At 45.2% G+C, this 68,522-nt stretch overlaps 2 protein-coding genes and 1 long non-coding RNA gene across 9 annotated transcripts; 2 read left to right on the forward strand and 1 right to left on the reverse strand.

The window, feature by feature from the left end:
• The first annotated feature begins 11,586 nt into the window (after nucleotides 1-11,586).
• On the forward strand, nucleotides 11,587-18,577 carry LOC139062462 (uncharacterized). 6 transcript variants are annotated; one of them, XR_011516002.1, is made up of 7 exons: nucleotides 11,587-12,103; nucleotides 16,975-17,097; nucleotides 17,168-17,385; nucleotides 17,498-17,574; nucleotides 17,658-17,762; nucleotides 17,838-17,870; nucleotides 17,943-18,577. XR_011516002.1 is itself a non-coding variant. In XM_070543337.1 (5 exons), the coding sequence occupies exons 2-5, from the start codon at nucleotides 17,088-17,090 to the stop codon at nucleotides 17,662-17,664; spliced, it is 312 nt and encodes a 103-aa protein (XP_070399438.1). In that variant the 5' UTR covers nucleotides 11,587-12,103; nucleotides 16,975-17,087; the 3' UTR covers nucleotides 17,665-18,577. The 6 variants fall into 6 exon arrangements, 1 of the variants encoding a protein (XP_070399438.1); XR_011516005.1 differs by having other exon boundaries at nucleotides 16,975-17,106; nucleotides 17,251-17,385; nucleotides 17,470-17,574; nucleotides 17,838-18,577; XR_011516003.1 differs by having other exon boundaries at nucleotides 17,470-17,574; nucleotides 17,838-18,577.
• A 1,204-nt stretch (nucleotides 18,578-19,781) lies between these two features.
• Nucleotides 19,782-21,110, reverse strand: LOC139062463 (uncharacterized). Of its 2 annotated transcripts, XR_011516007.1 has the most exons (3): nucleotides 21,025-21,110; nucleotides 20,058-20,121; nucleotides 19,782-19,971 (listed from the first exon to the last, which is right to left on the reverse strand). It is a non-coding gene; the product is annotated as an uncharacterized lncRNA (long non-coding RNA). The 2 variants fall into 2 exon arrangements; XR_011516006.1 differs by lacking the exon at nucleotides 21,025-21,110 and having other exon boundaries at nucleotides 20,058-20,196.
• An 18,789-nt stretch (nucleotides 21,111-39,899) lies between these two features.
• On the forward strand, nucleotides 39,900-43,191 carry LOC129159237 (uncharacterized). The gene is made up of 7 exons (XM_070543856.1): nucleotides 39,900-39,962; nucleotides 40,051-40,056; nucleotides 40,207-40,448; nucleotides 41,598-41,655; nucleotides 41,764-41,892; nucleotides 42,026-42,133; nucleotides 42,310-43,191. The coding sequence occupies exons 1-7, from the start codon at nucleotides 39,900-39,902 to the stop codon at nucleotides 42,325-42,327; spliced, it is 624 nt and encodes a 207-aa protein (XP_070399957.1). The 3' UTR covers nucleotides 42,328-43,191.
• The last annotated feature ends 25,331 nt before the right edge of the window (nucleotides 43,192-68,522 follow it).

Genomic DNA, 68,522 nt, shown 5'->3' on the forward strand with positions numbered 1-68,522 from the left:
AACCTGAATTGAACCTTTAGTCACTGGTCAATGATACCTTTTAAATGTTGTCTCCAAGGGATGTTCTGCCATTTGTGCTGCCAACACAAACAAGCACCTAAGAGAGGAACATCAAAGCGGCCATTCATTGAGGCTGGATGTCAAATTTACCGTGTGGATTACCTTGACAGGCACATGGCTACAGAGCACCACAAACAAAGTGTGGGTTTGCATGCCTTACTGGCACAAGGTAAGCTACAGCAATCCCACATCTAAATTTGTCATTTAAACTCTGAAATCATTTAAGCATAAACAGTTTTGTCTTGTATTTATTTACACATTTCTAGGCTCAGCAGTACTGGATGCCTTCGATCCAGTGATTTATATGGAACACGAGGCTATCATGGGGGGGTTTAAATGCCTATATTACTTAACAAAAAAAGAACAGGCACACCACACAAACTACCCAGCACTTCTGGAATTGGCAGAGCTGCTTGGGTGCGATTACTTCAAAAAGCTTAAGGTAAATAAACTTTCTTGCTATAATATTTGCAAATATTACTACTAGTCAGATTGAGTACATAAGGTAAAATCCAGATTCATTTTATTTGTTCACAGATTGGGAAAAGAACCAACTATAGATCACATCGAATTATTGACGAGATGCTTGAGATTTTGGCTGCAGTGGTGGAGGAGCCCATACTTAAGGACATCCAGTCTTCTGTGGCTATAGGGCTAGAAATTGATGAGAGCACGGATGTGTTCGTGACAAGGCAGCTGGATCTGCATGTCAGGTATTAAGATGAGAGGACAATAATTATTGGCTGAATCAATAATACTAATAGTAATGTTTTTACTTGGTCTTCCAGATATATGGATGCAGAAGGCAAGCTTTATAGTCAGTTCCTTGACTTAGTGGCATTGTCTGATGGGAAGGCAAACACCATTGTGGCAGCTCTAAATGAAGTGCTCGTCAAAAAAAAGGTCCCTACAGAAAAGCTGTTTGGACTGGGAACAGATGGAGCAGCAGTAATGACTGGTACTGTATGAACTTGTTTACACAGAGTTGTTTTTTTTACTGTCAGTGTTTTTGTCAAAACTGATCAACAGTTGTGTGATCAGATGACTAAATAACTAAAATAACCATAGTACCACTAGCAAGCATGGAGGAAGTGAGTGGCCTGTATTTGCTTCCTTTTTGTAACAGGGAGGCTGAATGGTGTAGCAAAGCAGATGCAGGATTCCTTGCCCTGGTTGCTGTCTGTTGCCTGTGCTGCTCATCGCCTCGCCCTGGCTTGTAAGGATGCTTCATCTGAAGTTCCATACATGGGAACATTCAGGGATCATCTACAAAGTCTCCACCTGTATTTTCACAACAGCGCAAACAGAACTGCAGTTCTTAGAGCTGCTTCACAGGTCTTGGGCCTTGACAACCTGACTGTAAAGGTGAGACTATGAACACAATTTTTATTGACTAGTGTTGTGTACTTTTGTTCTTGTCTTAGTAACTTCTTGCCTTGGAAATTGATTATAAATTTTTTTAGGAAGTGAAGGACACACGGTGGCTGTCTCATCATCTGGCAGTGAGCAATCTACAACGCAACCTTTGCGCAGTGCTTGGTGCCTTGGCAGAAGAAGTAGACAGTAAAAAATGTCTGCTTGCAAAAGGACTGTACAGTTACTGTTGCACATACAGGTTCGTGGCTGCAATATATCTTCAAGCAGATGTGCTTCCCCATCTAGCACGACTTTCAAAAATATTCCAAAAGGAAAACGTGAACTTCCTAGCCATTAAAGACCAGGTTAGTCCATCACAACACGTCTTTCAGTATGTCTCTTAAAGTTAAAAAAGAAAAGATTCAAACCAGTTAATGACAGTTTACAGAATTCAAGATTAATTTCAAGCATTTGATGTGCTTGCTCATTACAGGTTCCTGTGACGAAAGCATGTTTGCAAGACATCAAGGACGCAGGCAACACAAAGGCAGGTTCCTTCTTGGCTCAGCTCCAAACTGACCTAGATGATCCCACAAGACTAGGGGCATTTGGTATCCTCCCTGAGGAGGAGAGGGGGAGGAGAGGCAGAGGCCAGGAAGAGTACTCCCAAGACATGCTTTGGCCCCGATTCAGATCAGAGGTAGATTAAAACAAAATCAATGTAGTGTCATTCAATGTTAGAAACATTGGCATGGTCATACTATGTGCATTTTCAATTATTTGTGATCATTTTATTTTCGTAATTATTGCTAGGTTATGGAGCCTTATATTGATGCTCTTCTGGATAGCCTGGACAGGCGATTTCAAAACATTGATGTAATGTCAGCATTTCATGTGCTGGGACCTCAAACCTTGACAGAGGATGATGCTGTCGCGACAGCTAATGTCCTTACCCTCTCCAGGAAATTTCTGCCACAGCAGCCAGAAAGTACACTGTTACAAGAGTGGGCGTCATTTAAAAAACATATGGTGACCGGGGCTTTCAAGGTATATTCTAAGATAAAAGTAAATTTTACTGTTAAATGTGACTGATAAGCCTATTTTAATGTAACTTCTCCACTTGTCACTCTGTGTTTGGTTTTAGGATTTGGACCAACTCAGTATTCTGCAGAAACTCTCAGCTAGGGCTGTAGCGAAGCCTCGACGAAGTCGACGGCTCGATTCTAAAAATTTGTCGACGTCAGATCCGGAAGTCGACGCACCGCGCCCACTTGTTGCATCCCCAGGAGTTTGTAAATAGAGGAGGAATCTGCCTGTTCTTCCTCTAGTTCGCCCTCTTCTCTGCCTTCACTAACATCTCCGCCAAATACCGAAGACCCGGAACAACGTCCGTCCACTACTAGATTATTTTCCTGTTTTGCCCCTTCGTCTCCCGGCAACGGACAACAACTTCCGGGGTCAGATGCGCTGCTTCGTGTCTATCGCAGATGTAGAAAATCACCGGGAGCGCTTCTCTCTTAATAAAGGAGCTTCTTTCAGACATGAGGAGAGCTGTTTTGGTGGTAGCAGTCTCTCCTCCGTGCTGGTCTGTTTGCTGCTGGGTGTTTTTGGTTTATTTAAACTTGGTAACTTGAACTTAATTTTGGTAAAGCTACTGTTAGCATCTTCGCTAACAGCTTCTTGCGTTGGGATAAGCTGTTACGTTTTGGTTTAGAGTTAATCTTTTTTGTGGTGTAGATCTCCCTTTTATTACATTTAGAGTGTTGTGGGTTTTCGGTTTAGTGTAAAATACCACCTGAGTTTGGTTTAACCCGTAACACCACTCGCCTCACGCACATAAGTGACCAAAACAAAGCAGCATGGAGACACTCACTCTTCTACCACCTCTCAGGCAGCAGCCTGCACTCCCAAGCTCTACACGTCATCAGAACATAACCAACCAACACAATAAACACAGTGTTATACAAAATGGAAGGCCTGTAGTGTTTATTCTCTTACAGTAAGAATTTATCAATTTTTTTTGAGGAATTTATTTGAGATTTTCTGGTTTTTGTTAATTGTGCAATAGAAAACTAATCATTAGATTAATTTTCTAAATAGTCATTAGAATAGTCGACTATTCGATAAAATAATCGTCAGAATAATCGTTTTAAAAATAATCGTTTACCCCCAGCCCTACTCTCAGCACAAAACGATGAATGGGCCAACCTCTACCCAATGGTCAGCAAACTTGCAGCCATTGCCATGACAGTACCAATATCAAGTGTTAGCTGTGAAAGGGACTTCTCAACAATGAATAGGGTAAGACATTTAAAGAGATCTTCCACCCCTCAGTAAAATTTTGTCTGTTGTTAGATTCCTAGAGTTAGAAATTAAAAGAAACATTTGTACTCTTTAAGGTAAAGACTGACTTGAGGAACAGGCTGCAGGGGGATCATCTGGCTGCATGCCTGCAGCTCAGCATCAATGGGCCACCTTTGGGGGAATTCCCCTACCACAGGGCCCTGGAGATGTTTTGCAAGAAATCAAGAAAAATTAAATGCCAAATCCCACCCAGCAAAGTGTGTCAGTGAGAGTTTTGAAAAAAAAATATTATTGTGCAAATAATAGTGTATTCTTCAACACTAGTTATTTAAATGCAGCAGTTGCTGGATAGGTGGAGTTCAAAGTGGAGTGTGTGTAAGTGTGTCTAATAAAACAATATTAACTTAAAGGTGAGACGAGTCATAATTCCCCCCCCCCCCACCCCCCCACCCCCCCACCCCCGCTGGCCGGCCCCACCACCACAGCTGGAAAAATTCCTAGGGGAAACACTGAGTAGGCTTTGATCACTGGACCTCAGGGACCTGCTGGGGCTGTAGGGACGAAAGCCAGGCGTACACTGTGCGACTTTTTCACTCGCAGCACTCAGCTTCAGCTCAAACTGTACGACTTCCTCGCAGAGCACATCTCACAAGTCATGTGCTCACACTGTACGACCCAGTTCTCGCATGTGACCTGACTGCTCACACTGTACGTCTGGTAGCAACACGTCGGCCCTAAAATATGCTAAAAATAGCAGTTTTTACTAAAGATGTTTGACTTTTTTGTCTTGTTTTGCCTGTTGTCCTTCGGGAGTGCTGCAGGAGGACACACAGGGATTTATGGGGGTTGGATGAGGAAAACGAAATAAAGAAAGTAAATCTGTGTTTTGTGATCAGTTTAATTTGACATGAACACGACAAACACGCTTTCTTGACAATCTTTGTGAGTAAAAAAAACGTGTAGAAATAAAAACGAACAACGTGTGTTACTAGGGAAATAGCGAGCGAGCGGCGTTGATACAGGATTGCGCATGCGCCGTGAGCGGTTCTGATACTTTTTGGGTCGCAGCTGCTCGCAGCGCCGCTTCAACAGTGCGATACCCTCACGAGCGAAATATTAAACACGCCAGAAGTCCGTGCGACCTCACGACTGCTGATCGGCAGCTGGTCACTTGGTGTTAATTGCCTCTCGTAACCCCCTGTACACTACACGACCGCTCGGCGCAAAACTCGCCCCGATGTCGTGGATTCTCGCACGACTGGAAAATCGGCTCAAAAAAGTGAAAAAGTCGCACAGTGTATGCCCGGCTTAAGAAGATCACCAATGTAAGATGGTGCTTGTCCATGTAAGGCCCTATAGACCAGAACCAGGATCTAGAAATGAACCCTGAAGTTGACTGGCAGCCAGTGAAGCTGGAGGAGAAGCGGGGTGATGTGGGTGTGTTTGGAGGACTTGGTCAGAAGCCGAGCACAGGCATTCTGAACCACCTGTAGACGGTTCAGGGAGGTTCTGCTCAGACACGTGAAAAGAGTTACAGTAGTCTAAGCATGAGGAGATGAAGGTGTGGAGAACAGTCTCAAGTTCAGAGCAAGTGTCTGTTTAATGGGTATGTAGTAGTAAAATCTCTGAGTCATGTTTTCATCGTTCCCTAAATTAATTTGTTTTGGTTCTGTGTATTTGAACACTATTTTGAATGTATGTGCTCTTGAATATGTTGTTCTTAGTTGTCCTCAATGACAAACAGAAAAAAGATCTGAATCTTTCACGCAGTCACATACTTTAGCAATAACATCATCTGCTAGACAAATGTCATCTTTTAAAAGTGTCTTCAGTTTACTCAAAGTGTAATCCATTCCCAGCTCATGTACGTTTTGCATCTCTTCAACGATGGTCTGTATTGAGGATGCTGGTAGAAGCAGCTGTCCTTGAAGTTTTAGGGAGAAATGACACAAATTTCAGAGGAAAGCCTCACTGAAATTTGGAGACAATTCATTTGTCAGTGTGCCATTTGGGCTCTCACCAGGCCCATCTTCTTCTGCCTCACTACAAATCTGAAATGTGCTTCCCTTGTACAAAGCATCAATATTGAGCGCAGTAAAGCCTCTATGTTTACGGGACATATGAGCTGTGAATGACGATTTAACAGTAAAATTCTTTTTACAGCCTTTTACTGGGCACGCAACGGGCCGTCCCTCCATTATATGCTCCTTTAAATGAGCAACGTTGGTTACGTATTGTAACCCCAGATTCTATGAGTCTAGTCGCAGCCCTTAAGCGAGCTGCTATTGGAAGGATGATCTCCGCATCAGCCAGTCATGAAGAGCTTAAATGTACGCCCACCAATAGTGGGCCCCCTCATGGTATATAACCGCAGTGACCCCACTGCTCGCCTCCAATGGCTCTTATTCCATCATAACCAGTGGGGCCAGTGGCTTAAGGGCTGCGACTAGACTCATAGAATCTGGGGTTACAATACGTAACCAACGTTCTATTTCGTCTAGCCTTAGCCCTTAAGCGAGCTGCTATTGGAATAAAGCGCAGCTGGATGGGTTTACGCCACACTGGTTAACACAACCAATGGACACACCCAATCAATCTCCTTTAGTGAGGGACATTCAGCCTCAGACCAGGCTTAAAGACTGAGGCAGCCACGATAAGAGAGGGGCCCTCACTAAAATAACATCATCCACGAGAGGATGAAATCCATCTCAGCAAGGCCAATGAGGTGCCATAAGCATTCATTCAGCCTGCTGGGGTCCAAGCACTGAACGAGTGATGGAACCTGAAGACACATCTCATAAATAATAACGAGTAAAGGAACAGGATGAAGCCCATGAAGCAGCCTGACAAATGTCTTCCATCGACACACCACTGTGGAGCGCCATCGAAGAGGAAATCCCCCTGGCTGAGTGAGCCCTGAGTGCCTCAGGGGAATCCTGCCCCGATGACGTGTAAGCGAGGGAAATGGCTTCACACAGCCAGTGCGAAAGACGCTGGGTCAACAGCGCCTGACCAAGGGAAGACTCCCTGTAGTGCACAAACAGGTTTTGTGAACGACGAATCTCCGAAGTGCGTGACACATACCGTACAAGCGCGCGCACCGGGCAGAGAAGGTGAGAAGCCGCTTCCTCCTCAGAATTATGGGGAGGAGGAAAAAGTCCAGCCAATGAAATTGACCTGGATTTGAAGGAAGCATTAATGCTTTTGGGCACAAAGGCTGGATTGGGGCATAAAACAGCAGACCCGCCATCTTCCCAGATCCTGAGGCATGCGGGAGCCACTGAAAGGGCAGTCAGGTCACTCACTCTCTTAACTGATGCTAGCGCTAGCAGCAATGCAGTTTTAAGTGACAGGAACTTGAGTGAGACCTGGTCCAAGGGTTCAAATGGGGCTTTGGATAAGCCGTGCAGAACCACCGTTAGATCCCACTGGGGAAAAAGCGGGCGGGACACAGGTCTGTTCCTCCTGACACCTTTTAGAAAACATTTTGTGAGGGGATGATTGAAAACAGATCTATCTCCAAACCCTTGGTGACAGGATGAGATAGCTGCAGCATATGTTTTAATAGTGCTGAAGGCGAGGCCCCTGTCCATCAGTATCTGCAGAAACGATAGGACATCCGCCAGCTGGCAGGAGAGCGCTTGAACATTCCGCTCTGTGCACCATTTCTGGAAAGCTGCCCATTTAGCAGCGTAAGACGCAATGGTAGAGGGCGCCCGCGCACTCTGAATCGTGGCGACCACATCATGCGGCAGCCCAGAAGCCTCTAAGCGTGACCGCTCAGCGGCCAGACCCACAACTGTTGGCCTACTTCCGGAGGATGTTTGATTATTCCATCCGCCTGGAGAAGGGCGTCCGCCCTCCACGGGAGCCTCCACGGGGAGCCGGACACTAGCGCTTGCAGGTCCGGAAACCATGACGCGGACAAGCGCCTGGGAGCCACCAGAATCACCGAGAGCCGTTCCGACCGAATTCGGTCTAAGAGACGGGGAATCAGAGGGACTGGTGGAAACGCATAAAGGAGCGCTCGAGGCCAGGGCTGGTGTGAGAAGGCGTCCGCCCCGAGCGGAGGTCCGTCCCGGGGACTCAGGGAAAACCACAGGCGACACTGAGCGTTTTCGCGAGCCGCAAACAGATCCACAGACGGTTCCCCGAACCTGATCCAGATCTGTGATATCAGTGCGGGATGCAGACGCCAGTCGGAGTCGCGGGGTCCCCCTCTCGACAGGATGTCTGCCGCTACATTCAGGACCCCCGGAATGTAGATGGCTCTGATGGACAGCAGGTGGACATGTGTCCAACACAGTAAATCTGTGGCGACACGCAACAGAGGGAGGGATCGAACTCCCCCTTGGCGATTTATGTAGGCTGCCGCCACCTGGTTGTCTGTGTGAACTTCGACATGACGGCCCTCGAGAAGGGCAGCAAAGTGTCTGATCACATTCCTCACTGTCATAAGCTCCAACACATTTATGTGCTCGTGCGTGTGGGAGGGCCAACGATCTGCCACCGTATGGGACAAGCACGTGCCCCCCCACCCCGACAGTGACGCATCCGTAAACACAGATACGTGTGACGCAGGACGTCCGATGGGAACCCCGCGTGAGAGGATGCAGGGGTTCCCCCAGTGAGCGAGGTACCCGCCCACTGAAGGGGGAATCCTCAACATGCGTCTCTTCTGACGTATCGGGTGCACCCGGAGGCGGGTGAACCAACGTTGCAAGCGCCTCGTGTGCAGCAAGCCTAGCGGCACCACCGAATGGGCTGCGGACATCATGCCCAGGAGTTTCATGACTAACAGGGCTCTCACGATCTTGCGGGGTTGTACACGGGAGATCACCATGGAGAGATCTGCCGCTCTTGGAGGCGACAAACGTGCTCTCATTAGGGAGGCGTCCAACTCCACCCCGAGATACACAATCGACTGGGATGGAAGAACGGAGCTCTTTTCCCAGTTTATAGAAAACCCCAGGGTCGACAGATGCTCTGTCAACCTCCTGGTTTGCTGTGACGCCTCGTCCTTGGACCGAGCGCACAGGAGAAGATCGTCCAAGTAAAATAAAACCCTCATTCCCTCCGTGCGCAGTGGCTGCAGCGCGGTCTCCAGACATTTGGAGAAGGTACGCGGGGCTAGCGAGTAGCCGAAAGGGAGGCGATTGAACTGATATTGAACTCCCTTGAACGAAAAACGCAGAAACTTCCGGTGATTTGGAATTACTGGTATGTGGAAGTATGCGTCTTTCAGGTCGATTGACGTGAACCAATCCCCGGGGCGCACATATTCCAGGACTTGTCTCATCGTTAACATGCGGAAATGCATTACTGCTATGGAGCAGTTGAACAGGGACAGGTCGAGAATCGGTCTCATTCCTCCCGACTTCTTCGGTACTATGAAGTAGCGGGAGTAGAAGCCCGAGAGCTCTTGTCCGCGAGGGACTCGTGAAATAGCGTCCTTGGACAGAAGTTCCCGCAACTCCAGCTCTAGGGCCTGAGACTGTACTTGCGATGTGAACGTCGTCTCCACGATCCCGTTGAAGGGAGGTGGAGTGACCTGAAAATGAAGTGTGTGACCGCAATGAATGGTGTCCGAAATCCATTTGCTCATGATACAAAGGCGGCGCCACTCGTGCGCACGTTCCGACAGTGGACGCGTGTGCGCGGTCACGTGAGCAACGACTGAGGGTTGTGCATGCGCCCTTACCGCCGTCGCCCGTACCAGAGAACTGGGGGCGACCCATGGAGGGCTGCGCTCGAAAGGGCGAGTGCGAAACAGCTGGAACAGGCTGGTCCGCACCGCGGAGCGTGGAGTCCGAGAGTGAAGGACGAGTGGGAGCCGAGCCTGTGCACGGGGGCGACAGAGTGCCAGCGGATGAAGCCGCGCACTGTGCCGCCGCGCGTGGTCGAGACAGCGACCTGACATCTCGCCCCACCCGACGATGTAGTGAGAGCTGGGAGAGTTGGGCCCGGCCGGATGCTGGGGCCGGAGCGCAAATGGAGCGCACCCTTACGGTTGGCCGTATATTATGACTGCCTGCAGGAACATGTATGCGTGCAGCAGTGCTTGGTGTGGGGAACATGTGTGAGAACTCGGCAGAGGATTCTGCGGAGGACTGTAGGATTGTGCTCTTTGAGTGACATGTTTTGGGTTTTATTTCAAAACCAACATCAACATCATTACAATCATGTAGACACACATTCCCCCCAAAGAGTCACTTCCGTGGCTGCTTTCGGCGAGGCTCGTGCACCTGGGACTGCCAAGACGGCGTCTGCTGGCCCCGCCGGAACCGTTGCCCGCCATCACGCTGGTCCCGCTGATGTGGAGCCGAAGCGGGAGGCCGGCTCCGTGGAGCGGACGGTGCAGCTGGGCGTTTGAAGCTTCCACGCCGTTCGTCCCATCCTCTGGCAGAACGGCCGGAGTGCGAGGCTGACCGAGGGTGAACCAGGTCTCGTACCGTAGCCGATAGTTCGGCCGTCTTCTGAGCCCTCTCAATGACGCCCCTAAGATGGGGACGAAACAGAACATCGGTGGTGATGGGGCCGTCCAGCATCTCCCTTTGCAGATGTTCCGGAATGGAGGGCAGGGCCTTGAGCCAGATCGCTCGCTGGATGAGGGTCTGCCAGGCAGCGATGCGAGCAGAACCGGTGAGCACAGCAGCACACAAATTGAGGATAGCATCAGCAGTCTTAGTAATGACGGCTTTCGACTCCTCGGGGGCTTCCAGCTCCTCCATCATCCTCGAGACGCCGAAGGCAAGGAGGGCGATGTTATTCCCTGCAGCGCCGGTCTGAAAGGCACACTGATGTGCGCGGTCGGTGAGCCGCGTCAGCAGCTGGTCATGTTTTGAAGCGGGAACAGCTCGCGGGCCAGCGAGGTGGTTCTTGGCGCCAAACAGCGAGGCCAAGTCCGGCTCTAGCGGAGGAACGGATGGCTAGCCTTGGTCGGAAAACCCCTCGACCTTGGTGATGGGCGCATAGGTGGAGACTGGCGCCTTGAGCTTGGCAGGCTCGGAGAAGGCGGCAGACCAGCAGCTCATAGCAGCGGGAAAGCGCGGCCAAATAGGGTCTAGACAGCGTGTCTGAGTTGCCCCGAAGATTCCCGCCAAATCATCCGCTTCAGGCGGGGCTGGTTCTGGCACAGCTAGCCCCTTGTGGGCTGCTGCCGCAGAAATGATGGCGGGCAGCTCCTGGAGCAGTGCTCTTACTGCTGGCAGGGAGGAGCGAGAAGCCACTGGGGCAGAAGGACCCGCTGGGCGGAGCTCATCGACCTCCGTTATGTCTAGGAGGGATGCCGCCTCGTCGTAGTTCTCGCTGTCGGTGACGTCATCCAGCCGGTTGAAGCCAGCCGGCTCCTGACCGGCGTCGAAGAAATCCAACGCCTTGTCCAGCGGGTACGAGTCAGCCACCGGAAATTCTTCGTCGGCGGCGGGAGTGAAGTACTCGACCCGGCGAATCTTCTCTGCCACGGGCAGAGCGGCACAGAACGGGCACGAGGCCTGCGGGGTCAAGGCCAGGCCAGCGTGGTGAGCCCCGAGACAGACCTCACACTTAGCGTGCAGGTCTCCGCTGGAAATGGAGCCCGACTGGCAGGTCGGGCAGGGTCTGGCGTCGCTGGACATGGCTGGTAAGTCTTCTCGGATAATCTTGCTCTTTCTGGATAAATTTGCTCTTTAAGAAGCTCTCAGCTTGGCATGAAGAGAAAAAGGAGGCGAGCAGTGGGGTCACTGCGGTTATATACCACGAGGGGGCCCACTATTGGTGGGCGTACATTTAAGCTCTTCATGATTGGCTGATGCGGAGATCATCCTTCCAATAGCAGCTCGCTTAAGGGCTAAGACTAGACGAAATAGAACAAGTTCTTTCCAAGCCCCCACAATGCCGCTCAGAAAATGGTCCCAACCCGGAAGTAAGAAAAATTGCAGTTCCACCCTCATCCGCTGGGGGCTGGTGCCAGAAGCGAGCAAATCCTCATTGACTCCCATGTTGAAAATGCCGATTTCACAGCAGAAATAAACATGTTTACAGCCTGGTGCCAAAACATGTTTTTTGTCTAAATTATCTAGTTTATACTCATGACAACTCTGAGGGGGGTGAATTTTTTTCTCACTCTTCTGTTTAAGTGTATTGAAAGCCTAAAATTCTGTATAATTAATGAGCATCGGACACACGTGACCGCCGCCTCAGACCCACGTGACCACAGAGCTAACTCCGTGGAAAGGCCTCAGTACAGCCTCGGCCCCTCCTGGAAGCTGTTTCGGGATTTTGAGTCTCTGTGCTTGTGAATTCTGTTTTGGATATTATTGGTGCAATTGTTGGACAAAATGACTTGCAGTGGTATTAATTGCACTAATAGAGCGTCCAAGGAGTCTCCACTTCATTTTTTTCGGTAAGTTAAAATCTATATTCGTATTTTATGTCACTGCTGCCTTTAAACTAACTGAGTTTACCGAAGTAGCTAGCTAGCCATCAGTTTAACATGTAGCATTTACTGTTTAACCATGAAATTTAAATGTAAAATACGGTAAAATAATTAATAGGGCATATTTAGATGGGTAATATGGTAAAAGATCAAAATGGGTTGAAATATGACGGAGCGCTAAGAGGGAGACTTCTGTGTCCATTCTTCCACCCGGTAATCCCCAGCGGTCAGGCCGGGCAGCCTGTTCGATCCGGCGCCTACTTGCTGCGCCTAGCTGCTGCGTGGTCTGACCGCTCGTGGAGTTTTTCATGTCTGACTTTAACCGCATCTAATACTGTATTATGGCGTGAGCGCAACAGCGACAACTTAATATCGATGTGTAAGCAGCCTGAGTGGTAGGGTGTTTTCATCTGAACCCTTAAAATCTCCAGCAGGCTTGGAGTGACACCTGTGTCCATTCTTCCATCCGGTAATCCCCAGCGGTCAGGCCAGGCAGCCTGACCGGTGCGGCGGCTAGTTTCTGCGTGGGCTGACCGCTCATGGAGCTCTCAGAGAAAGATCTCGTCTCGTCTTCCTCCGCTTATCCGGGTCCGGGTCGCGGGGGCAGCATCCCAACTAGGGAGCTCCAGGCCGTCCTCTCCCCGGCCTTGTCCACCAGCTCCTCCGGCAGGACCCCAAGGCGTTCCCGGACCAGATTGGAGATGTAACTTCTCCAACGTGTCCTGGGTCGACCCGGGGGCCTTCTGCCGGCAGGACATGCCCGAAACACCTCCCCAGGGAGGCGTCCAGGAGGCATCCTGACCAGATGCCCAAACCACCTCAACTGGCTCCTTTCGATCCGGAGGAGCAGCGGTTCTACTCCGAGTCCCTCCCGAATGTCCGAGCTCCTCACCCTATCTCTAAGGCTGAGCCCGGCCACCCTACGGAGGAAACTCATTTCGGCCGCTTGTATCCGCGATCTCGTTCTTTCGGTCATTACCCAAAGCTCATGACCATAGGTGAGGATTGGGACGTAGATCGACCGGTAAATCGAGAGCCTGGCTTTCTGGCTCAGCTCCCTCTTCCCCACGACAGATCGGCTCAGCGTCCGCATCACTGCAGACGCCGAACCAATCCGCCTGTCGATCTCCCGATCCCTCCTACCCTCACTCGTGAACAAGACCCCGAGATACTTAAACTCCTCCACTTGAGGTAGGACCTCTCCCCCGACCCGGAGGTGGCAAGCCACCCTTTTCCGGTCGAGAACCATGGTCTCAGATTTGGAGGTGCTGATCCTCATCCCAGCCGCTTCACATTCGGCCGCGAACCTACCCAGCAAGAGCTGAAGGTCAGAGCTGGATGAAGCTAGGAGGACCACATCATCCGCAAAAAGCAGAGACGAGATTCTCCTGCCACCAAACTCGACACACTCCACACCACGGCTGCGTCTAGAAATTCTGTCCATAAATGTGATGAACAGAACCGGTGACAAAGGGCAGCCCTGGCGGAGTCCAACCCTCACTGGGAACAGGTCCGACTTACTACCGGCTATGCGGACCAAACTCACGCTCCTCTGGTAAAGGGACTGAATGGCCCTTAACAGAAAGCAACCCACCCCATACTCCTGGAGCGTCCCCCACAGGGTGCCCCTGGGGACACGGTCATAAGCCTTCTCCAAATCCACAAAGCACATGTGGATTGGTTGGGCAAACTCCCATGCCCCCTCCATCACCCTTGCAAGGGTATAGAGCTGGTCCACAGTTCCACGGCCAGGACGAAAACCACATTGCTCCTCCTCTATCTGAGATTCAACTATCGATCGGACCCTCCTCTCCAGTACCTTGGAGTAGACCTTTCCAGGGAGGCTGAGGAGTGTGATCCCCCTATAGTTGGAACACACCCTCAGGTCACCCTTCTTAAAGATGGGGACCACCACCCCGGTCTGCCACTCCCTAGGAACTGCCCCCGATGACCACGCAATGTTGTAGAGACGTGTCAACCATGACAGCCCTACAACATCCATAGCCTTGAGATACCCAGGACGAACCTCATCCGCCCCCGGGGCTCCGCCGCTGTGTAGTTGTTTGACTACCTCAGCAACTTCTGCCCCCGAGATCGGACAGTCCATCCCCAGGCCTCCCAGCTCTGGTTCCTCCTCGGAATGCGCATTGGTGGGATTGAGGAGCTCCTCAAAGTATTCCTTCCACCGTCCGACTATAGCCTCAGTTGACGTCAGCAGCTCCCCATCCCCACTGTAAACAGTGTGAGCGAGTTGCTGCCTTCCTCTCCTGAGGCGCCGGACAGTTTGCCAGAACCTCTTTGGAGCCGATCGATAGTCTTTCTCCATGGCCTCACCAAACTCCTCCCACGCCCGAGATTTTGCCTCGGCAACTGCCACTGCTGCACCCCGCTTGGCTATCCGGTACCTGTCTGCTGCCTCCGGAGACCCACAGACCAGCCACGCCCTGTAGGCCTCCTTCTTCAGCCTGACGGCTCCCCGAACCTCTGGTGTCCACCAGCGGGTACGGGGGTTGCCACCACGACTGGCACCGGCCACCTTACGACCACAGCTAGCAACAGCCGCCTCGACAATCGCAGAGTGGAACAAGGCCCACTCGGACTCAATGTCCCCCACTGCTCTCGGGACGTGGTCAAAGCTCTGCCGGAGGTGGGAGTTGAAGACCGTCTTGACAGGTTCTTCTGCCAGGCATTCCCAGCAGACCCTCACTATGCGTTTGGGTCTGCCAGGTCTACGCGGCATGTTCCCTTGCCATCTGATCCAACTCACCACCAGGTGGTGATCAGTTGACAGCTCCGCCCCTCTCTTCACTCGGGTGTCCAAAACATACGGTCGCAGGTCAGATGATACGACTACAAAATCTATCATCGACCTGTGACCTAGGCTGCCCTGGTACCAAGTGTACCGGTGGGCATCCTTATGTTCGAACATGGTGTTCGTTATGGCCAAACTGCGGCTTGCACAGAAGTCCAATAACAAAACACCGCTCGAGTTCTGATCAGGTGGGCCGTTCCTCCCAATCACACCCCTCCAGGTCAAGCTGTCATTGCCCACGTGAGCATTGAAGTCCCCCAGCAGGACAATGGAGTCCCCTGATGGAGCACTATCTAGCACTCGTCCCAGGGACTCCAAAAAGGGTGGGTACTCTGAACTGATATTTGGCCCATACGCACAAACAACAGTCAGGACCCGTTCCCCGACCCGAAGGCGCAAGGAAGCTACCCTCTTGTCCCCCGGGGTAAACCCCAACACACAGGCAGAGAGTCTCGGGGCTAACAAAAAGCCAACCCCAGCCCTCCGCCTCTCACCCGGAGCAACTCCAGCAAAGTAGAGTGTCCAACCCCTCTCCAGGTCTCGGGTTCCAGAGCCAATGCAATGTGTCGAGGTGAGTCCGACTATATCTAGCCGGTACCGCTCAACCTCTGCCACAAGCTCCGGCTCCTTCCCCGCCAGCGAGGTGACGTTCCATGTCCCAAAAACTAGTTTCCTTGTCCGGGGATTGGACCGCCAAGGCTCCCGCCTTGGTCTGCCACCCGATTCACATTGCACCGGACCCTTCATGTTCCTCCTGCGGGTGGTGGGTCCACAGTTGGACGAGCCCATGTATCCGGTTCGGGCTGGGCCCGGCCGGGCCCCATGGGCGAAAGCCCGGCCACCAGGCGCTCGCTCACGGGCCCCAACCCCAGGCCTGGCTCCAGGGTGGGACCCCGGTAACCCTCCGGGCCGGGTACTCCGACTCTTCGTTTTCACCGCCATGAAAGATCCTTCGAACTGTTCTTTGTCTCACCCTTCACCTAAGACCAATTTGTCATGGGAGACCCTACCAGGGGCACTAAGTGCCCCAGGCAACATAGCTCCTAGGATCATTAGGGCACTCAAACTCCTCCACCACGATAAGGTGACGGTTCAAGGAGAGACAGATCTGACCGGAGAAATACTGCAGCTCGGTGAGAAGTCTATAGGGCATACAGCGTTTCCCTTAAATCCCACAGCCACGCCGACAAGATCCCAAGTTTCTTTGTTTTTGTTGGCGCTGTTTACCGAAGAAGCAGCGGGAACTAATATGTTGTCGCTTGTGATCACAGCCGGCGGGTAGCAAGTATGTACAGTCTATGATTTTACCTCTCCCTCCTGCAGTCTTCCCCTATTAAAATTTAAAATGTGTAACTTCATGTATTGGGATGAATGACTGATATTCATGTTAAACTCAAACGTTAGGCATTTAGGGGGAAAAAACAAAATAATAAACATTATACAGATGTCAAATAAATCAAACTGTAATTAAACAATATATTTTCAAAGTCTCGATTCTGGATAAAATCCAACAACATATGCTTTATAAATAAACACTACACATGGCTTTTACACACAGACACACACACACACACACACACACACACACACACACACACACACACACACACACACACACACACACACACACACACACACGTTACATTGTGATTTCTTAGTAAATATTCTATTTGGCGAGAGATAAATTTTATTGTATTTATCCTAGTGAATCTATAATTAAACGGGTAAACTAGCAGTAGTACATCCAACATCAAAGAAAGTAAAATGTTATTATCAGGAGAGGGAGAATGATTAAGTGGTTAGCAGCAGTGTGCTAGATGATGGCCCCCTCCATGAGGCCACCACAGCTCAGCAGAACATCATTGTAGCTTCTTCTGGGGAGAAAAACACTTAGAGAAAAAATAAAGTTAACAGCTGAAATAGCAGGAAATAATACAGTTAAAGAGCAGATTGTAGAAGAAAGAAACCCCTGGGTTAAACTGGTCTGTCTACTGCATAATGCTGAACTCTTAACATGTGTCCTCAGGGAAGGACCTGATTGGTGTCCAGAACCTGTTGAAGAAGCACGAGGCTCTGCAGGCTGAGATCACAGGTCATGAACCTCGCATCAAGGCTGTCACCCAGAAAGGAGAGACCATAATGGAGGAAGGTAGAGCAGGTCTGGTCCTGACATGTTTCTGAGGTGTCTGCAGGTTCTGGCTCACTTTGTTTGGGTCCAGGTCACTTCGCTGGTTCAGAACCCTCGGCCCGTCAGAACATTCTTATCCACCACGTTCTAACACCAGACCTGTTAACCCGACAGCAACAAGTGGCTCCAACTGACGATGAGACCGGGAAGGAGCTGGTTCTGGCTCTGTACGACTACCAGGAGAAGAGTCCTGGAGAGGTCACCATGAAGAAGGGCGACATCCTCACGCTGCTCAACAGCACCAACAAGGTTCGTGTGCCCTTCACAGCCGAGGAACGACCTCCAGCTCAGAGCGAACATCTCCACACCTGCTTTGTGTTTGTGTGACTTTAGGTTGTTTTACTTGAACTCGCGTCTTTAGCTGAATGAGGATGGAGAGACGGGTCGGACCTGGAGCAGGTCGAGGTCTTGCAGAAGAAGTTTGACGACTTCCAGAAGGTCGGACTTTTCCTCCTCTCCGTCTCCCAGCAGCAGCTGTCAGATCAGCTCAGGTGATAATCAGCTGTGCTTTTGTCCTGCAGGACCTGAAGGCCAACGAGTCCCGCCTGAGGGACATCAACAAGGTGGCATCTGAACTGGAGTCAGAAGGTCTGATGGCTGAGGAGGCTCCTATGGTTCAGGCTCAGGTGAGCGTCACCTGTCTGCAGCAGCTGGTCCCTCTCACTTCCTGGTTTGTTAACTCTGCTCGTCTCTGTTTGTAGCAACAAGAACATCTGGGTTCTGCTCCTGGAAAGGTGCGTGTTGTCCTCCGCCTCCACCAGAACCAGACGTGGTGTTTTTGTTACCACTCATTTGTTTGTTTACAGGATGAAGCCGACTAACCCCGGCTTTCCACAGGAGCCGTCAGCTGCACGTTACTGCAGCAGCACGTCATAGCTGCTGATAGGAACCGCTGTGGTCAACAGAACCTTTTCCACTGGAGCCGTCAGCAGTGCGAGTCGGCCGCGTCTCAGGAGCAGCATGTCGTGGCCTTTACGCGCCGGTTCTATTTTCTACGCGCGACGCCTCTGAAACGGGTCAAGTTCGACATTTTTGGGGAAGGAAAGACAGGAAATCGGACGTGGAAATTGAGAGAAGCTACCGAGATTTTCAGAATAAAGAACGTACTGCCTTCCGGTTGCTTTAATTTTAAAAACAGTTACTAACTGTGCGGCCCCGTGAGAAGTTATCACCTAGCTAGCGGTCTCCTTTGTTTTTCAGGTCCGTATTGGCGATTATAAAATGGACAGAACATAAAACACAAACCATGTTGTAGTTTTCTCCTGCTTGTTGTTGTGTTTACTGACGAAGTCACTCGTGTGACTTCGTGCTCGGTCGGTGACAGCTGCTCCCCTGCTGCTTCGCGTCTCGTGGGAAGGGCCAAGCAGCAGCTTACGCGAGCAAGACGTGCTGCTGCAGTAACGTGCTGCTGACGGCTCCCGTGGAAACCCGGGGTAAGACGGCGTCATGAACATGAAGGCTTTGAGCATGACCTGGCAGCTCTGGGTGATAAGGTCCGCTTCCTGATCGGTACCAGGACCCGGGTTGTCTCTGGAGACACGTTCTTCATGGTTCTGGTGACTCCACCCCAGCCGTTCCTGATCAGCAATCAGCGGGGTGCTTTCCTATTTAAGGTGGATGGAGGACACAAGTTGACGCCAGAAGATTGCCTCAGTTTTGGTAGTAACCAGCCACTCGTGTTACCTCTATTGTTCCTAGGATTAATGTTATTTCGTAGTGTTTTTGCTCTTATATTGGATTTACCATTCTTCAGGATTCCTGTCGACCTCATTGGATACTGACCTCTACTCCAGGATTTGGATATTCAACACACAGACCTTATCACCAGCCTCCATAACCCACCTCTCATCTCACCCAGTGCCCCATCCACCAGGACGCCCCGCTTCTCTCCACCTCTGCTCCCTCTCCTGCGCTTCCTCTCTACCTCTCCCTCCTCCAGCCAACACATACACCCACCACAGTAAGTCTGCTGAGCACCTCTGCCTGCCTACAATGGATTTTGAAACCAGAACCTAAGCTCACCTGTGTTCTCCCTCCTCCAGACGCTGAGCTGTTGTTGCAGTTCCAACCACAGACTTATCTGTGCACCTTAAGTTCCTCCTTATAAATAAATCATTTTTTCCATCAGTTTTTGGTCAGTGTTGTATTCTGCATGTCTTGGGTTAAGTACCTTCCTCCAAACATGACACTCCTCTTCAAAGAGCAAATCTGTTCAGCACATTCTGACAGACAGACCACCATTCTTCTGTCATGATGCTGTACAGGACATTTTTAGAGTTTTTCTTTTTAAAGATAAATAGGATTACATTTAAATAGCAATACTTTCACATTATCATTTTCCCACACTTCTGTATAACTGTATTTTGTTGTTTTTCAATAAAGAATGACAAATTATTTAAGTTTGGATTTGTTGCACACAAATATAGATCTGTAAAAAATATCTACAAAGCTAATGTTTACATAAGTATGATTGGGTTTTGCAATACGCCACTATTTTAGTAAGATTTTTAAACCAAGTAAAGTTAGTAAAGAACACATTTCTATTGTCTGCTAAGAAACTGTTGGGATTTAAAATGGGCCTGTTGTACAAATAACTTGTAAATGATTATTCCTCACTTTTGTCTTAACCAAAGAAATTCCAGTAATTGAGCAAAAACATTTATTTTTAACACTACATTTTATAAAACAGGGCGCAAAGTGTCGGCACATGTATGTATGTATGTCGATGGTCCGCCCCAACCGAACCAGGAGACACAGACGTCAGGGAGGCCAAGGTTGTCTCTGCAGCTCTCTGGGCACCACGCCTCACTCAGCTGTCTCCAATGATCCAAATGGCTATGGAGAAAAAATAACAGGTTTGTCATAATTGTTTAAAGTACAAAACCATACATGAAGTGGTGAGACAGGTATGTGGAATTTACACTTGCTGCTTTGTGTAGCTGATGTTGGAGACACACAGGCTGCCATGGTGACCTTTTAACAGATCTAAGAAAAAAATGAAAATTAAAAACTCCAAGACCTCATGTCATATTTACTAATCAGCTATGGCTGATTTATTGTTTGGATCACAGTGAGTTACACTAATTCTAATATATTTTTATTTCTATTATACATACATACTTTTTAACTGTTATTTTCACATGACTGTTATCAGGCTCTCTTGTTCTGGTTCTCATGATAATTCCGTGTCTTCCAGTAAGTTATCTTGTGCTTACTTCATCTGTAGAATGTCTCTTTACTTTTGGTAAATTGTACTGAGTCCAGAATAAAGACTAGTTGGCTGTACAAGATACAAACAAGTATTACATTTTGGAAATATATGAAATGTATTTAGGCTGCTAATTTAGCTCGAATACTAATAACTGCCATATTTTCCGGACTATAACTCGCACTTTTTTACATATTCTGGCTGGTCCTGCTACTTATACTCCAGAGCGACTTATATAACAAAATATGTAGGCTACACCGCGCTGCTGCGGGCCGACTCCGACCCACACAAGAATGAGTTCCCCTGTCCCGCTGGGAGGGTTTCAAACACCGCCAGCATCTGTTAGAGCCTGTGGCGGGGTGCTGAGGGCCGGCTCCAGCCCAGGAATGAGCTCTCCTCGCCGGCCGGGAGGGGTGGAAACACCGCCATCCTCTCCTCTGCTGGCTGTTGTTCATTCTGTTATGGTTACCGGTGCTTGTGTTGCAATGTGAAACGCTTGGTCTCAGATTTTGTAAGAAAGATAATAAAATGTCCCCCCAAAATACGACTTAAATATATGTTCTCTTCTTCATGATACATTTAATGGCTGGTGCGACTCAGGAGTGATAGCGCCGAAAAAAACTACTGAAAACTTGCTCAAAGCAAAATGTTTTCATTACGGAAATAAATTATAAACTTACCGATTTAAAACTTTTTAATACTGGTACTTCTCACGAACAGGCGCAGAAAACCTCCACCTAAACTCCGTGTAAGGTTCAGGTCGATGGGTGTTCCAGTTAGCTCCGGTTGGGTTGAAGCTAGGTGGCTACATCCGTTAGCTCGGCTCCCACCTCCGCTTTAGCTTTGGGTTAGCCAGGGTTAGCTTCAGGTTAGCTCGTAGCTAGTTCGCCAGGGTGTCGTCACTCGAGCCCAGCCTTACAGCCACACCCTCAGCGCCTCCTCTCTTCCCTTTTATGGAATTGTCTGGGCTGGACGGAACCTGTGACACGGTCAAAATGGCGGTGGTGGCCACCTCCCATTATAGACAACAAACGTGTTATTGAAGCCAATGGAATCCGTTTGTCCAGTATATGTACAGTCTATGGTTCTTTCATGGTTTGACTTTGGCGCCCACACAACGAAATGGCGCACTTCCAATTTTTCAACAACGGCTTTAGCTGATTCAGGATGTGAAAGCACGTTGTGAACTCGGTAAAACAAAATGTCCATTTGCATTCAGTGCCGAGGCATTTGAATAAACAACTACTCGGTAGGTTCGTTTCTGTGCGCTCTGCAGTGCAAAACATAGCTCCTCAATGACTGTAAGGTTTACTGCAAAACATGCAGGCAACCACGTTTAAACACTGCTAGAAAACTTCAAAGTGTGACAGCTCCGGCAAAGCTAAGCTAACTAGCTTTGCTGCACGATGAAACAAAAAAGAAAAAAATCCCCTAAAAACAAACCACTGTGCTTTTTACATTTTAAGGAAATGAAACTTAGCTTACAGACACTTGACGTTGACGTGGTCCTGTGGGTCCTCGGGAGAAATTTTTCGGGAGGAATTCAGCCTCAGAGTCAGAGCCGTTAATTCAAACTTCGTCCAAACGGAAGTCACGCGAGAACGAGGGCAGAACGGAGAGCTGGAAGAGCGAAGTGTCCTCTGCCATGAGCTAAATACGTTACAAATCACTATAGCCTTGCACCTATATTGGCCACAGTGGGGGAAATTTAGAGATTGTAGCAAAGAACTCAGTAAAATTTTCCTGTTTTTTTTTTTCCAGTTGGGTGTTGTCTGAAGTACGGAAGACTGATGCTGCCAAAAATGAAAAATAGAACAAAAATAAATAAATGAGAAAATACTATTGTAAATAATTAAACAATGACATAAATTTATTTATAATTAAATGTTTTTGTAAGAACTTTGTTTAATCTATTTATTAGTTTATTTATTTCTATGTTTAGTTTTAGTTCCTCATTTATTTATTTATTTCCTCATATATTCATTTATTTACTTTCAGTTTGCAAGGACAATTCCTTCATTTTGATTTTCTGCATTATAAAATGTATCTTATATCATCGACTAAGGATAAAGTGAAACGTGATTATTTGCTATAGATTTTTGTTAAATGTTTTGTATTTAATGCACTTGGGACAAGGAAATAAGGCAAAACTTGAATGCATGAAATCTTTATCTGTTCAAATTGTATATATTTTTACAACCACTATACACATTCTGTTGGAGCCCCTATAATCCTGGGTCACACAATGACTAATACTGTGTGCCATCACTGGTGGGTTTCTGAAGAGATGAACTGAAGCCCAGTGGGCCAGTCCCACCACTGCCATCTTGGCCTTGTCATCTGTCTTGTCACTCCTGGAAAATGGGGAGCCTAAGTCAAACCCATCTACTTCTGGTGACGGTGGCAGAAGCGTTAAGTGTCTGCCCCATGATCAGACAATTGCAGGCTCAACCCCCACTCAGTCAATCAATCAATCAATCAATCAATCAATCAATCAATCAATCAAAGCTTTATTTATAAAGCGCCTTCCGCAACCCTGTCAGGAAGCCCAAGGCGGTGAACATGGAACAGTACAAAGTTAAATAAAGTGAATAAATCAGAAAATAAAAGCAATTCAAATTACAGATTACAAATTACAAAAAAAAATTACAGTCCATCACTGTCATTGGGTAAGGTATTTTTTTTTTTGTACCTGTAAACATTATTTTCTGCTGTGTATTTGGCATTTTTAACATGGGACTCAATAGGAACTTGATATCTGGAACCAGCCCCTAGCAGATGAGGGGGGGAACTGCAATTGTTAAAAAATGTATTTATTTTTATAAATTATTACTGAAAATGTAAAATTTCATGGTAACAGGAACACTTACCCCCAAATTACACTACCTCCGCTCTGCTCCACTCTCGCTTCCGAACTCAATTTTTACTGGTACGTGCTCTACAACGGCTCCGCTCCAGTGCGGAGGCCGCAGGAGCAAACTGTGGCCAAAAGGCCTACTACGTCGGATGTTGAGGTTTTCTGAATGGGGCAAAAGTTTTCCCGTCCTCGGAATGAAAAAGGAAAAAATGAGAAGGAAATTTGAAGCTTCTACCATGTAGTCCTGCCACGTATGTTTGTTTATTTTCCTAGAGTTGTTTTATTTTTGTGTTATTGAGAAGTTAATACCATTTTGATTACATAATGGTCTGTCGTTATTTTCAGCTTTCTTCTATATTCCAGCACCTGAGTTGTGTTTATATATTTTTGACAAAATTACTTTTGTAAATGCGATTGATGTTTATTCTCTAATTTATTTTTTATTTTTTATTAGGCACGCAATACTAGTTTTGTAAACTTCTAACTGTTTAGTTTTTGTTTTCTACATTGTCATCTTCCACTGCTCCCCTACTGCCAGGGGGTTAAAACAAACGTGTAAATGTAATGCCCTGTTTCTGTTTGCTAAAAATGTAAAAGTCATTTCCGCTTTTTCCAAGAAAGTCGTCCTGTTTCTGCTGACGTGAACTTCTGGAAATCCCAGTAGAGTAACAATATCTGGTATTCACCTGGCTCAGAGAGGTCAGCTGGGGTCACAGCTCTCAAAGGTACATTCAGTGGTACTTTTTACTTTCAGATTGCGATTGCTTAGGTTCTTATTATAAATGGTAAATGGTCTGTATTTGTATAGCACCTTCTTAGGCTTCTACAACCCCCAAGGCGCTTCACAATACAATCAGTCATTCACCCATTCACACACACATTCCCATGTCAATAAATTTGATAATAAAAATGAAAAGATGTGTGTAGGTTGGCTACGTTCGTGTCCTTTAAGAAGCTGTACCACCTGGAGTCATGTAAAAATGTGACTTAAAGTAACACACGTGACAGCCCCATCTAGTGGACAACTTTTGTCTCTGCGCATACCTGTAGTTATCGTCCATTTATCGTTATCGAGGTGAAATCCTCAATATATCATGATGTTGATTTTCGGCCATATCGCCTATATCACCCATATCCTGCACTACTGGAAGCAGGGAGCAAAGAAAATAATCCTGACACACTGACGTCAAAACATTTGTCTTAAATGTTCAGATGAAACCTGCTTAAAAAAACATAAATTTTTTCATTTATCTGCCCAAAAAGAGGACTTTTTCAGGATGCACACGGATAAGAAAATGTGTTAATATTATGAACATATTAAAAAGTAGCCTCATTGCTTGTAGTTCTAATCATTAACTTCCTCAATAAGCAGCAACGAGTGGCTGAGTGTTGCGCTGTCCCACGGCAGGGAGGCGCTGAGCTGAGTGAAGCCACCTCTGCTGGGAAGAATATGTGTTGCTGCTGGGACACAGACCTCAGCTGCAGCGTTGTTACTTCTAGTTTTTGTAAGACAGGCAGAAACAGGGCCGTGCACAGACCTTTGAAGGGGCGGGTGCTCAAAGTTAAAAAAGGGGCACATATAGAGCAACATTTTTAACGATCCAAAAAGCTTGAAAATTCAGATAAAGAGAAAGTCCTGTTCTGATACGAGGTGGTAGGGATGCACGTAGCTAACTGGTTAATTGCTGTTAATGTTGTAACCGGGTAAAGCAGTTTTTCCTAGTTAACTGCTTCAAGTCCTTCTGCTGCGCTGGGTGTAATATATTTTGTGCCACCAGAGCGCCGCTGCCAAATATGTTTACCGGGCGACCGCAGAAGAAGAAATGAGCTCGTCACGTGATCAAACAAATGTGCTCAAACACGAAGCGGTTAGTTAGCAGCAAGCCAGCATTGGAGCCGTTTATTCCTAGTTATTTAATACTTGGAGCACAATAAGCCTCATCAAAGCGCTGAGCCTGGCAGAACACGACGCAGCGAACTGAACCGAGACCAGCAACGAGTCAGTGTGCCGTGACGCTCCAGCTTGTGTCTGAATCCTAATTTGTCTAGTAAATACAGAAATGTCAGTGTAATTATTCAGTTCAATGTAAGAAAACAGTATTTTTCAAAACCGTGGCCTCCAGAATGCACTTACAAGCACGCAATCACAAGCAGCGCTGTGTATTTGATCCCAGACGGTCCGCGGCGCAACAAGCTCAGAGTCTGACGGACATTCCAGCTGTCATCCCGCTCTCTCTTTACATCTTGTAACGAGTGTGGGACTTTAGTTGTGCGTCTGAAGTATTTTAAAAAGAGTAGATGGAAAAGGTGTAATTTATAGAGCGAGGGCAAATGTCTGTGTGCATCGGGGTGGGGTTGTTTTCATGGTTAATTGGCTATTAACCATTAAGGGGCGTCAGTAGCCGGTTAAAGAAATGCTGGTAAACGTGTGTCCCTAAGAGGCAGTGTTGGGCAAGTTACTTCAAAACTGTAATGCATCATTTATTACTTGTTGCCCTCATTTTAAAGTAATTCATTACATTACAATATTACTGGTTTTAAAATGGAAGGAATTACACTACTTTTGCATTACTTTAAGTTATTTTCACCAAAACAACTTCAGTATGAATCTGGTAATCTGACGCTCAGTGAACTCATGACATATATGTGGAAGCTGATGTGGTGTCTGAGCTAGGATTGCTGTTAAAAACAGTCAGATATAATAACAGTGCTTTAAAATGATTGTTTATTAAATAAAAACAACAACAATCTGTACTCTCAGCACGCTGCCATCTTATAGGGCCATCTGAGCAGGGAGTGAGGTGGTGGGGGCTCCAAGCCTATATTTGCCTTGGTCCTCAAATGCCTTGATACGGCCCTGGATGTGGACTGACTTCTGGGGTGATCTGATTCTATCACGTATAAATATTAAATGCTTATATATTATTGCTTTTCACTGGTAAAAATGTGTACTGGGGATAGATCTACCAACTTTTTTCTTTTCAAGCACTTTGTTTTTTATTTTATTTTTTTATTTGAATAATTTCCGGCCCTTTCTCTCTCTAACCTTCCTGCATGCTGCATGTTTTTTCCGTCTTCCAGAAAAACTGTTTCCTAGATTTCCTACTTTCTAACTAATCAGCCAAAGAGATCTACCGAACGCAAAAAAACAAAAATAATAAAAGAAGCTTAATATGCGCTGCGCTCCAGCAGCAATGAGTTGAAATCACCGGCGCACAGATTATGAACTCAGCTGAAAAGTACATGAAGTACCAGAGAATATGAGCTGATATAAACGATCGCAAACGAATTACTTTGTTTTGGTGGAGCGATTTTGTGAATATAACAGCGGCCGCGCAGGACGCAGCTGGAGTATTTGAGCCGTTACCGCTGCGTCCTCTCTGCTCATAGAATGCCCGCATAGCTGAGTCCATAAATGACGTCATATATGTGGATACTGGATCTTTTTTCAGGTTTCCCGCAATTAGAATTTATAGGAAACCCACATCTTGATTCTGGGTTTAAAAAATGCATTGTAATTACCGCATTACTGACAATTGTATTGAGTAAATATTACCATTTTCTTTCCCTGTAATGCCTTACATTACCACATTATAGCAAAAAGCAATGCATTACAGTAATTAATTACTTTTGTACCACGTTACTCCCAACACTGCTAAGAGGTGGTAAATTCATTAAAAAGAAGAAAAAGGGGAGAACCCATCCAAGTTGTCCGTCTTTCTCTGTTATTTTGTTAATTTATCCTTAAAAATTGTTCATCCAGGAAGTACATTGGACGGAATGCAACCCCAGAAAGTTATCCAGTGTGATACGTCGCTATGTTAGCCAAGATTTTTTCATGTTTGTAGGAAATTCTTGATCCATGATCGCACTCTGAACTTCACACTAAACCCGAGAGCTCTGCTACCAACCTAACATTTGCAGTTAGCTCACACGGCTGCTCACCTTTGTAAGCCTGATTCATGCTTCTCCGTCTGCGTCAGTGCGGAGACACGCAACGTCCTTGCGTGCCTGCCGGAGAGCTCCGCAAGGACGGATGGAGTCGAGCTCTCTTTTCAAATCATCCGTCAGTCGAGACGGACAATGCAAGCTTGTGATTGGTCAGGACGCCGCTGTTGTTTACAGCGCCGCCATTGCGCCCTCAAAAACGTAAAGAGAGCCGAGGATAATTAGCGGCAGACACGGAGCAGCTTGAAGAATACCTCGCGAAAAAACTATAAAAACATGAACATTTAATTCTCCCGTGACTGGAGGAGTGAAAAGATGCACAGCAAGCGTTTTATTGGTGGACGGAAATGACAGGAAACGTGGGTTTGGAGGTGGCGAGTGCATGAAGAGATGGAGGAGGATGAGAGACAAATTTGTCTGTTAAAAAGTCTCTTATATACAGAAAACACAATATAAACACACTATCTTGGACCGATACATGACAGGATACCACAGAACAGCGCTACTCCCTCTGTAGTCCTGCCGGGCAATTGCTTTGCAACACTCTCCAGGAGACGGAGAAGTATGAGGGCAAAACGCTTCCGTCAATCCATGTGTGTCTGTCCCTTGCAGAGCTGACGGAGAAGCATGAACCAGGCTTACCTGCGACTGGTCGAAGGGAGCTCATTTGGCCCATTCTCGCCTCTCTCCACTGGATCCCTGTAGAGTTCCATATTCAGTTTAACCCTCCCACTGTCCTAATGGGTGTGACCCCTTTAGAAAAGTTGACCATTGAGCAGGATTGATGGTTTATCCCTTGGGTCCACGTGGCAGGAGTGAGGAGTGAGCACCACCTCACCCCTGCCACGTGAACCTCAAGGGATAAACCATCAATCCTGCTCAATGGTCAACTTTCCTCACAGGGTCACCCATCAGGACAGTGGGAGGGTTAAGATTTTGGTTCTTGACTACAAGTGTTTAAATGGCCTTGCACCAATCTACGTCTCTGAGTTGCTCTCACCTTATGTTCCATCTCACTGTTTGAGGTCAATTAACCAACGTAGTTTGGTTGTCCCCAGAGCTAGTCTTCAGAGGAGAGGTTGTAGAGCATTGTGGAATCTTCTGCCCATCTACATTAGGATGGCATCATCAGTTGTGGTTTTTAAAAAGTGACTGAAAAACGCATTTTTACTCTATTGCTTTTAATACTCTTCAAGAGCGTTTTAGTCTTGGTTTTATGACTTTGTCTGGTTTTAGTCATGCACGCTTTTGCTTTGTTGCCTATAGTCAATTTTATTGACTAACTGCTAGCAGTTTTTTAATCTATTCCTGTTTTGGATTTTATGAGTTTTTATTTTATTTTACTGCTGTAATTTTAAATTAACTTAGGTTTTAACACTTTAAATACCATTTCCAGAATACTGCTCATACTGTGGCCATAAGTTTGCTTCATGATGCTGATCCAGAACATTTCCCATGTTATTTATTTCCAGTGTTATAATAATAGCGGAATGGTTAATAATAAAAAATACATAATAAAGTATTAAATCGTATGTTTTCATGCTCACGTTCACTTTGACCATCTCTTTGTGTGAGGCAGAGCATTTATTAGATGTTTAACCCTTTTATGACCAGTTTACGGCTATAAAATTGTAATAAAAGTGAAAAATGTTTGTAACTGCTCCTTTTTTCAGAACAACCTCAGCTTTCAGTGTCTGGTTTGTATTTACTATTTATGTCTATAAAAAGCTGCTTAAATGTAAAAAAAAAAGGATTTTAATTTTCATGTATTACTAAATAGGAACTTCATTCGCTTTAACCACATATTACCACTAGGGTATGCCAAAGTAACTTTCTTATGCCACTCAGTTACAGTTTTAATCTATAATACCTGTCTGAATCTAGGCTTGATCTGTGTCAGGCAGCTGAAAGAGGAGGCAGGGGAAACCGGCGTTAGCACAGCCAGTGAGCCAGGTCGGTCCGGAAAAAAGGTGGACTGTGGAGAGCTTTCGGTTGAGCTTCCTGGTCTGAGCTGAGACTTCGGTCATCTGCGCTTGCTTTGGATGCAAAATTCTGAACCCAAAAGCTCTCTTATCTTTTGTGTTGGAGGGGGTTCCACATGCACCAGTTGTAGCATAGGGCTATGGTAAAGATTTTCGCGCCCCATAGAAACAGGAAATACATCACATAACTGTAACAGAATGAAATGACTGTTTTTTTTCCTCCTCTGCACAAGACTAGTCTGCATGAGATATGGTCTCAAGGTCTCATGCATTCCTTCTAACCTGCTTATTTTCAGCTCAACAGAAGAATGAAGAATGAACTCTTTTCTTTTATTAATCAAAGAACTCTATTTTAATTAAGCTAATCCAACCAAGTGTTAGTCAACAAATAAGATGTGACCAATCTGTGAAATCAAAATATTAATTACTTTATTACAATCCTATAGAATATAAAGGTACTATGACTTTAAATGTTCCAACAGGACTGATTTCACGTAGCGTTAAAAAGACATGACACATTCCTTTCACTGATCCAATCACAATCTGACAGATCTGACGGAGGCATGGTTTTGATGGTGTTTGGTAATTTTTCATTCGACAATAAACCATAACATCCGAAGTATTAAACTATGCCACGTCATCTCTAACGCCAGTTCAAAGCGTTCCAGAGAAAATGACAGAGTAGCCAATCCTGAACTATCGTTTTCAACCAAAAAGAACCAACGACAAGCTGAAAAAATTGTTGCTATTCCAACTGCTGCAACAGTTCCTTTCAGAATAAAAGCTGAACCATCAAGACCCAGGCTTGGGTCTCATCAGACGCCAACAAATTGTCGGGACCCGGAAGTAACTCACAGACTGGACTGGTCGGCAACCACTGCTTTTCCTACCAGCTTGGTTCCAGAGAAGGTCAAGCTAGACCTCAACATTCCTGATCTAAAGGGGACTTCCTGAAGGGTAGGTAGACCGGCAAATGTGTCTCATGTGTTCATGAACCTCCTAACCAAAGCTTAATGCGAAGACATCACCTTCAGTTCCCATCAGAACAAATCACTTCTTCGGATTTGCTGGTTCTGATTAACATCACATGACATCCATTCACCATCTCATCCACTTTAGTTAAACCATACATTTAGTTTTAAAATCAGTCTAGTTTAATTTGTTAGTAATAAAATTCTTAACTTTTAAACTTTACTCTCTCTCTCTTCTGTTGTCTCTTAGTGAATACGAAGCGGTTATCTAATCCCTGCAATAAAAATTCCAATCTTCTGGTTTAAATAACTCACAGATCCGTAAGGTGGATTTCATATTGCCTATGGAATCCCACGCCTTACGGCTTATTAAATAACCTGTAATTTAAATCATAATAACTTGTGTAACGGAGATAGAGATCTCCACCGGGAGTTCGCTCCCAGGCTGCCGATCTGATCGGTAGTCGCCCCGTTGAGTTGCTTAGCAATAGCCTGGCTTACATAAGCTTCTTACACGGAATAGCCATGGGTGATACGAATTGTCCACGCTAAATTAGGCCGAATAATAATACGGATGCTCACGAACGTTCGATTATTCGTGCCAGCCAGTTCTACTGCAGAATTGGACCAAATTGCCTGAATCAGCTGACAGGCTCGCTAGCGTAGCACGCAGCTGCTAAGCTTAGCTTTCGGTTTCGGCAAAAACGGAGTTGCAAGCCATAGCCAAAAATTGATCGACACAGCGCTCCTGTGTCTTCTAAATTCACTACCCACAAAGGGATAAACATTTGCTTCGTTCGAGTTGATTTAGCGGCGTTTTTAACACTTCGGTGTGAGAAACGGACTCGGTTGCATCGGTGCTAACCGCCAGGTGACGGACGGCGCATGCGCATCAAACCGCCATCTTGGTCAGACCACGCAGCTTCGACCAGTCATCTTTAGTACGGTCGGTAGAGTGATGTTTCTGGGTCACTACTTAACGGTTCTGCCTGAATGTTCATTCAAAACAAAAAATTTCTCCTGTAACAAAGCTCATTTATAATCAACCGGTAAGAACTGTTTCTTGTTCAGCTTCCATAAATTTTACAACAAATTAAAGGATCCGTACATTGGTTAAAATGAGCTCAGAGGAAATTAAACAGCTAACATCCCTCATACAACAGATGAGAAATGATCTTCAGAGATCCCAAATCCAACTTGCTGAAGTGACAAATGGATCCCAAATGCAGCTGGCTGAGATGAGAAGCATGAAATCGCAGCTTTTCAATCTGCAACAGGATGTCACAAGAATCCAAGATTTTGTTAATGATTTTCAGGTGGGCGGGGCAGCAACCCCGTGTTCTGCTGATCTGCCGCCAGATAAAACGAGAACGCTGCAATCTGATGTTTTAATTGGCTCTGACTTACAGGAAACCCTCAACATCTCGCAATTCGCTCCATCCACATTGATGATGAGTGACACCCCCACGGACAGTGGCGCGGTGCCCCCTGGTACAGAGCATATATAAACATGTATTTACATTCAAGATGACAGCTGGAAAAATCCTTCAGATAACTCTGTCTATGAAATTGAAATGGCTGCGACATGACACGTCACCTTAGATGAAGAGAGATGAATCAGCGCCTCCTTGTGGGAGGTGGACAGGGTTACACCCCCTTTTGACTTTAAATGGAGATGCTGCACTCTAGTGAGATCATGAGATCGTCCCGTTTTCAACCAGAAACATTCATTTTAGTTTTTACTGTTAAAATATGTCTCAGAATGAGCACAGAGTGTCCAAATGTACAAATACCAGGCTATGGCTCGCCGTTCTGTAATGATTTAAATTACATGTTATTTAATAAGCCATAAGACAAAAGATTCCATAGCAATTATGAAATCAACCTTATGGATCTGTGAGGTTATTTTAAACCAGAAGATTGTAACTTTTTATTGCAGGGATTAGGTAACAGTTTCGTTTTCACTCAGAGACAACAGAAGAGAGAGTCAAGTTTAAAAGTTTAAAGATTTATTAAAAACAAATTAAAACTAGACTAACTTTAACACTAAATGTATGGTGTAACTAAGGTGAATGAGACGGAGAATGATGTGATGTGGAATGTTGCTCAGAAACAGCAAATCTGAAGAAACGATTAGTTCTGATGGGAACTGAAGGTGATGTCTTCGTGCTAAGCTTTGATTAGGAGATTCATAAACACATTCAACGCCATTTTGTCGGCCTACATACCCTTAGTGGAAGTCCCCGTTAGATCAGGAATGTCGAGGTCCAGCTTGACCTTCTCTGGAACCGAAGCCGGTAGGAAAAGCAGCGGCTGCCGACCAGACCAGTCTTTGAGATACTCCCGGGTCACGACGATTTTGTTGGCATCTAGTGAGACCCAAACCTGGGTCGTGATGGTTCAGCTTTTATCCTGAAAAAAACCGTTGCTTGGTTGGTAAAATGCAACAGATCTTATCCAGCTTGTCGTTGGTTCTTTCGGCTGAAGAGGAAAGTTACAAATTGGCCACTCCGACAACTTCTCCAGAACGCTTTGAACTGGTTTTATACTTCGGATGTTTTGGTTTATGGTCGAATGAAACGTTGACAGATTTACCAAACACCACCAAAACCACGCCTCCGTCAGATCTGGCAGATTCTGATTGGATCAGTGAAAGCAATGTGTCATGTCTTTTAACGCTACATGAAATCAGTCCTATTGGAACATTTAAAGTCATATTACTTAATATATTCTATAGGATTATAATAAAGTAATTAATATTTTGATTTCACAGATTGGTCACATCTTATTTATTGACTAACACTTTGTTTGATTAGCTTTATTAAAATAGAGTTCTTTGATTTATTAAAAGGAGAGAGTCCTTTCTTCATTCTTCTCTTGAGCTGGAAAGAAGCAGTTATAACAAATGCATGAGACCTAGAGGCCATATCTCATGCAGACTAGTCCTGTGTCAGAGGAGAGGGGAAAAATGACTTTTGGTGGAAAACAGTCATTTCATACCGTCACATCAGCTAATGCATTCTGTCCTCATGGGCTCCCGTAGAAGGAAACATGGCATCTAATACGGCATCGCCCAGAGACTTAGACCCTCTCCCATGTATTTTAGACCAGATTTTTATGGTTATATGTTACAAAACCGCCAACTTTTTTCAACAACAGGGCATCATTTAATACATTTTCAACAACATTTTGATGGATATTTACAGAAATTAATGGTAAAAAACTACACATTGTCTCTTTAACAAAAACTTAATTCACACCAGTAGAGCTCTGTAACACTGAACCAAAGTGAGGACCAGCAATATGCCCTCAGTTTGAGACACACACACACACACACACACACACACACACACACACACACACACACACACACACACAGGTTTTGATGTCACAGGATTGTGGTGAACTAATCCCACTTTACTCACCCTCTGCAGAAAAGCTGTGATCTGATGTAAAGGATAAAAGTTTTATACACAGAAAAATACTTTAGTATAGTTCCTAGATCTTTCCTGAGCCAGAGGTGCTGGGTAAGTCCCTCCAAAGGGATGTCATATTTCCACTAAATACCTTTGCCTGATTTCAGTGGCAAACCCAAGAAGCTGTGCAGACCCATATCTGAGACGTGTGTTTGATAAGTGCAACTGTGTGTTTTTACAGGGTGGCTGCTGCTTTTCTTCATGGTAGACCACATAATGATAGATCGTACTGCTGAGACATTTAGATGTAGGAGTAGTGGTGACACCATGTAAAACACTGAACAGAGAAATAAAATGGTGCTGTTTGAACAAAGCACATGTTGCTGGGTGTTAGGAATTCTCTACGATTTTCTCTGTGGCTTAAAAGTGTTTCATTAAAAGTTTTCATGTTTTGAAAGTAAACATTTCATTTTATCCAGTGCAGTGAGTGGCCCTTTATGCTGAAATTACCTACATTGCTATTGTTCACCAGCTAAGTGTGTAGAAGTAGCATCACGTTGGAGAACAAAAACAATCTTAGCTCACGGTACGTTTTCACCACACATTTTTGTCCTCTAGCACCTGTTTCATCTGTTGTTTATATTTTTCTCTGTCCATAACTGCTGTAGTTCTTCCTTTGTCTGCCAGTAGAATAGTTATCTGTTCATTTTTGGATAAAGCTGTCATGGCTGATTGTTCTTCTTTTGTAATATTGCTGTGTTGAATTTGGCTGTTTTTTAACATCCCAACTATGTTATTTCTAAGTTCTGCTGTCTTTCCCTCATCTGTGATCTGTTGACATGCTAGTTCTGTTGCTACAATGAACTCATCATATGGTATTTCTTTTGGCGTGACTGCAAAGTTTAAACCTTTCTTTAATATGCTCTCTTCTGCTTCTGTTAGTTCGTATTGTGAAATGTTACATACCCATGAGTGTGGAGTTATCTTGTATTTCCTCCCTCTTTTTCTTGTTTATGAGATTGTTTAACTTCTTTATGTGTCTTTCTTTTACTTTGTGAACTCTTTTTCCTGTTTTTCCATCATGTGTCCTTTAATTAGTTCCTCCATTTGTTCATCCAGTTTGTAATTCCTTTTTAGGTCCAGGTGTCTTCTTTCCAGTTCGTCTTCTACTTGCTTCTGTTTGGTTATGACGTTTCTCATCCTCTTCTTGAGCAGTGCTCTCTGTGCTCTTTCTATTATATTTTGTGCTGTCTTGGTCCGGATCGGTGTTTTCAGCTGTAGGCTTATGGGTGTGATGTTTTCATCCCGGCATCTTAAACTGAAGCGAAGGTAGTTTCTTAGACGTGCGCGTTTCTGGTGTAATCGCTCCAAACGGCGGAAGTCCTTCGTTCCTTGTTGTCCGTATTTCTCTTTGAACGTCTTAGGTGTGTTCTTGCTGTGTCGTATCTCTAATTCCATGCTAGTGCAACTAAAAGACAAAATATCAGCTGGACTTAAATGTGGAGTCATTTACGAAATCCCATGCGAACCCTGCAATAAAACATACATAGGAGAAACCGGACGCCAACTCAACACACGAACAATAGAACATAGAAAGGAGTGTGAGAAAGAGGCAAGTCATAAACACACGAGAGCAGCAAAAGAAGAAGCAGAAAACACAATAAAGAAGTCAGCCGTAACAGATCACTGCATAAGAGAAAACCATTTAATGGACTGGGACGACACAAGGATCATAAACACCAAACAACAAAAATACAAAAGATGGATAAAAGAAGCTATAGAGATAAGGAGACGTGGATGTGGGACCATAAACAGGGACGACAGAGTTTACACGTTGGACCGTGCATGGGACTGCATCGTCGGAGAGGGGAGAGCGGGCAGCAGAGGGCGACAACGTCCTCTGCTGCCCGCAGATAAACGGAGAAGGAAGTGACGCGCCACCATCAGCGTCAGCCTGAGGATGTTTGCAAACGAAACGTAGCGGGAAAACAGGTGAACAAAACTGCTCTGTATTTTAAAAAAGAACTACAGCATGGGATGTATCTAAATAAATCTTGTTAAACCTACATAAAATAAACAAAATATGATAACATAAATCTTCAGTCTGCTGTGAGACAGAGGTCCCACCAACAAAAAGGTTTGGGTAACGAGATCTCCATCTAACATCTCAGAGATGGTGTGAGTCAGTTTAACCAGAGCTCATTTACTCCAGATTGCTGAGATTCAGTACATTCGTGTTGAAATGTTTTCTTTATTTCATCTTATTATCATAATAAAAACATGAAAGCCGTTTTAAAGGGGACATATGATGACTTTTTATGAAGACATAAGAGCTCTGTGGTTGATACCAAACATGTTCATGTTCCTTTCACTAAATCCCTCTTACATAAAGCAATTTCAGCAGTATTTTCTTGAGTTTCAGTACCTTCCTGAATGAGCTGAGCTGGTCACGCCCACCCATCGCCCGCTCAGGCTGCTTTAAACTGAGAAGCTCCGATATCCGGGTTAGAGCTGCTACTTCTCCAGCAGCAGCTTTCTCCTGCAATGACAGGTGGTTTTATTCTTATTGCCTGTTGAAACAACTTTTTAAAGGTATACATTTCCTAAAACCAAGCACTGACAGAAAACAGAAGGTTTTCATTTCACACTGGAGTGTTTACAGAGGCAGCACTAAATAAGGCTCAAGGTGAGGTTTGCATATTTTGTCTCCTTTAAGACAAATCTCCTGCTTGAAAAATCGAAGGGTTTATTGTTTACTAGGAGAGTGTATTGGCAAGAAATTGGTGACATGATAAAAATCCCAGAACAGGAGAGACAATATGATATATTGTGATACTAAAAGTCAGAAGATATTTAGAATGTTTAAAGATTTTTCTCTGATCAGCCGCGTTGCCAGCCGATTATAACGGGGCTTTGACCCCGAATGTTTTTCAGTCGAGCCCCGATTGTTTTTTGTCTTTTATTCAGCCACACTTGCTCGCTACTCTCTCTCTTTGTCACAGCATGCCGGGCTTTCTAACGTGACTCGCATGTCTCCTCTCCTAATGTTTTAATTCACCGCTTACAGAAGAAGGTACAGAAGCCAGGAGAGGCCAAAATTCCTCAAATGTATTTTGTCCTACTGGCTTATATGTATTAAAACTGAGATTCCAGCCATGATTGCTTTGATGTCTGTAAGGGTTGTCACGGTAACCGGTATAGTGGTAAACCCCGGTAAAAAAGTTGACAATAAAAATAACCGTCCAGTTTTTAAAAAATTAAATTATCTCGGCGGGTTTACCGTGGCCGCGGTTTCGGCGCGGTGACCCTTACCAGCCACTGTCGCTTCAGCTGAAGTTCCCGCGGCGCGCACATGCACTTTTTAGTTTGCAACGGCACCAAAACTTTGAAGCTGAAATAATGGCCGAAGGAGGAGACGGCAGCGCCCAGGACATCCATCAGCCCTCAAAGAAGACTAAATCGGAAGTATGGGCATATTTTGGATTTCTGAAAAATGCTGAGGGACAGTTAATAGAAGACGGCTATCCCGTTTGCAGAACGTGCAGGAAACAAGTGTCTGCAAAAGGCAGCAACACTTCGAATCTAATGGCACATCTGCGTGATCATCACCCACGTCTCTACAGCCAGTGCAAGGTAAGTTAACACATTAGCATTTTAGCTTAAATGCATGACGTGAGGACTTTTGGTTGAGGGAGAATGCAACGAGTCACTACATACTGCAGCCGCAGCGTCCTCTGCCAGCATTTAAACCGTGTCACGGACACCCTGTTGCTGGATGAAGCATCTTATTTGTTGATGATGAAGAGAAATATACAATTAGTTCCTTGACATTGATTTGTTTACTTGTTCAATGCCATTTATACTTGAACATTTGGATTTGATTACATAGTGTAGTAGTTATTTTAGTAATTTGTTTAAAGTGGCTATTTATTTTAAATACATATTTTTTAAGGTTGACTTGTACAGCGCTCAAGTCAAGTGTGGACTGGAGTTTTAGATTTTCATTTTGATAATGAAGAAAACAAGTATATGAGAAAACAAGTGGTGTTTCTTTGATTTGTTTACATATTGTTTATGTTTTGAATGTTTGGATTTGTATCATTTAAACCTGCACTGACTACTGTAACACGTTCAAGAAAAATAAGCTATTTGTTCCTTTACTTGTGAAAAGTTGCACTTTTGCTAAGGCTTTGTGTTATTTTAGGTTTAATAAACACTGTTAAACCTTTTCAAAACTATTTCAGTTTGTGTAGAACAGGACTATCAATGCTTTCTGAACATATGCAACACCGTTTAAAAAATACCGCGATAATACCGAAAACCGTGATAATTTTGGTCACAATAACCGTGAGGTTAAATTTTCATACCGTGACAACCCTAGTAAGGACTTTGTGCTGATGATCCACATGAATTGTGTAGTGGATGATATTACATCATGAAATTAGCTCAACGTGGCAAAAAAAAAAAATTACTGGTAATCTTGTTAATGATATGGTATCACCCACCTATAGATGTAAATTAAATTATTTTACATGAACTAAAGATGGATGGATGGATAAAAAAGCAATGAACCAAGTTAAACACAAACATGCAGACTTTTTGTGATTTTTGTAATCCAGATTTAGATCTGATCCGATTCCTTTAGTTGGCTAATTGGGTTTAGTCCGGCCTGGTCCTTGTTCCCTGTGCTGCAGGCGTAACGGCACCAGGTGGGCTTGTGGTTTGCCTCTCTGGGATTTGAAGGGTGCCTGTGAAGCTCCACATTTTTCATACCAAGACTGAGGACCACTATAATGTCCACCATTTTTCTTTACATATATTTATTCTGTTGCAAGTGTAGATATGTGTATTTCTGGCCACAAACCACTGAACAGGCATATTGAAAAAATAATAAATTTCATCACAAACCTGGAGCTGCCAGACTAAAACTTGGAGAGTACATTTTCACAACTTACACTATATATATATATATATATATATATTAGGGGTGCAACGATACACAAAATGGACGGTTCGGTTCGATTCGATATATTTGTGTCACGGTTCGATATTTTTTCGATACAAAAAAAACTGTATTCATGCCTTTTTTAATTTGTCATTCATTGAAATTTATTACAAATATTTGTTTTAAATCAAAAGTACAATTTTGTAAATTAAATGTTGCTACAATAGCAAACTTATGTAATGAAGAAAATAATCTGTGAAAAACCAAAGTAGCTTTTTTCCAAAATAATAGCTATACTATAGCCATCCTCTGGGCTATATTCTCAGCAGCAATTAAACAAGGTCCCTATAAAATGAACCAATGTTTTATGGAACTCCCCCTCACACTCATCTTCTGGAGTGCTAACACTTAGCTGCATATACAACAAAAATAACTTAAATAAAAGTTTCACTTAAACACAAACCAAATATCAGTTTACTCAACTTCCATGTTTTTCTTCAGAAAAATGAGAATGTCAACATGTTCTGCTGACAGTACAGATCTGCTTGCTGTGACAATGTCACCTGCAGTGGAAAACACCCTCTCACTTGGGACAGAGGTCCCTGGTACAACCAAGTAACACAGTGCCAACTTGTAAAGGTGAGGGTACAAGCTGTGATGTTCTTTCCACCATCTCAGTGGATTATCATCGATGTGAATGCAGCCCGCTAACCTATACAAGTTAATTTCCTCATCTGCCACTTTGGCTGCAGACCTGGTCCTTGGCTCCTGTCCCATGAACAGTTCTCCAAACAACTCCTTCATGGCTGACTTCTTCTCTTGTGGAGATGATGATGGTGAATCTGAAGTGTGTGGTGCTTCAGTATCCGTAGAGGGGGCTGTTGTTGTGTTGCCTGCAGCTTGGCTTTGAAGAAATACAAAAAACAAAAATACAAATAAATTAAATTAATTGTATTTTTTTAATTAAAACTTGCAACTCATGTAGTAGCAAAAGAAATTATCAAACATTTATAAAATAATACTTACTTCTTCAATGCTCAGGACAATCTCTGTGTTGAGTGCTGCAAAAATTCTCAGTTGAGTGGCATCATCCAAGTGTCGCAGGGACTTGAAGCGTGGATCTAAAGCTGTGCACTTGTGGAGGTAATGCTGAATGGCAGGATCTGTGTATCTCTGCTCCAGGTCATCCCTGATGTTTTTTTTTTACATCTCTCACTGTTCCTGAGCTCTGTGTAGCTCTTGACGTCCAGCCGTCTGAGGTCAGAGCAACAGCGGGTGCTGCTGACACTGCCGTCTCTAATTTGGCTTTTGTCTCACTGTACAAAGCAGGAACTGCGGTCTCCGTGAAATAGGTTCGTGAAGGAAGATTGTAACGGGGCTCAAGTACTCTCAGCATCTCCCGAAACCCGATCTTGTCTACTACAGAAAACGGTCGCATGTCGACAGCAATAAAAGTAGCTATCGCCCTGTCTATTTCTTTTGCCCTCTTGGAATCACGTGTAAACGGCTGTCTAAATGACTCGGAAAGAGCTTGTTGCATGCTTGGTTGTTGTTGTTTTTCCCTGCCTCCACTTGTCTTTGCATCAGGGTGATGTACAGTCATATTTGTTGTGTTCCCGCTGACGTGATTAAGCATTGTGTGGCATCTCCGACATACTGTGGTAGTTTTGTTCGTGACGCGCTTACCATCAGGGTCACTCTTCACATGAAAGCCAAAAAAGTTCCAAACTCCAGATATGAAAGACGGAGGAGGAGGTTCAATCTCGGGGACCGCTGACGCAGCTGCCATTACTAGCGATTAGCCAACTTCTCAGAGTAGGACCTGGCTGCAGACATCAGCTGGTGTGTCGAGAGCAAGATGGCGTGTCATTACTTTTACCGGAAAATCGACGAGCGAAAGACCTCGGCAGGAAGTTGGTCTTTTTTTGGCGGCCGCTACGTTGTTTTTGTTTCAACCATACTCGGCGGGTTTCAGTTGAGGAAAGGTAAGGATAAGGATGATAGATAAAGAAAGATAAGGATGAAATTAACTAATTGTTGCAACCGTTCTTAGTTCTTAAATGTAGGCACTGTAGCGTTTAAAGCTTTACCAGAGAATTATTGCAAAGGCACCGTGTTTCATAGCTAATTGTATCAATATTAACACGCAGTCTTTAAATGAATGCAGGGAGTTCACAAGCTAACACAAAAGCTACATAAATAAAGCTATCAGCAATTGTAGCTTAGCTTTAACTTAGCTATTTGATTTTTCTGGTCTCCCTGTTTGTTAAAACAGTTAAAGTAATAATATTAACTTTATATATAATTTAGACATGATATAAAGACCACGATTTCTAATACTGACTTAACTGAAACATTATTAATACCCTTTTTTAATTAAAAAGCGTAGATTTTCAGAGATTTGTAAGTGGTTTCAATCACTATAGTTTTCATACGAGGCTAAAGTTAGCTTCCGATTCGGGAAATGGCTAAAGGGCTAATACACCCAATTTTTCTCTACTCTGACCATTTTTATTCTGCTCTAGCTCAAAACCTACAATACATACACTCTTCAAACCTGTTTTAGATTATTCTGGGCTCGTAGGAATGCATAAAACATAGTTTGTGATTTGTGAAACCTTCCTCTGATTTGTGAAACTTCAAAAAAGACAGATTTATGAATTTATTTTTCAGCATCTGGCCCACACTGGAACTGGTCCTGTGCACCCAGAAATAAAATGTATTTTCTGGACAAGCTTAGCTTTCAATATCTCTAAATATTTTTCAGTTATTGTGTGTGGTGTGCTGGGTCATTCTACTGTGGTTGCACAAATCAGGTGTCCTGCAACAGGTACAATAACTTTGAAATAGTAGCCGCTTCTCTAATTAATGCCGCCCTCCTTCTGATTCTGTTTCAGAATAATCCTAACCTTATAAAAAATAGATATTTTTGTCGACTGACTGCTTTGATCGGGTTTGGTTTATATTAATATTATCGGATTTAAGCACATGTAGCTGCAAATCATTCAGGAGTTACAGGCCTTAAATATAGATCTAAAATGAATATCGGACTTCTTCAAGTGACACTGACAAAACTCCTTACATGTGCTTGTATTCTTCATTTGCTAATAAGATGTATTTTATCTAAATTCCAGGACAATCGAGGCTTTGAAAAATGGAACCCAGGCAGTGATTTCAGATGGTGAAATCAAGGTAATGTTTAATTATAATAAATTAAGACTCTAAAATTGGACATAGGATAATGCAATCCCTTGTTTTCTGTGGTAATGTTGCTTATTTTTAACTCTTGTCTCTACTCAGACTCTGTATAAGGATCTCTGCAGTGGTAGAGTGAAGTCTGGCCTCATGTATCTGTGGCACAATCCAGGTGTCTCGCTTAAATTAAAGCAAAGACTAAAGCCACTGATGTTCCACTTTGCTGATGCACAGGTAAATGTATACTGACTTACAATAAGCTGCATCACATTTATTTATGTGGATGCATGGTCAGTGGGCCACCTGGGTCTGTTGTCTAATGCTGAGAGGAACGTTTTGTTCATTTTTATGTTAACGTGTTTTATAGGTTGACGAGCTGACAGAGCGGATTGGTTCATGCTCAGGAATAGATAAACTAATAAAGAAGAGAGAGTTCCAGTTTCTGGACTTGGTGTTTGATATCCTTGTTCCAGAGGTACAACGCAGTCTTCAGCAGTGATTGGTATAAAAGTTACTTTTTGAAAACATTTGACAGTGTATGAAGTAATCCTTAACAGAGTTTGGTGGCAGGAGAATCTCGTCTCTGCTTTTTGCGGATGATGTGGTCCTCCTAGCTTCACCCTGCTCTGACCTTCAGCTCTTGCTGGATAGGTTCGCGGCCGAGTGTGAAGCGGCTGGGATGAGGATCAGCACCTCCAAATCCATGGTTCTCGACCGGAAAAGGGTGGCTTGCCAACTCCGGGTCGGGGGAGAGGTCCTACCTCAAGTGGAGAAGTTTAAGTATCTCGGGGTCTTGTTCACGAGTGAGGGTAGGAGGGATCGGGAGATCGACGGGCGGATTGGTTCGGCGTCTGCAGTGATGCGGACGCTGAACCGATCTGTCGTGGGGAAGAGGGAGCTGAGCCAGAAAGCCAGGCTCTTGATTTACCGGTCGATCTACGTCCCAATCCTCATCTATGGTCATGAGCTTTGGGTAATGACCGAAAGAACGAGATCGCGGATACAAGCTGCTAAAATGAGTTTCCTCCGTAGGGTGGCCGGGCTCAGCCTTAGAGATAGGGTGAGGAGCTCGGACATCCGGGAGGGACTCGGAGTAGAACCGCTGCTTCTCTGGATCGAAAGGAGCTAGTTGAGGTGGTTTGGGCATCTGGTCAGGATGCCTCCTGGACGCCTCCCCGGGGAGGTGTTTCGGGCAGGTTCTGCCAGCAGGAGGCCCCCGGGTCGACCCAGGACACGTTGGAGAGGTTACATCTCCAATCTGGTCCGGGAACGCCTTGGGGTCCTGCCGGAGGAGCTGGTGGACAAGGCCGGGGAGAGGACGGTCTGGAGCTCCCTAGTTGGGATGCTGCCCCCGCGACCCGGACCCGGATAAGCAGAGGAAGACGACAACGACGACGATGAAGTAATCCTGCATGTTTTTCAGGTAACAATAAAAGTGTTGGAAAAATGGGAGGGGATGAATCGATATGCAGCTGAGAAAGCCATGCTTCAGCAAATTCATTTGTACCCAAAATAAAATGGTTGTGAAATTAAGTGTTTCTTTGGTTTTATTGTCTTTCACTCAAAATAAATACCAACTAGCTAAATAGTTATCAACTGTAGTAGTTAAATTCTGTTGCAATGAGCTGCTGTGATACACAATAGGACAGTGTTATGGATATTTAATAACTAATTTTTGTTGCTGGTGAGAGAGGAGTGTTGCTGAAATGTTTTTCACTGCTTCTGGGAGTCCTGTACTTTAGCAATTGGTGTAGGTCAAAAGTTCATCTTGGGCTTAACAATAAAACAGAATATTTAGCCAGTACTATTTTGTTTGCACATTTTGAAAAGTCTTAGTTTAATGTGTTCTCATTTTTTCCATATGTTTTTTTAATTCACTTTACAGCCTTTTATTGTGTGTGTGTATATATACATATATATATGTGTGTGTGTGTGTGTATATATATATATATATATATATATATATATATATATATATATATATGTATATATATGTATGTATGTATTATGTATGTATGTATGTGCTACTGTCATAAAAATTCCCTGTCTGAAGAACAAAGGGATTTAATATTCAATTTTCATGCAACGCAGGTAACAACGTTACTTAAGTTTGCCAGTCCAGATCTGAAGAGAAAAAAAAATCTGAAATAAAAAGCTTTTTCCGGTAAGTTTTGTTTTTTAAAAAACTACTTCCAGTGAAAGTAATGACTTCTGGTTAAGGTAATGACCCACCGTGTAATTTTTCTCTTAAATATGTACAAATCGAAGAGAAAAACGACACGGTATGGTTTTGACAAATTCAAACTACTTTTGTGCTTTGTCAATAAAGCGTATTCAAGAAAAAAAAAACTACTTCGGCAAAGGTAATGACTTCCGAAAAAAACTACTTCCGGCAAAGGTAATGACTTCCGGCGAAGGTAATGACAATTTTTTCCAGATACGTCATTTCCTGTCACGGCAAAGTCGCCAGCTGATGTCTGCAGCCAGATGCTCTTGACTTCTCACGTCTCGCTACCAAGCATGTGGGCGGCGCTAAGTGGATCTGCGCTCGACAATTCGACCCCAGGCGGAGTAGTCGAACGCAGATCACCCAGATCCACTGGATCTCATCGTCAGAAGAAAAAATGATAAAAATAAATTAAAAAATACTGTATTGTTCGGTACATATGCGTACCGAACCGAAAGCTCCGTATTGAACGGTTCAATACGGGTACATGTATTGTTGCACCCCTAATATATATATATATATATATATATATGTATATATATATATACCGATATCTGATATTAAGACCACTGTTATGGCCGATAACCGATATTTGCCAATAACGATATAGTGACATCAATGCTTCTAAAATCAGCAGATTTTGCATAGAATAAAAATTATTAAAGCTGAATTTATGTTATTATGTACACAAACCACACACGTTTACGTTCAGAGATGATTTCATTTCCTGTTCACATGACTAAACAAATACACATCATCCCCTCACCCTCTGAAACAGATAACAAATGGAGACGCCCTTGTTGGAAAACTCAGACCAGACGCTAGTCCAGTGTTATTGCCTTTGATCACTAGCCTGGCCTGCCAAACTCTTCCTCTGTTTAATTCTGCACAGAGAAAGAGTCTGGGAACTCTCCTATTAAATTAACCCCACCCCCTAAGTATTCTAGCCGAGCCAATCAGCGCTGAGTAGCATACGTCACACACCATAATGGTGAGTTTTGAACATGGTGACTGAAGCGGAGGTCGCTGCGACTCTTTCCTCTGTTCTAAATGACTTGAATGTCTTTTAAACCACAACAAGTAGAAGCGCTAAAAGCCTTTCTTCTAAAAAAAAATGTTTGCGCCGTTGCCCGATGCCTTTTTTTTACTACAACTAAAAAACTACAGCATCGCACGGTGCAGTCGGCATTTCCGTCTGTTCTCTGATTGGTTATTTTTGAGCTGGCTAGTCCCGCCCCTCAAGTGCCTCTCTGCCTGTGAGTTACCTGACTCTTTCTCTGTGCAGAATTAAACAGAGGACGAGTCTGGCAGGCCAGGCTATTTGATCGCTTCATGTGTGTGAAATGCTTTATAAATACCAATAAAGACATTGACTGACTGACTGACTGCAAGATTGCTCTGTCAGAATGAAATCGATAAAAACTTCTGCTAGCAGTCAGAGTTTGAATTGCACCACACACACACACACACAGCCACACACACACCTACACACACACACCTACACACACACACACACACACACACACACACACACACACACACACACACACACACACACACAACAATTTTCAACAAATAATTGATACACTGCTTTAAAATATTGATTGTAATCTTTTCAATGGAAACACGGCTATTTCTTGTTGTCCTTTGCTGTTTGTAGGAAAGGTGGCGTAGATGAAAGGGCTGGTTCATTTCTCTAGCAGACACCCAGTTTGTAGCCTGACATTTCTCTAGAGAGGTGGCCACGCCTCCTCTTCCCAGTCTGGATTACGTTTTCCCAGTTAGAATCAATGATGTTTGAAAGCTGTGTGTATTTCAGTGTGTGTGTTTGTAAAGCCTGTGCTTTTTTGTGTGTGTGTACTTCTAAATAAGTCCAAATGACGATCCAGGGACCGTGGTCTGTGCCCTTTGTGGTTTCTACAGGCATGTTGGTGTGGGATGGTAACAGATTAGACCTCTAAGTCATCATCATGAGGAGGATGAGCTTCGTTCCAAAAGAGAAGCTTGAGGAGAGAACTGATTGGTCAGTTTGGTCTCACCTCAGTGGACATTTATTTATTCTTCTCTTCTCATTAGACCAAAGTGGACGATGACTATTTTGGATCGTTTAGGAACCTCTAACCAGTCAAAGGAAGCTGTGTCAAGACCACTCACCTCTGTCTCCATTTGCCTCTGCTTCGGTTTCCCCTAATTGACACTGAGCGCTGACGTACCTTTTGTTGAGATTCTCATCTCTCACACTCAGCTACCTGTACATGACAGCAAAGGTGCTGATATATTCACTCAGACACATCCTCATGGTCAGGGTTAACCTAATATTCATTTTGCTCACCTACACTTGACTGTACAACATTCCTCCAAACTCTTCGGAGTGAACTTTAGATGTCTCTCATTCCCTCTGAAGAGCTCAGCAGCATATTTTCTGTTCAACACAGGCCCCAGAGCCAAAGTATTGGTTTTCCTTTATATTAAAAGCTCTAATTTTGTCCCCGTGTCTGCAACATTTATATGGCCTAAATGTGTGAGAAACGGCTCGTGCGGTTCCAGCAGGAATGTGATTCATTCCTGTCATGTGCAGTGGTGAAAACTGTGCTGCTGCTACATGATGTTTCTTTTTCTCCATGACCACTTGCTTCTGGCTTGTCTCACTCATTACCCTGTCATAACAAGCACTCTGCTGCTGTATTTCACCTTACATGAACATGGCCAACCCACACACTTAAACATAGCTTACACATTCAGACTTTTCTTCACCTCATTAAGTTGCAGAAAAAGAGTCAACAGAAATACGGAGAAGGAAATCTAAGGATGAAGTGAGATGTTGTAAGTCTTTGAAAGCCTCTGTTTCATCTTTTGCATTTTATATAAATTTACTAAAAGTGTCCTCTGTGTCCTTTATGCTGGCAAGTGAATGTGGTGGGGACGTGGAACTTAGTCAAATTTGTATTTCAGTTCGATTTTGGCTCCAAATGATGAAACAAGATTTGCATTGCAGACATGCTCCTAAAGGTAGACCCAGGACACATTGGAGAGAATAGGTATCTCACCTGGCCAGGGAACGCCTTGGGTTTCCGCCAGAAGAGCTGGCCCAAGTGGCTGGAGAGAGGGAAGTCTGGGCCTCTCGACTTAGGCTACTGCCCCCAAGACCCGACTCTGGATAAGTGGATGAAAATGGATGGTTGGATGAGCATGCTCTTCATGATTTCCAAATGACAATAAAGTGTGATGACCTTGGATGGAGGACCCATAAAGATAACCAAACACAGTAAGATGTTTAACATTTTTTTTTTTTTTTCACAGTTCAGGTTAATGTTACCAGAAATCCAGATAGACGTTCAGGGCTTGGTCGTGTGGAAGCGTGGGTCAGAACCAGGGAGAGCAGCGAGGGATAGGAGTAGGCAGGCAAGAGGCGTGAAGTCAGAAGGCAGGTCCGAGGTCAAAAAAATCCAGCAAACCCAAAAGTGAGGCAGGGAACCAAACAGGGGCAAGGCAAGGCAGCAATCCGTGTGTCAAAACAGGGTTGCGGTCCGAGAGTCAGGTAATACTGGGAAGGCTGGAGAATCTACTTGCTGTGGCATTCAATAATCTGGCAGGGAACTGGTTGCTGGCTGGGGAATAAATAGCTGGTGAGGCAGGTGAGCAGAATGACATGACTAGGGTGAATTAGGTGGATGAGGGCCTGGCTGATGAGGATGGTAACCTGGGAGACATGACATAAATGTAAACTTTACTCACTCCATGTTGTCGTTCTTTTTTAAAACACAGAAACGGTTTTGTTACCTGTTATTGACGCTACAGTTTCGCCGACGGCTGCCGGCTTCTTCAGGCTGACCATCAGCGTCAGCCTGAAGAAGCCGTCAGCCGTCGGCGAAACTGTAGCGTCAATAACAGGTAACAAAACCGTTTCTGTGTTTTAAAAAAGAAAGACAACATGGAATTAGAAATAATGCACAGCAAGAACACACCTAAGATGTTCAAACTTTACTCACATTTTTAATACATTTCCAGTGGTCTCAGAAGGAATGGGTGCCTTGTAAGTCGTTCTGTGGGGTAAAAAACCTCAGATCCTCCTGTTTGAGAATGAAGAAGTCAGCTGGAGGACAAAGTAACTTCAGGCCCTGTCTCAACACTCGCACTGCGACCTGTGGTCTTCAGCAAAGTGCACTCGGAGAAAGTGCACAGTAAGGCTTCGAGTGCGTAGTACACAAGTGTGCAAATAATTGCCGAATTGACGAGGAGCATTACGTCATTGACCACAACGCATGCCAGGATGCTGTGATACTTTTTTCACAAACCTTTAACAAGTTTCAAACAAACAAACAAATATTTGAAATACATTTAAATTCATTGCTGCTTTGTCTAAAAGTTTCAGAGCATCAACTAATTGTCCTAAAATGAACTATTTTCATTAGAAAATACATATTTTCAGACTATTTTCATGCTCAGCCTGCACGAACACTCAGAGTGAGTGATTATAATCAGAAATAATAAAAAAAAGGTTCCTCAGTTAACTACCTCTTTAATTACTCTCAGGTCTGAGGGCCAAACTTACAAGAATGCTGCGTTTTATAGAGTCAGCTCAATCAATCTTTGTATAATAAGTTCATCAACAATACACCAAAAAAGACACCTGTTATTTCCAGTGATGACCTTGGTGTCATGTTCAGCAATTGTTTTCCATATTTTTCATCTGTCCTAAGTTTTTGTGGCTTTGTTAAGCCACTTCTCTTAATAAACAGCTGAACCTGAGAGCTGAACTAGCTCTAAATGAAACTAAAGCATTTAAAAGATTTATTACATATAAATCTTCATCCAGCACCACTGTTTGAACTAATCAGTCACATTTCTGTTTCTAAATATACAAAGCTTCACACTGGACACACATTACCACTCTCCAAATTGAAGCTACATCCATGTTGTGTCATGACTTGCGGGAGGCGTCTAACCCAAGACATGCAGAATCAACACGGGACTCAGGAGGTAAGTAAAAATAAAGTCTTTTATTTGGAGAACGGGAACTAAAGGTGCACTGGAAGTCCAGTGAGTAGGATGCCGTGAGGCGTTAGTCCGGAGTTCGAGCTCAGCGAGCAGCAGCGCAGGTGATGAGCCGAGGTGAGCGAGGGCGGGGGTCCAGCAGAGCGGGGAGGGTGAGGAAGCGGAGAGGAGAGGAGCAGAAGCCGTGGAAGAGGATGGGACGTGGTCCTGAAGATCCGGGGTTCTCGGCGGAGTAGGTGAAGAAGATGATGGTAATCCTAAACAGGGCAAGCAGACGGGGGTTCAGAGGGGAATCCAAAGTCGTAATCCAAGAAAACAGTCAGAGGTCAAAAATCCAATAATCCTAACACGAGAAGTCTAACAAGTGAACAAGCAAATACGAGTGGCTGGAGCTAACCAAAATTGTAGCAATCATCCAGCGTCGAGTGGTGTCTCCATCCTCCTTTTATACCAGAGCCTCTGATTAGGAATGCAGCACCGCTGGTGTCCCCTCGCTCCTCACCTGTGGAAAGAGAACCTCAAAGACGGTTCAGTGAGGAGGAGCACTCACCTCGGCTCGTGGATCATGACATGTTAATTCTAACAATAAACCAGAAGTAGTGTAAACCAAACAGCAAAACTAGTGCAGCACCTTACAGAAAAGGTATCAGGGCAATACTAAAGAACGGAAACAGGGAATTTCTAGATATAAGAAAACATGGAATTTGTAAACTGTGCATCACAAATTTTAAGGTAACAGGGAATTTCTGTAACTTGGAGTGGATAGGAAAGCTAACTGGGAATTACTGAGTTGGTGAAAACATTTAGTGTTAAAACTAGAGACAACAGTGTAAAATGACAGGGGAGGGCATAAAAAACATCTAAGGGAGACTAGGCTTGCTTTTAGCACCCTCTAGTGTCCATTTGGGGCGACGGTGGCACAGGAGTTCAGTGCTCGCCCCGTAATCGGAAGGTTGCAGGTTTGAGCCCTGCTCAGTCTGTCGCTGTCGTTGTGTCCTTGGGCAAGACACTTAACCCACGTTGCCTGCTTGTGGTGGTCGGAGGGACCGGTGGCGCCAGTGCTCGGCAGCCTCGCCTCTGTCAGTGCGCCCCAGGGCAGCTGTGGCTACATCGTAGCTCATCCCCACCAGTGTGTGAATGTGTGTGTGAATGGGTGAATGACTGATTGTGTTGTAAAGCACTTTGAGGGGTTCCAGGGCTATAGAAGGAGCTATATCAAATACAGGACATTTACCATTTGTAGAACCAAAACCAAAAATCTATCTTGTCGCTGTGCGTTTGTCTTTTTAACACCTTAATCTAACAGCTGAGACATCTCCCAACCTTCCTTAGGGTCTAGAGAGGTGATTCATCACTAAATTAAACAAATTAGCTAATTTCATGATTAAAACATGCAGGAAATGTGCTGGAAGCAGACTGCAGCACCAGGTATGTCAGCTCAATTTTTTTCTAAGTCCAACAGACCGGACTGGCAACTACGAAGCTGTAAGTGGGGTTTCTTTGGTCACAGGGGGAAATAGAGGCTTGGTGGCATTTCATTAGTCCTGTGAATGGTCACTTTAGCACATCCTGGCTCAAGAAAATGATTTAAAATTATGAATAAGATGCAAAGTATCTCTTTAAAGTGAAAGTGAGGGAAGTGGAGCCAAGCATTGGCTTTCCCAAAGGGAATGCGACTTGATAGAAACGTCTGACCCAGTGTCTAAGATAGCATCACAGGTTAGCGACCCCTCAAGGGTCACTGGGATGTGAGGTTTCCACCTGGGACCTTTACGGATGATGTAGATAGATAGAAGTTTAAGTTTCTCAGGTTTGTCCAGCGGGAAAGGATGGCTTGACCCGCCGACAAGTGTCACACACCGGTACTGATGGATGCAACCTCACCAAACTCCACTGGGGCCACAGATGTCACGAGACGCACCGTTGGGGCAGGGTCAACTGAATGAGGTGTCATCGTTACGATGGAGTCATGCGCAGGAGCAATAGGTGCAGGAGGACATGCACTTTGGTCTGCAGAAGAGATGAGTAGAACCTATTTAGCCTTTGGTGAGGCGCTTACCAGGTCACAAAAGACATATTTCTGGATGGAGCACAGGTCATCAGGAGGTCTGCTACCGGACTCAGCTTAAGCTGAAGTTAAAATCTGTTTGCTGTTTTTTTTTTTAAAGCGAGGACAAGGCCTCTCTCCTCTCTCATTCTCGTCATCGTTGTCGTTGTCTTCCTCCACTTATCCGGGTCTGGGTCGCGGGGGCAGCATCCCAACTAGGGAGCTCCAGACCGTCCTCTCCTTGGCCACCTCCACCAGCTCCTCCGGCAGGACCCTGAGGCGTTCCCGGACCAGATTGGAGATGTAACCTCTCCAACGTGTCCTGGGTCAACCCGGGGGCCTCCTGCCGGCAGGACATGCCCGAAACACCTCCCCAGGGAGGCGTCCAGGAGGCATCCTGACCAGATGCCCAAACCACCTCAACTGACTCCTTTCGATCCAGAGGAGCAGCGGTTCTACTCCGAGTCCCTCCCGAATGTCAGAGCTCCTCACCCTATCTCTAAGGCTGAGCCTGTTCTCTCGTTCCGTATCTTCTTTAGAGCTGAGTCATCAAAAGCAACCAAGTCTGATGCTCATTAAAGATTTTGCTTATAAGATTGTTTTGATCTCAAAAAGAACTGATCTAGCTTTTATTAACTATTATTTATCAATTTGGACAAATGAGAAATTAAGTTAAAGTGGGCGTTGACCTCAGACACCACTCCTTTCTCTAACACTTAGAGGTTATTTCACCTAATGTGGAGTAAAATGTTCAACATTTATGTTAAGTGAATATATTAACCATTAGCAATAATTGTCATGAGTCTGGTGTTTTTCCCTCTGAGTCTAATTGCAGGTGGGCGTGTCGGAGAGCCTCAGCTGCTGCTGATTTCCCATCAGCAAGGCCAGAGGATTTAAGGAGTGGCGTGTCCACACTCCAGCGCAGGTTGATACTCTCACCTGGGTAGCTTCCAGCCTTGGCCTGAAATTGTACAATTTTTGCAATCTTGCTCTGCTTGTCCTGTTTAATTACCTGTCCTGCCCCCCCAGTTCTACTACCAAGTCTCAGCCTGAGTTCTCTTCTGTCCTGGAGTGTGTACCTCAGCCTCGCCACTCATTCTCCCCTGGTCATCTGCTCTCCGCCGTTCACCTGCTCTGGATATTCGTCAACCACATCCATCCAGCCTCAACCTAATTCTCCATCGACCAGACCTGACCTACCCTCTCCTCACATTCATCAACTGTTCTGGCTCCGTAAGACCTCCCTTCCCTCTATTGTTTCTGGTTCTCTCGTTCCTGGTTTAACCTCCGTGTGTTTGTTTTTATTTTTAGACCCCGACCCGGTTTCCGCTTCGTCTAAGTTCGCCCTTAGTTCCCGTTGGCTTTTCCAGCACCCGTTTGGAGCTGCGTCCTCCGTTATTATTTTTTCATTTAATAAAATCAAATTCATGTTTTCTTACCTCCTGCCTTGTGGTGATTCTTTCACGTGGGTCAGGAAGCTTCCTGCGATCATGACAATAATATGGTAAACAGAAGAGTTACAAAACATTCACCTCCCTTAAAGTTGTCAAAACTGTAAACTAAACCTATTAAACCTAAAAAGTTTTTGTACTGGGCTGTAAACATGTTCATTCCTGCAGGGAAGTTGGCATTTTTTAACATGGGCGTCAATGGGTGTTTCTCAATGCCAAGGAACCTTGCCTTGATGTCTTGGTCTCGCCCCGGTTGCCTAGGAACCGCCAAGACGTGTTCCAATGTTCATGTTCTACCGAGGCGTGTGTTCTCCGTTTGTTAGCCATTTAGCTAGCTGAGCAAGGACACGGGAGGTGCCTTGTAGCCTAACCTTGGTCAAAAATTTGAAGCCGTGGTCACGTGATGCAAGTCTGTTACATTTAACCGTTTTCTTTGACCAAGGTAGGACAGTGTCCTCGTAAGCAAGGCGCCTGGCCTCGCAAGACATCTCCTCGAAAGGCCAGGTGCCTTTGACATTGAGAAACCCCCAATGAAAATTTGTTCTGTTTTGGAGCCCACCCCTAGTGGAGGAGGAGCACTGCAATTTTTGTCACTTCCTTGTTGGCTTCAAAAAATTTAGACAAAAGCGGCCCCTTAGTATAGATGCACGGAACAAAGCTACAGTATTTTCTTTCCACCACATGTAAACACACACACACACACGCTACTGGTGCGTGAGTCCAGCCCAAATCTGTGCTTCAACCACGTGACTCTGTCATGCATGACCCAGGACACATGAGCAACTGTTGGGTGAGAAGCTTTGGCAGCTGTCCTTGTTGGGCCATGGACTGGAATTGATTGGAGGGAATGTGAGAGCATCCCTCTCCTACTACACCAAAGCAGTCTCTGTCGCTGGAAAAACGGATAAACACAATCTCTCCAAGCTTTTGCATGCATTTGAACATTTTCTGCGGTACACAGTTCTTCAGTGGTATCTCCAGACACCAGAGAAACTTGGTGTCATTCATGATTTCCGTAGCTATTACGCTTAGTCTGACCTTAAGGTTGGCTTTTTCTCAATAGATCAGTGTCACTGATTGAGCAACAGTTAAGCTCCCCATGTTTTTTAGGGGTGTCATGGTAAAGTTGCTTTCTTCATTAACATGTAAGCAACCCAAGAGTCACCTGGGGTGTCATTTATCAAGCTTGCTTACACACAAAACGGGGTCACAAAACTACGTAAGCAACTTTCCATGCAAACTTTGGTATTTATGAAAGAAAACTTAGCGGAAAAATGTGCGCAACTTTAAGTTGAGTAAGGACCTGGCTTACGCACATGTTGGACATGGAGAGCACCTGCAGTGCTGCTGCTGAGAAGGATAAAATTATGAAATCCTGCAGCATTATCACTTGTTCTCATTTTCACACAGAACAAGACCCCCCACACGCACACACACACACACATGCACGCGCGCGCACACACACACACACACACACACACAGGCGCAGAATACGCAATACAGAATATCAGCAGGGGGACAGATTGAGACAGAATGTCATGTGTCTGTGACAGCAGGCGCGCAGATAGGGTGGGGGACGGGGGGGATCTGTCCCCCCCAGATTCAGATCGACCCCGATCTGTCCCCCCCAACTAAGGCCAGAAAGAAAACAAAATCGGAGGTTAAGCGCTTGAAGCTCCTTTTTCCAATCACACTGAATGCAGCATGACGTAAACAAACACCGACTCCAGAGGCGCCAAAGTGGTTGCTGCTAGGATGCAGGATGAAGTGAAAAGGGCAAGCAACGATTACTGCGTATTTATAAAAGACCTACAGAGTAAGTAGGCGGGACCGATCTGTCCGTTTATGCATGTTGGTTATAAGCGCCAAAGCCTCATTGCTGACTTTAACAAGTCTCATCTACAAATATGTTACTACTTTACACCAGAAGATAGTGGAGATGTGTAACCTTCAGGCTGAGCAAAGTTTGGGAGTTTTTAGAGCTTGAAAAATGCCTCCCGCCAAGAGGCTCCCAGTCGGGGAGAGGAGGAGATGCACGCAGCATGAAGAGAGCAAATATTAAAACGTATAATTGCCGGCAGGTCTGGTCTTTGTTGACTGATCACTTTGTCTGGTCATGACTGACTCTGATTATGAAGCAGAATAGTGACTCTAATGCAGGGGTGGGCAAATATTTTTTCCATGGGGCCACATGAGAAATAGAAAATATTGTGGAGGGCCAGGCCAAAAGGCTGAAGTCAATTATGCATAATATTAATGGTATTTCTTTATAAAAAGCAGTAAATACCATTGTTTCTTCAAGCTGGTAAGAGTAGACTATATGTTATAAATGAGCAAAAAGGCAAAAGTGAGGTTGTCTTACAAAAATGTGATTTATTCAAATTTCCCAAGGCAATGGTAAACAAAGTGTGCACATTTGGTTTTTGTTAAACATTTGTGACTTATATTAGTTAACAGTTTCAGTCACATTCACTCCAAAACACATTCTGAGTTTCAAATATTGTTGGAAAGAGGTTCTTAGCATTCTACAGACACACAGTATTGTCTGTAAAATAAAATCACTGAACTGTGATCTTGAGAAAGAGGTTTAAAAAATAAGTGTCCCAGTTCACTGCTAGTTGCCTATATTTGTGGTCCAAACACCTTATTTTGTGTTTTTAAGCAATTTTTTTCTTATTCAGTGAGAGAAATCTAGTCTCTGCTGGGCTTTAACGAGTGCATCAAAGTCAGGTTGGATGTCTGAGGTGGAGAAGCGAAGCACAGCTGACAAATGATCATCAGTGAGAGAGGATCTATACCTGGATTTTGTAAACTTCATCATTGAAAATGTTTGTTCACAAATGTAGGTAGAGCTGAAGAGAACCAACATCTTCTGAGCATGTCTCTTCAGGTTTGGAAAGTCCTCCTTAAGAGAAGAGTAGAAATCCAGCAGAGATCCTGAATCTCTGCTTTCGAGTCCCAAACCCTCTTCAGCACTTTCCCCAGGCTGAGCCATCTGACAGCTGTGTGGAGTCCTCCAAAAGAGCCACAAACTGTCTGTGATCCATTGCCCGTGCCCTGATGAAGTTTATTATTTTAGTAACAACATCAGTAACATGGTTGATTTTTAGCACTGACTTGCACAACACATGTTGGTGTATAATTCAATGCAAAAACACCTATTTTTGATCTGCATCGATTTCTGTCACTTTATCTTGCATGCGTTTCAAAAGTCCGACATTTTTGGACAACCGTCTGTTGTGACACCTGACAGTCTCTCCCATTTCAATCCCAGAGTGTCCATGCACGCATTTACCTCTGTAAAAAGATCACTCCCTGTCGTTGTCCCTTTCATCAACCGCATTGCTGCCCGCTCCTCTGTGAGCTTGAAGTCCGTTATCCCCGGACAAATACGAGCAGCTGGGCTGTGTCCCGGACATCACAGATCCCGTCTAATGAGAAAAAGTCAAAACTTGCCACTTCACGTTGCAGCTGAAGCTCCAGGTTCCCCGCAATGTCCTCGATCCTCCTGGTCACGGTTCGCCTGGACAGCGGGATTTGCTCAAATGCGCCTTTTTTTTCAGGGCATATTAGTGCGGCAGAGTCCACCATGCACTCTTTGACAAACTCTCCCTCCGAAAACGGCTTGCTGTTTTTAGCTATTTTGTGGGATTTCACAAAGCTGGTCCTGGTTGCTGCATCCCTGGATGTGTGAAGCTTAGTAAAACAGCCTTGCTGCTTTTGCAACTTTGCTAGCAAAGCTTCGGATGTCCGTGCCCTCTCAGCATCAGACAAGTTCTTGTATTTTTCCGAGTGTTTCTTGTCGTAATGCCGACTCAAATTGTAGTCCTTAAACACGGCAATCTCCTCCCCGCAAACCAAACACACGGCTTTACCTCCGACTTCAGTAAAAAAATACTTAGCAGTCCAATTTTTGTTGAAAATCCTGCATTCGGCATCTTTTTTTTTTTTTTTTTTTGCATGAGCGGACATTTCTCAGGCTACAATCACCATGTCAACCGCTGGCACTTGTTGCTATACGTATTGCGTCATTGTGCACGTAAAAAACAACTTCAGAATAAAAGCAATGCAGCCTTAGACCATGCATGAGGTAAAATGAGAAAATACATTTATTTTGTAATTTCCAATTAACCTTACGCGGGCCTGTCAAAGTCAACCAAAGGGCCGGATGTGGCCCGCGGGCCGTAAAATGCCCAGGTCTGCTCTAATGAATAAATTCACTCATCCAGCTGGGAAGACTGACGCTGCTGCAGCATCAGACAGCTGGTGCTGCACGAGAGGTGTGTGGAGTTTATAAGATCCAAATGTTGGGTTTGATGTTGGTTTAACTTCTCTGGGAACTGATGGATGTAGAAACAATGGTAAAACACTGCTAACGTGACAGACATAGCGACAATGTAAAAAAAAAAGTGTAAAAAAGAGGCAGATGCCGATGCGTTATCTGTGGAAGTCAAGTGTGCCACATAATCATAAAAAAGTAAAATATAAATTTTTAAAAGAGATTTATATATTTATATATAGATAAAAACTTTCCAAATACAATGAAAATTTATAAATAACGTAAAAATACGAAGGAACATCTGTTGGTCAGGCTGAAAAGTTTGGGAACCACTGCTCTAAGTGATAAGGGAATATTGTTTCTTATTATATTTTATGTGCAGTTTTTTAGGGCTTTTGTGTTTTCTGTAAAGATTGGTATGCTGAAAATCATTTAATGTTTTGCATAAAGCATGAGGTTTTGGTTAGTGATTGATTGGGAGAATAACAAATGACTGATTTAAATAGTGGGGCGCCTCTGTCAGTGTGCCCCAGGGCAGCTGTGGCTGCATCGTAGCTTATCACCATCAGTGTGTGAATGTGTGTGAATGGATGAATGATACACTGTAGTGTAAAGCACTTTGGAGTCCTTACTCTGAGAGGCGCTATACAAGTGCGAATCATTTATCATTTATAGTGTTGATCAGGCAGAGCTTCGTTGCCAGCGTTCCACTGCATAATGGCTTCAGACACGTATATCAAAGTGTTCGTTTTTACGTAAACCGTTGGATGAAATTACACAAACTGACTGAGCTGTAGTTAAGGCGCTTGCAATAGTTTGTGTATGTGTACATGTGTGTGTGTGTGTGTGTGTATGTGTACGTGCGGGTATGTGTGTGTGTGTGTGTGCGCGCGTGCATGTGTTTGGGGGAGGGTACATTGGAACTTTGTCCCCCCCAGTTTGAAAATCCTATCTGCGCCCCTGTGTGACAGTGTGTGTCCTGTCACTGTGACCCAATTGATCATGCGCCCTGGTTACTTGGACAAGGGAGATCTCCGTTTGGGTGACTGGTTAGTGTGTGTTACATTCACCTGGGAGTCTGGGGATTGAATCCTGATTGGACCATTTTTTTTATATCTGCCACAGATCTCTGAAGAACGCACAACATTGATGGCTTCAGCAATGCTGTGCCACTCCGTGGATTTTCTCTTATTTGTTTTGCAAAAGCACTTCCTTTCATTTCTCTGCCTCACCCACAAGTACCTCAACTCTGCTTGTGAATTAGCGCTTCCCTGATCTGCGGTCGTGATCGAAATGCTGCAACATCCAGCTTATGTATATGCATGAGATCCACAAGGCACTTTGCATTGACCATTTATGGCAGTAAGTGGGCGTGGTGAGGGCGGGATGTGACTAAAATGCAGCTGAGAAACATTCTCGTTAGTCTCTGATTTATGTACATGTTTACATGAACAGGAAACAGAAAGAATTAGCAGAAGAATTCGACTTTGATGAGATTTTAAAAACATAATTGGGATCGTAAGTTTAGATGGGGTTTCTTTTTGTACACAGACTCTGTGTTATAATATAGACATGCATCCATCTTTTAAAAAAGTGAGGTTGGAGGTTGTTTGATGACAGAACAGAATGGTGACAGCTACAGAGGAATAAAGCTAATGAGTCACACAAGTCATGCAGCGATTTATGGATGCAGTGAAGGAAGTTAGCTGGTGTGAGGGTAGAGGACCCAGAAGACAGGATTAAATGGAGACAGGCTGTCGCCGTATCAACCCCCAAAGGGAAAACCCAATGAGAAATAAGAGGTAAAGGCACAAAGACTGTGCTTCAGAGTCCTCAGACCCAGGAAGGTGCTATAGATATGCAGATCCTTTATCATGAATGAAAAACCCAATATTGTTACCAAAATAACTTAAAAGTGACACGATTAAAGGAAAAAATGACTAAATATCAAAAAGTAGTTATGGTTAAACTGGTGATTAAACATATAAAGGGATACTTTACAACGTTTTCGTATTTTAAAATAATTTTCGTGAGCCAGTACGTGCCACAATGACCCTTTACAAAGTTAATGAAAGGCCAGCCAGCCCTTATAGCTCCCTGTGGCCAGAATATTCCACTTGCAACTTCAGACTGGCGGGCTGCTCTGTTGGGACTTAGCGCCAGAACATACTTGCTGTTGAACAACAATGCTGCAGCACAGCGTATTTATTGTCCTTTTTTATGGTTACATGTGCTGCTTTGTGACGATGGTCTCATCAGAAGACCACTTCCGCTGTCTCGTCACTTCCAGAACATGAGCGTCCAACCAGTTCAGTTTGGCTGACTCATTCACATGCAGAATGTATTCAGATTACTATTGCAATATCTGGGTTCTTCAGCTCGATCAGAACCAGTTTGCCTTCAGCCAGACTGATGCGTTTACATCGATCCATCCATCCATTGGGGCGACGGTGGCACAGGAGTTAAGTGCTCGCCCCATAATCGGAAGGTTGCAGGTTCGAGCCCTGCTAAGTCTGTCGCTGTCATTGTGTCCTTAGGCAAGACACTTAACCCACGTTGCCTACTGGTGGTGGTCGGAGGGACCGGTGGCACCAGTGCTCGGCAGCCTCGCCTCTGTCAGTGCGCCCCAGGGCAGCTGTGGCTACATTGTAGCTCATCCCCACCCGTGTGTGAATGTGTGTGTGAATGGGTGAATGACTGATTGTGTTGTAAAGCGCCTTGGGGGTTCGAGGACTCTAGAAGGCGCTATATCAAATACAGGCCATTTTTTTACCATCCATCCATCCATCCATCCATAAATTTTCAACCATCCATCCATCCATCCATCCATTTTCATCCGCTTATCTGGAGTCGGGTCACAGGGGCAGTAGCCTAAGGCGAGAGGCCCAGACTTCCTTCTCCCCAGCCACTTGGGCCAGCTCCTCCGGGGGAATCCCAAGGCGTTCCCTGGCCAGGTGAGAGACATAGTCCCTCCACTGTGTCCTGGGTTTAGCTTTAGGTCTCCTCCCGGTTGGATGTGCCCAGAAAACCTCACTAGGGAGGTGTCCAGGAGGCATCCTGACCAGATGTTCGAGCCACCTCAACTGGCTCCTCTCGATGTGGAGGAGCATCGGGCTACTCCGAGCCCCTCCTGAATGACTGAGCTTCTCAGCCTATCTCTAAGGGAGAGCCCAGCCACTCTTCAGAGAAAACTTATTTCGGCTGCTTGTATCCGCAATCTCGTTCTTTCGGTCACTACCCAAAGCTCATGACCATAGGTGAGGGTAGGAACGTAGATCGACCGGTAAATCGAGAGCTTCGCCTTCTGACTCAGCTCTCTCTTCACCACGACAGACCGGTACAATGCCCGCATCACTGCAGATGCAGCACCAATCCGCCTATGGATCTCACGCTCCAGTTTTCCCTCACTCATGAAAAAAACTCTGAGATACTTAAACTCCTCCACTTGGGGCAGGACCTCATCCCTGACCCGGAGAAGGCATTCTACCCTTTAAATCTGAGACCATGGTCTTGATTAGGAAGAGGAGCTGATTCTCATCCCAGCTGCTTCGCACTCGGCTACAAACCGCTCCAGAGAAAGCTGAAGATAACGTTCTGATGAAGCCAACAGAACCACATCATCTGAAAAAAGCAGAGACCTGATACTCAGGCCACCAAAATGGATACCCTCCACACCTTGGATGCACCTAGAAATCCTGTCCATAAAGGTTGTGAACAGAATCGGTGACAAAGGACAGCCTTGGCGGAGTCCAACTCTCACTGGGAACGAGCCTGACTTACTGCTGGCAATGCGGACCAAGCTCTGACACCGGTCATACAGGCCCATATCAGATGGCCTGGTACCGTACTCCAGGAGTATCCCCACAGGGCCCCCCGAGGGATGCGGTTAAACGCCTTCTCCAAATCCACAAAACACATGTAGACTGGTTGGGCAAATTCCCACGCACCTTCCAGGATCCCCCTAAAGCTGGGCGGACACTGTGCGACTTTTTCACTCATAGCACTCAGCTTCAGCTCAAACTGTATGACTTCCTCGCAGAGCAGATCTCACGAGTCATTTGCTCACACTGTACGACCTAGTTTATGTTTATGTTTATTCACTTGGCAGATGCTTTTACCCAAAGCAACTTACAATTTCTAACCTGTAGGGCATGTTGTGATCTGTGGGGGAAACCGGAGTACCCGGAGGAAACCCACGCATGCATGGGGAGAACACGCAACTCCACGCAGAAAAGCCGCAGCCGAGTTTCGAACCTGGGACCTTCGTGCTGCGAGGCAACAGTGCTAACCACTGCGCCACCATGCATTCCGTTCTCGGATACGACCTGACTGCTCACACTGTACGTCTGGTGGCAACATGTCGGACCTAAAAATATGCTAAAAATAGCAGTTTTTACACAACACGTCAGACTTTTTTGTCTTGCCTGTTGTCCTTCGGGAGTGCTGCAGGAGGCCACACAGGGATTTATGGGGGTTGGATGAGGAAAACGACATAAAGAAAGTAAATCTGTGTTTCATGATCAGTTTAATTTGACATGAACACGACAAACACGCTTTCTTGACAATCTTTGTGAGTAAAAAATGTGTAGAAATAAAATTGAACGTGTATTATTAGAGAAATAGCGGGCGAGCGGTGTTGATGCATGATTAAGCATGCGCCGTGAGCGGTTCTGATACTTTTTGGGTCACAGATGCTCGCAGCGCCGCTTCAACAGTGCGATACCCTCACGAGGGACGAGCAAAATATCAAACATGCCAGAAGTATGTGCGAGCTCACGATTGCTGATCGGTAGCTGGTCACGTGGTGTTAATCGCCTCTCGTAACCCCCTGTATACTACATGATGCTCAGCGCAAAACTTGCCCCAATCTTGTGGATTCTCGCACGAGTAGATAATCGGCTCAAAAAAGTGAAAAAGTCGCACAGTGTATGCCCAGCTTAAGGGTATAGAGCTGGTCCAGTGTTCGACGGCCAGGAGTAAAACCACATTGCGCCTCCTGAATCTGAGTTTCAACAATCCGACAAACCCTCCTCTCCAGTACCCCTGAATAGACCTTACCAGGAAGGCTCAGGGGTGTGATCCCCCTGTTGTGGAACACACCCTGCGGTCCCCCTTTTTAAACAAGGGGACCACCACCCCGGTCTGCCAGTCCAGTGGGACTGCCCTCGACGTCCATGCGATATTGCAGAGCCGCGCCAGCCAACACAGCCCCAAAACATTCAGAGCCTTAAGGAACTCCGGGAGGATCACATCCACCCCTGGAGCCTTGCCATAGAGGAGCTTTTTAACCACCTCAGTGACCTCAGCACCAGAGATTTGATAGGCCAACTCAAAGTCCCCAGACTCTGCTTCCTCACTGGAAGATGTGTTGGTGGGATTGAGGAGGTCTTCGAAGTATTCTGCCCACCGATCCACAACGTCCTGAGTAGAGGTCAGCAGCACACCGTCCCCACTATAGATAGTGTTGGTAGTGCACTGATTTTCCCCCCTGAGGCGTTGGATGGTGGATCAGAATCTCCTCAAAGCCGTATGGAAGTCTTGCTGCATGGTCTCACCAAACTCCTCCCATGCCCGGGTTTTTGCCTTGGCAACCACACGAGCCGCATTCCGCTTGGACTGCCGGTACCCGTCAGCTGCCTCTGGAGTCCCACAGGCCAAAAAGACCTGATAGGACTCTTTCTTCAGCTTGACAGCATCCCTAACCGCTGGTGTCCACCAGCGGGTTCGGGGGTTGCCACCACAACAGGCACTGACGATCCTGCGACCACAGCTCTGGTCGGCCTCTTCAACAATGGAGGCACGGAAGAGGGTCCATTCAGACTCAATGTCCCCCGCCTCCCTGGAACATTTTGGAAGTTCTGTCGGAGGTGGGAATTGAAGCTCCTTCTGACAGGAGACTCTGCCAGACGTTCCCAGCAGACCCTCGCAATACGTTTGGGCCTGCCTGGTCTGACCGGCATCCTCCCCACCATCTGAGCCAACTCACCACCAGGTAGTGGTCAGTTGACAGCTCCGCCCCTCTTGTCACCTGAGTGTCCAAGGCATGCGGCCGCAGGTCAGATGAAACAACAACAAAGTCGATCATTGAGCTGTGGCCTAAGGTATCCTGGTGCCAAGAGCACATATGGACACCTTTATGTCTGAACATGGTGTTCATTATGGACAATCCATGACTGGCACAGAAGTCCAATAACAAGACACCACTCGAATTCAGATCAGGAGGGCCGTTCCTCCCAACCACATCTCTCAAGGTCTCACTGTCGTTGCCCACGTGAGCGTTAAAGTCCCCCAGCAGAACGAGGAAGTCACCAGAAGGAGCGCTTTCCAGCACCCCCTCCAAGGTCTCCAAAAAGGGTGGTAGTCTGAACTGTAGTTTGGTGCATAAGCACAGACCACAGTCAGAAGCCGTACCCCCACACGTAGGCGGAAGGACGCTACCCTCTCATTCACTGGGGTAAACCCCAACGTACAGGCACCAAGATGGGGGGAAAATAGTATGCCCACCCCTGCTCGGCGCCTCTCAGTGGGAATAGCTCCAGAATGGTAGAAAGTAGGGGTGGGCAATATAAACTATATAAGGTAGAAATGATATAATATTGGGTAATGATAGAGTTTTTGGCTATATCGCATTACCGCGATACCGCGATAACACATGACGTCACAAAGATGTGCACCCTGCTGATATTGAGACAACAGAATGGCAGTGACTGCAAGCATGGAGTGGGCAGAGGAGGAGGCCTATATGCCTCAAGTGGCATATATTTGCAACATCAGGATATTTAAAAGCATGCCATTTTGACATATATAAACAGAGGAAAAATATATATATCATTACCGCACATGCTTCAGATTATATCACAATATAGATTTGAGGCCAAGAGCCCGTCGTCGCCGCCTCCTCTGCCACAGATGCAGGCCCCCAAGAGCCCGTCGTCGCTGCCTTCTCTGCCACAGACGCAGGCCCCCAAGAACCCGTCGCCGCCTTCTCTGCCACAGACGCAGGCCCCCAAGAACCCGTCGCCTCCTCCTCTGTCGCAGACGCAGGCCTCCAAGGGCCCGTCACCTCCTCCTCTGCCTCAGACACAGGCCTCCAAGAGCCCGTCTTCTCCTCCTCCTCTGCCCCAGGCGCAGGCCCCCGGACTCTGCTGGTTCCTGCCTCCTCTCCGTTGGTCCCTCGGTTCCTCTTGGCCCTCCCTCTGGGTCCCCCTCCTCCAGCCCTGCTCCTTGTTCCTGTGGGCGTCTGGGATCCGCCCTTTGAGGGGGGGGGGGGGGGGGGGGGGGGGTACTGTCACACCTTTTCCTGTCTACCCGTTCAGCCTTGTGTCTCATTAGTTGCTCCCACCTGCCTATCGTTTCCCAATCACCTTAGCTCCCTGCCCTCGTGTATTTAAGCCCCTTCTGTTCTGTGTCTTGTGTCGGTCCATTGTTTCATTGTCCAGCGTGTGTCTAATAAACCAATGTTAAGAGTTCGTACCTGTCTGCCTGTCTTCCTCCCCGCGTGTGGATCCTCGTCTCACCTCCGCTCACCTCGCCCACATGCCGTGACACCATCCACCACAGACGGTCCAGGAGTTGGTGGATGCTTTAGTCCAGAACTGGAAGGAGAGTCCATCTGCCACCTCATCAGGAGCATTTCACTTTAACTTTGAGCGCAACTCCAAATCCAAACTTCCATCCCTCGCTGATAAATTAGATTTCCATTGACTATTTTTGTGTGATTTTGTTGTCAATACATTCAACTTTGTCATAAACAAAGCATTTAAGAAGAATATTTCATTCACTCAGATATAGGATGTCTTATCTAATTTGTTTTTGAGCAGGTCAAATAAACAGCACTTGATCATTTCTGACAGGAACGGGATACGAGCCCAGAGCAATAGAACATCTGTCTCCCCATCTAGTCTGTAGTTAAACTTTGTATGGTGTGGATCTTCCATTTACACCAAAGCCATTTTTCTCCCATCACCGTTCGTCACCAGTGATGGACGAGCAGCTAAACTAATCTATGAATACATTAATCATTAAGAGTGTTTATGTTCAAATGCTGCAGGGGTGAAAGATTAAAATATAAACAAGTAACTTAAGACACGAGGAAACTAGGAAATACCTTAGGACCTCATGCCAGTTTCATATTTTTCTCCAAAATTAAAGAGGAAGCACGTGAGAACCGAGCCTCTCATATCAAACTTTCCTGCTGCTCACTTCCCAGGTGGACTCTACTTTGTTCCAATCATAACTACAGGAAGGAGAGGCTTGAAGAGGTGATGGATGGCTTTTCAGCAGTATGTTTGTATAAGACATAGCTGGAGCTGCTGGTGACCATCCACCACAGAAGAAGAAAGAAACAGAGATTCTATAAGAACAATGCAGTTAAACCATATTAGTCACAGCAGTATCAACACCTTCTAACTAGTGGGTCGTTTACATCCAAACATAAAGTTTGACACTATCGATTACAGCTGGACGTGGTACAGTCCAAACAAGTTATCTGCTGTGTTTGATTCTGGTCCAGCTGAGGGTAATCCATCTCCTTCCTTTGGCTGAATGATGGGACTGCAGGGGTCTAATGTTCTGACCAGATGTTACATTCATGACCCAACAGTGTCATTACACCCCGCATGTGTGTGTGTGTGTGTGTGTGTGTGTGTGTGTGTACATAATGGGAGTGTAACTGTTTTCCTATTCAGAATTTTTAGAATGGGCTTTGCTGTGCAGCACAACCAGATTCCTACACACACGTGGAACTGTGCTGTAGCCAGCAACACTGGGTTCAAACTCCACATCTGGCCTACCTGGTCCTAGTTGGCTGGTGTAGTTACCAGACACTGTGTTGACCAGGAAGACTGGAATTGATCGGCTGTGAAATTGGAGTTGCCTAGCATTCACGGCAATGCTAAAACAGAATAAACTTTATTTTTAATGTTGTTAAAGCTGTACCCATTCACACAGAAGAAAACCTTTTCTACTTTTTAGTTTTTACTACTCCAGTAATAAACCAGTGGAAACAAGCCTTGACTGCGATTCTGACCAAATAATTGAGATTGCATTTGGAGATCTTTTGTTTTAAAGGAAGATTTAAGAACATCTGACTAATTAAGAGCCTGCTGCTCTGACAGCTCTTCCACGGACGTTAATGGGCTCGAACAGCAGCGTGCACCCCCAGAAAATTATACATCAAAACGAGCGGCTCGACAGTGGGAGGTGTGCTATTACTTTAATAAGCATTTCAATGTACCGTGGCCAAATTATTAGCGAAAAATACCAAAGATTTTTTTCACTTTGAGTGTGCTCCTCTTTCAAGTTTTGGCATAATTAATCAGTTAAATATATACATAACTAATTGATTAATTAGCTGGCAAAATTCTTAGCAAAAAAACTTGGGAAAGTTTTTCATTTTGAGTGTGTGCATGTCTCAAGCTGCCTAGCCATCATATCACGCTAACGTGGCTGTAGTCATAGCCATAGTGGCTACTGGTACAGCCAATCTGCTATGACCACAGCTACTGTGCTACAGGCAGAGTGCCACACAGCCACGTTACTGAAATATGATGGCGCCCAAGTTCAAAGTACACCAAAGTTCCTCTTGTTCCGGCTCTCGGAGGGTGCAGACACTTTTTTCTTCTCTCCTCCATATCTTATCCTCAAGGTCCTTTGTCTGCTTCTGTGTGCTGGGTGCACGGCTGCTTTTGCATTTTTTCTGGAAACTGAAATCACTAGAATGGATCTCGTCAGTTGGTCACTCAACGCGATTGATACAAATTTTTCAACGATGAGAACGGGAGAAGGGGCTCCCGGATGCCCCGCTGGGACAGAGCCAGTTGGACACATCATGGACTCCTGGAAACAGTGGGACTTGATTTGTTTATCTCAGCTGTCTGTGGAGAACTCTGAAGACGTGTGGATATTCGTGGTGTTGGTGTCAGGTTTCCTGCTCATTGGCCTTGGAGGCTTCCTGGCTTACCGGAAAATTAACAAGCTGTTGAGGAATATTGGCCTGATCCCGGAACTCAGAGATGGATTTCACCGTGCTGTGAATTCACAGACTCAAATAATTGTCGAGATGAATCGTAAGCTTGGAACTTTGGCCGAGATTCATTCATTGGCACAAAAGATGGATGTCATCAAGGATAGAGTGGACAAATCAGCACGGATTGGGATAGATTAATGTCCATTATTGGGATTTTGAGAGGTTGAGGACCAAGGAACTTTAAGACAGAGAGGAAAATATCTCTGTCTGGCCCCAAAACAATTTATAATCGGAATCTGGTGCCCTTGAGCACAAGATATGTGGAATGTGCCATCGCTATGGCAACTCAACTCTGTCTCCTATCCCAGCCTGGGCGGGACTGCGGGAAGGCCGCTGAATCGTTCCAGGGTCACTGCAACCCTCCAACCCTCAATGCTCCTCCCCCTGTTCAGACTGAGGTGACATGCGCTGCTTGTCGTGGCTGCAGGAACCGAAGTGTGGATAGTCCCAAACCCACCATCCCACCTAGTGGACACATATGTTGTGTTGTCCGAAGTCTGTTGCATATATGTTTGAGGTGTTTTTTTGCAGAGCAAAGCTGCCCTCCCGGTGGAGGGTAACTCTGAAGTGCCTTTTTTTCCTCCACCTGAACCAATCCTCATGCAACCCTCGTATCTCTATTAAGGTAGCGCGACTCAGGGTTGCGAATGACCACAGTCACCAATTCTTGTCATGTGTCTTGCCCATGTATGTCTGATCTCTGAATTGTGTGTACTGAAACTCTAATTTTCCTCTGGGATTAATAAAGTATCTTTGAATTTGAATTGAATTTGAAAGTTTCAAATATGAAAAAACATTTTACTTATTGTACTTATAAACTGCCAAAACATGCTTCTCAGTGAAGTGTTGACCTATCACAATACCTTTTACGTAAAGGAGTCTGTCTGGGCAGTGGGTGCTGTCACAGCAATTCCTAGACATAGCCAGTGGCTGCTCTCGTAGCTACGGGATAGCGGTCACAGCCATTTGTAACTACGGCCGCGCCCTTGTGGACGTGGCTACAATTGGAGCTTGGCCTCCCTCCTGGAGGACGTGGCTGGTGAATAAAAATAACAAGTTAGTGCCCAAAGGGGTAGGAAAGTCAGAGGACACAGTAAATAAAGCACAGAACACTTCAGTCGTGATTTTTGCTAACATCACAGCTGCGCCGCTAATAATTCTGCAGGTTCTGACAGTCATGAGAGAGGGTAAGCTTCTGCGGACATTCAGGGGAATAAAACAGCCTGGCCAGCCAGCCTCATGCTTCCTTATGGGAAGTCGGTACGTTCTCTGTGTAGCATTAAACAGAGGACGAGTCTGGCCCCGCTGGTCCTGCACATGAATAAGCATACAGAGCAAGATCTTTTTCTAGAACATTTAAAAACTGTTATATAATGTTTGCTGCCATGTTCAGATTTAGAAAATATTTCTTCCATATACATCTGTACTTGTGTTTTATAGATAATGGCAGATGGAAGCTGAGCTCATTCCTGATGCTGCTGATGCTCATGATGATGTGACAGAAGTCCTACCTTTTACAAAGAACTTCCACCACTCTGCAGGTGAAATCCTTTAGCTCTTGATTTGATCTTCAGACCCTCACTTCTCTCTCTACAGCTGCCATCAAGTTACATAGTCTCTCTTCTGCTAACTCAGCTGTTTAAGGTAAGCATAGCATCCTCAGTGTAGTATCATTTACAACGTTTACACACACACACATGCATGGATGTGTAGCATGGAAAGAAAAATGTGCAAATCATTCCACCAAAAATCCCTAATTTAATTTAATTTACTTGTTTAATTATACATTTTATTTTACTTAACTTAAACAATTGTTTAACATTCAAGAATCTCATTTA

The sequence above is a fragment of the Nothobranchius furzeri genome, chromosome 13 (assembly GCF_043380555.1).
Source record: "Nothobranchius furzeri strain GRZ-AD chromosome 13, NfurGRZ-RIMD1, whole genome shotgun sequence".
NCBI lineage: Eukaryota > Metazoa > Chordata > Actinopteri > Cyprinodontiformes > Nothobranchiidae > Nothobranchius > Nothobranchius furzeri.

Coding starts and splice junctions, on each gene's coding strand:
- LOC139062462 (XM_070543337.1), top strand. Junction 17,386..17,497: donor TGCTCAACAGCACCAACAAG/GTTCGTGTGCCC, acceptor TCGCGTCTTTAG/CTGAATGAGGATGGAGAGAC.
- LOC129159237 (XM_070543856.1), top strand. CDS start 39,900: ATGTCGACAGCAATAAAAGTAGCTATCGCCCTGTCTATTTCTTTTGCC. Junction 40,449..41,597: donor CGGGTTTCAGTTGAGGAAAG/GTAAGGATAAGG, acceptor TCTAAATTCCAG/GACAATCGAGGCTTTGAAAA. Junction 41,656..41,763: donor TTTCAGATGGTGAAATCAAG/GTAATGTTTAAT, acceptor GTCTCTACTCAG/ACTCTGTATAAGGATCTCTG.